This window comes from Pinus tabuliformis, chromosome 2_2, assembly GCF_031772625.1.
Source record: "Pinus tabuliformis cultivar Carrire ecotype Pingquan chromosome 2_2, CPIR1, whole genome shotgun sequence".
In the NCBI taxonomy this organism is placed as follows: Eukaryota; Viridiplantae; Streptophyta; class Pinopsida; order Pinales; family Pinaceae; genus Pinus; species Pinus tabuliformis.
The window spans coordinates 877,882,429-877,954,517 of NC_142300.1; the positions used below are offsets into that span (position 1 = coordinate 877,882,429).

Here is a 72,089-nt window from a genome sequence, read left to right on the forward strand (position 1 = left end):
ACTGATGCTTGATAGTCATTGATTGAGCGATGCTGATTAGTCAATTAGAGGGGCGTTCACAACTGATGAGTCTTGCGAGAAGGGCGTTACCAACAAGCACTGACCCATCTTACGAGAAAAGCGTTCCAACCGATACATCTTCCGAGAGAGGCGTCCCCATCATTCCCAATCTAATGTCCCAACCCAATAAGTAGCACATCTCACGTCCCAATATGAGGCAACATCGACCGAGCGAGATAGGTGGTCCGCCGGACCCACGAATCAACACTAGACACCAGAACCTACCACCTGACCTAGCCACCTTACCAGTTCACTCCCCCGGGATGGCCCAGTACGTATTCAATCCGCAGTCCGCTTTCAGTCCGCTTTCCATTCAACCCATATCAGCCAACATCTTCCGAGAAAAGCGTCCCCATCATAACCTTCTCACACGTCCCCATCATACCCACCTCATGGCCCAATATGTAGCCACATCTGACAAGAAAGGCGTTACCATTTCAAGGGGCCACATCTTCCGAGAGGAGGGGTGGTGGTCCACTGCCTTCTTGTCTGTCTGTCTGTGAACCGATAAGCCTCTCATTACCCACCGGTCAGTGCCAGTTGGCCTCGAGTTGAACGCCCAGTTGATGTCCAAGTTCATCACTTTATATACTTGCACCCCAGCAGACTAGTGAAGCCAGGGTTGGACGAGGTGAATGAGCTTGGATCCTCTTTGAGTGATACAGGGCTGGGCTTTTTGACTGGACTATTCGACTCGGCTAATTGGTTTGGCTAATCAATATGCTTAGAAACCAGGCTTGATACAGTCAGTGCCTAGAAGCTACGGTCAGTCAGTGCTTAAAATAAGTTATACTCATTGGATGCTATACTCAGTGCATTAAGCTCTAGTTCGTGCCCAATAAGCCGTGCCCACCTGGTGTACGTGATCAGTTTTCAATCCACCCATCCCAGTGAGTGGTACATGCCAAGTGGTCATCCAGGATTCAATGCAAGGAATCATGCTGCTACTCGATCAGTCAATCCAATAAAGAGTCATAGTCCCCGGTAGATGATGCTAGTCGCAGGAGTCGATCCAAGGTTCGTAGTAGCCTGTTGGCAGTATGAGCGAGAAGGCCCAGCAGCCATCCCATTTGATTAGCCGAGCCCGGGAGCTAATCCAACCAAGTAGCCCGGCTGAGTAGCCCAGCCAAGCGAATGAATCCATCCCGCCTGTCATAGGGAACCTTTGTGAAATGGCCTCTCCCTTTTGGTCGAGCCTGCTGTCGCATCCTAGTTCAGTCATAATCAAATCCATTTCTGTGCCCGAATGAGGGTTTCTATTTAGGTCACTGGCTGGCTAAATAAAATAGCTTAGCGGAGCTGAAGCAGTGGAAGTGAATAAATAAAAGAATCCGGGGGGAGTAGTTCCTGTTTTGTTTGTTCGCCCGCCCGAAGTACGGCAAAGGTGCCCGCTCGCTTCGCTTTTCCGCCGCATCGTAATGACGTAAGTAAATATAAGCAGAGGTGCGCAAGCAGTTCAGGTGATTCCTTCTTCCATTCCATTAATCCCATCCATCCCATCTAGCGCGATCCATCGTCCATCTGTAGCAGGCATAAGAGCTGCCTGCCTGCTGTGTGTCCTTAAAAGCAAATAAGGGCGGGCGGTGTGAAAATGGATAAATAAATATATAAAAGCCCGATATAAAATCTTCAAAGCTACGCCGTATTATCACTACTAGGTGCCTCTAAGTAAGGGCACTCTGCCTGCCTGCGTCGTTGAGACCTCGACGGCTACTACGATAGGTTAAATGATGATCTGGCATTACCCGCTTGCTTGACCACTCTCCTTATTGCTCCCACTCCCATCTTGACTACTCTCCTTATTGCTCCCATCTACATGACAATTCCCCCTCATCTTGACGATCCCAACCCATACCGAGATGCAGATCCTTATGATGATGGGCGTGATCTATTCATCCGGGAGAGTCACCCACATCGACTTGACCTTTGCAGAACAGATTACTAGCAATCTTAGAACGGACCTTCGCGCTTTCAAATTGTGGGTGGGGAATTTCCCACCACTTACTTACGCTATTGCTAGGCCACCAAATAGACTAGACCCTGCCTGGGATTCTTGCCTGAAAACGACCATCGCTACATCGTGTGTTAGTGGATTCCCTTATCACCCCGCTAGAGAAGAGACAGACCCTGCTTCGCGACCTTAGAACGACACCACCCAAGGATTAGTCTTGAAACGTTCCTTGACCTTCTTAGGACCAGCCAGTAACCCGATAAGCTAGGTAGGACCAGCCTTTTTGATCGTCTTACCAGACCTTCCATACAAGGTAAGACCAGACCGATCTATCGAAGGTAGGACCAGCTATTTAAGTAGAACCAGCTATTGTTGAAGGTGGGAAAGTACTTGAATCAATCCTTTCTTCAAGCCTTATTTCTTCAAGCCTTAATGAAGGCATGAGTGGGACGGCCAGCCAGCAAGAACGCATTCCCCCTTTTACTGCCATGACTTACTCCTCCGTGAGGGAGGTAGTGCGAGTGAGAGTGCTAGCGAGAGAAGCAGTAGTGGGCATTGCTTGGCGGAACTAATCCTTCTCCTGCCTGAACTAATCCTGCCATAACTACTATTTGGCGGGAGAGACTGCATGGCGGGTAGGTCGGTGTGAGTGAAGATTGGTGAGTGATGGTTCGATTGCGTGATGATTGGGGATGGTTCAATCTCACTATTTTGATTTCATTTCAATCAATAAGTATCCACTAATTGTATTTCAATGGGAGGGACGGCATGCAAGCATGAGTGGACGGAGATAGACTAGCTTCCTCCTGATCCTCTGTGAGCTATCGATCCTGACCGCCCCTACAACCTGAGATGGTAAGGGCACTGCTTTCGGGAAGCGGTATACAGCAATCGAAGCATCTATTCGTTTAGTTCAAATCATCCTGCCCACATCTATCGAACCAGATCGCCGCGATTAGAAAAGAGGAAAGCTAGGGCTTAAACTGCTTTTACCAGGTCACCCTTTCACTCTTGAAATTACCACTTAAAGGCCACGTTCGCAATGGGGGAATGAACCAGCTACTCGAGATAAGGCCAGGTTCGTAATGTCAATATTCCAGACATAAGGCAAGCTCTATAAAGTGAAATCTTCTACACGTTAGGCTAGGTTCACAGGTTTCAATTTACCAGTCGTTGACCTTGATCTCCTGTAGTCAATCGAGCGGCTCCGCTGGTGTAGATAATATCTCCGCTTAGACCTCACAGACCACGGACGAAACAGACTTCACTAACAAGGATATAGGGCTCCCCCAAGGTGCAGTACTTCCCCCTGTACTTATGAATATCGCTCTCCATCAGTTAGATCTCTATGCCCTTCACCTGTGTAGATAAATGAAATTAGACTACGGTCGTTACTGTGACGACATATCAATAGGTATAAGGGGAAACAACGACTCTGCTGCATGGAATGTTGTCCATAGAACGCACAATTTGATACGCAATCGTCTCATGGGATTGGAAATACGGGCGAAGATCATTCGGAACAGGGGCTTATGGGAACGAGAACTTCTTATTCTTTAGGGGGGCGGGTTTCATTCATAGTAGGGGGTAGCTCCAGATGCCCAGGGCCGCGGCCACATCGAGTGTTATCTGCATTAGGGAGAGCCGAATAGGAGGATGAAGAAGGCAAGATCAACCCATTCGTACTCGAGCGTTTCCCACTCCCACTCCCACTCACCTTGGTTGAGCACATCCTAGTCCCAGGCGTTTGAGATTAGGCCGCCCGTGCTTCTTTATTCCATTCTCGCTAGGTCTTGAAGAACCGCTTATTTTGCTTCTTTCTTTGATGAAAGGGGGCTTCCTTCTCACTGAACAGAAAGGGCTTCCTGTGCTGGAAGGAAAGGGAGAGGATGTGTAGGGGAGGGGTTAGTCTACGAAACGCTAGGCAGGCCACCCCCTCTTACTTACACTCACTACTTATACTCACTAAATGAATACACCGAATCTATACCTACCTATGGGATAAGAATCTACTAGGGTAGAACAACCTAAAGGATAACCTAGGAAAGGAATATAGATTTCGTCGTTGGGTCCAGCGAACACTTATACGCCCCTAACCAGTTACTATGGTCTTAAGGTAAGCTCTTTTATTTAAACAGTTGAGTGAATACACTCTTATCCCGGTTCAGCCTAGTCCAGCGAGATAGAAGTGCTTGCCCATTATGTTGAACCTGTCAAAGAAGAATATGGAAACCAACAATTAGAGAATATCTATAAGATGACCTCTAGGCAGGATGATTACATTAACCCAACTGCAGAAGGACCCGGAGGGCGCTTTCCTGTAATCAGGGAAGGGTTTTCTTCAATTACCTAAGACAAAGGACCCGGAGGGCGCTTTCCTGTAATCAGGGAAGGATTCTCTTATTTTGAGAGAATATTTCCAATCCTTACCGCCCGATGGATCCGGGGTAAGTGACCGCTCCAATAGAAGCACAAGAGCCTTTCCTCAGGATAGAAGCACAAAGAGAATAGTAAGTCTTTCCATCCAGCTATCCTGGCTTAGATGCTGGGCTTGGCTTATTAGCTGGTCTAGATATGCTAGCTGCTTTCACGACTGCTTCTTCTATGCCTACGCCTGGATCTATCTATGCTTCTCCTGTCCTAGCCTATGCTCTAGCTACCTCGGCCTCTGCACCTGCCCTTGTCACCTATGCTACTGGTACCGGTGCTTAAACTACTGTCATTAGTGCTACTTCTCTAGCTACTGGTGTTACTGGTGGATAAGCTCAGTAAACTGGATCATCTTCTGGTGGATCTGCGGGGTCATCATTTCGGTCAACCGCCTATGCTGCTGGTGAGACTATTCGCTTTGGAACTGCAACTGATGGATCATCTGCTGGTGATGCTATTATATACGTATCTATTTATGTAACTAATGGTTCTGTATCCGCTAAAGGAATTGTATTTGCACCTGGAACAGCTAGCTCTCGTGCTGCACCTTTCACTGCTCGTGCATCTTGGTCAGCGGTTTCATCTATTGAACCATTGCTAGTGGCATCCCTTTCTGTCCCAGCTTCCTAGCCACCACCTCGTCCATGACTAGGTTACGATAAAGGACCCATACGAAGGCCGCCCACTGCGTCACAAGTATGCACTACCGAACTACCAAGACCTTTCACACTTAAGTTTCTTTTATTCTCCGCGTTATGAACTTAACACCAGTGAGAAGCGGAACAAGGGAGGAAGTTAGGGACTATTACTTAACTATCTTTATGACTACTATAGGGGTAAGCATTCGGGCAATTACAGTAGCCATGCGGGACTATATACTAATCTTAACTACCTTCCACCTCACCTTAAACTATACCTATAGTGCAGGCCACCATCCCACCTTGGTACTAATGAAGAACCACACAAATTACCCGCTTGCGTGGACTTTTACCTTCAGCCAAGGATTCCTACTACTATAATGGGTATTCAGAGGATGTTTTTAGGCCTCCTTTGCGGGCACCTGACCCCCAGATTTGACATATTATCAGGTATATTATATAGATTTCTATTTCGATGATGCAGATTCAGATTATGATGATCAAGATGATGAGCTTGATCATTTGGATTCAGATTTGGACGATACAAATGAATATTTTGATGATGACCTACTGGAATCAGACCAAATCAATAAGCCCCGCTCACTACTGGATCTTGAGACCAAACAAGGGACCAAACCAGAGCAACCGGGCATTATTGGAAACATCCTCAGTGAAAGATGCTAACAGCTACATTATTGGATCGAATGGAACCACTAACTATTGAATGAACTTTATGAACTATTTTATTTGTTTATTGGGATTGGATTTCTTTCAATTTATCGGTTTCTTTCTTATTTAGTAGTGGATCGATTTAGATCGATTGAATCGATTTCTTTATTAGTTTATGGATTGAATCGAGTGATGGATTAGTTTATAGATTGAATTGGATTGAATTGATTGATTGATTGATGGATGGATGGAGTGCTGCCTGCCCTTACTAACCAATTGCTGAATTAATCCTTAGGGGGATACCACTATTATCTCTTTCGGGCCGGGCCTTCACCCCAGGCAATATATTCTCTTCAGCTGGATCGAGGGATAGCTAGTCGTTGGTGTAGCAGCCGAGAACAATCTCACTACCGGGAGGGGATAATAACATCACCAGTAATTGGATTCGGAGACTAGATTCTAGAAAGCATGCTCGAACCGGGAAGATCTTTCAATCAACCGGGGGTGTGGGAAGGAACTCCATCCTTCACCCCGGAGCACCCACCCCAATGATTAGTTGTTCGGCAACTTCCCAACGGCTATATCCCCATCAACTACTTGATCCGGTAATGCTTGAACTCGTTGAAGATAGTCTATGGGCGTCTTGAAAGGCCTGAACTTAAGAGAGAGACTTCGTAACATCAGGGGCTATTGAAAGTGACAGGGACTCTTATTCAATATGGAATAATTAGAAGGGATTATTTCTAATAAGAACGGAACTTTTCATTTATTCCTTGCCCTATGAAGGACAAGACCTACCGGACCTTTCGGATCATTATTTATTTTTCATTTTCTTCCCTCAATCCCACTTCTTTCTTCCCTCAATCCCACTTCTTTCTTCCCTCAATCCTTCCTTTTTAGGACAGAACATGTAAACTATTGATCTTCCTCTGAGAGAATGACCATCACTATCGATCTGGTCTCCCTTGGAATTTCTTTCTGTGCGGGGATCTTTGCCATGCTCAAAGGCATGCCACTACGGATGGGAGATGCGGAGAAGATAAGCAAGCGTTCATTGGGCCTGGTCATTTTGATAGGCCATCTTTTCTATCGCGAATTTACCATATGGATAGGGCCTGCATTCTCTCTCATCTTGGATACGCCACCTTCTAACTCTCCAATTTACCACTTGTCACGTTCGCACTATCATCTTGGATACGCCACCTTTCCACTAGTGAATTTCCCATATTGATAGGCCACGTTCGCATCCTTCTCGCCCTCTCTTTTCTTGGGGAAAAAGAAATAGGAAATCACTCTCATTATATATGTCATTACGGCAGCCAATGAATTGGATTCAAGTTCAATTTACTTATTGGCCTCCCAAATAAGTAAAAAAAGGTCGAGCCTGCTTGCGCATCCATATGCTCATATATAACTAACTACCACCATTTCACCGGGCTATCAATTAGGTACGTTAGTGACTCGACTGATAAGGATGCGTAAGCAGGCTCGACTGTTAAGGCCGCCATCACCGGCAGGGTGCGTAAGCACGCTCGACTAATAAGGCCGCCATCGCCCTATATTATTTAGGGGTCACTCACTCATTCCGATGGGTGAGGGTGCGTAAGCACACTCGACTGTCAAGGACCGGCAGGGTGAGGTACGAACGCTCGACTGTTAAGGATGCGTAAGCAGGCTCGACCATAAGCCCCCCCACCCAATAAGTCAAATGAATTTATTGCTTGCTTGACGTTAGGAAAGCAAGGTAGGTGGGATTCTTTTCGAACTCACCCCACGCACCAGTAGCAGTGGGTCCAGCATGACTTAAATAGACACGAACCGGTATCCGTGGGACAGGATAAAGACCAAGATACAATCGTACCACTATGACTTTGGTTTAGAGCGAACTAGTAGGTTAGTCAGTGGGATGGAAGGAACAGTGCTGCTATTCATTAGATTTTTGAATGGGCATCGTGCTATTACTTATTGACTGGGCGTTGTGGAATTTACTACTTGCTTTGGCGTTGGGCGAGGAAATACTTGACTTGCTCTTCGGATACGGATGAACTACTTGCCTTGGCGCTGGGGGGAAGGGACAGGATTGATGAGTCACTGGGTGGGCTGCCATTACTTATTTACTTGGCCTTTCGGATTGGATTGACTCTTTCACTTGCCTGGGCAGGGCAGGATTCACGATTTCATGGGACCTGTACCGTGGAACTTTGTAGCACTTATATTCGTTACTGGGCATTGTTTCATTGAATCTTTACAACAGTGGAGTGGGGCGTTACGGGATGCGATTGATTCAGTACTTGGCTTTGGGGGAGGGATTACTTACCTGGGCGTTCGGGAATGCGATGGGACAGTGCTCGTCAGACCTGATATTACCGAATGGGCATCATCCAACACACGCTCAGTTCGTTTACTTATTCAACACACTAACCTCCTTACACTAGGAAGAGATACTTAGAGAACTGGTATCGATGGGGAACCCTTAAAGCCATTATATAGCGGTAACCCACCCAGCAAGCCAAGTATACCTTTCACTGGGGGGAACAGAAAGGCATTCTAGATTGATGGGCCAGGTAGCCATTCGCAACCCACGAAGCTATCTATTTTATATGATGCATCAGGTAGACTCAATCCGCAACCCAAGCAACAAGGAAGCGATTCTCAACGGGACACTTTTAGTTACGATTTACTGGTCTTGTCTGGCATTTGAATTGACTCGCTGGTCAGAACGACTTACTTGGCCTTGTTTCATTTACTACTTGCTTTGCCGTTGGGGAATTTATTCAGTACTCGGCTTTGGGGGAGGGATTTGACTGTGCTGGGCCTTGCGGGATGGGATTTCATCTTGCCTTCGCTTTGGGGAATGGGACAGTGCTGGTATGACTTATTGAATGGGCGTTGTTGAATTCAATTGGCTTACTTACTGGGTTAGCATTGTAGGATTGATTCCTTCCTGGGCCTTGGCATTGGGGATGGGATGAAATCCAATACTGGCATTGGCGTTGGGGAATTTATGAATGACTTGCCTTGGCGTTGTGGGCAAGATGGAACAGTGCTGGGATTACTTTCATTATTTCATGAGCATTCCAGAATTGATTGATATTCTTGACTGGGTTAGTGTTTGGGAATGGGCCATTGAGAGATTGAACTTTGTTTTTCACTTCTCTTACTTATGGGATTATTGTTTTACATGCCGATTAGGATATCACTTACCGAAACACAATAAGCACCCTATTACTTATTTAGGAACTTCATATATTGACTGGTTGAACAGGCAAGCAAGATCACATGTAGTCACTTACCTTTATTAGCTTTACGTAGAGATACACATACTCACCAAATGAAGGAATAGATACACTTACTCACACGCATGGAAGGGGGAAGGGAAGGCATTACACGGACGGATTAGTGCAGTGACACGACGGCCTTACAATCCGAACACGTATGAACATCACGGCATTACAATATGAACATGGACTCACAGTAGGAGAACATCAAGGCATTACAATATGAACACGTACTGGTATCACGATAGCCCACACGTACTCTCAAGGTATAGATACATGTATTCACACAGAAGGCGCCCACACGGACGGATTAGTTACATGGCCTCACAATAGGAAGGAACACGTACTCACACGGAAGGAATAGAGAGAGGCACGGATAGAATGAATATATAGCAGCCTTTAGATTAGACAACCACCCACCCAATAAGGAAAATGAATTGACTTTATTTCATAAATAGAAGAATCTCGTATACAAAGAGAGATATCGAATTATATATGTCATTACGTAATGAATTATAGCAGTCATTACGCTTTAGCACCGTATGTGTTGACAGACGACGAGCGATTTGACGGGGGACATACAGGACTCGGATGGCTCTTTCTCACTTCATTATGTAGGTTGAGCCGCAGAGAGATGCCCCCGGGTCCCCCAGAGAGGAGCGAGATGAACTTGGACGAGACCCACCTGAGGAGCTAGTGGAGTCGATAGGTGAGGATGCAAATGTTCCACCTAAGGCTAAGGGTGAGAGGCCACGTAGACAAGCACTAGTGAATATCCCAAATCCTATTCTGGCATCGGAGAAACTAGCGAGAGAGGTACTACTTACTTTCATGAGGTATAAGTGGAGATTTCATCATAACCAATGCTAGGGCATTCTCATGAAAGAGATGCATAGACAGGCATTAGGACAAGGACCAGGTTTATATGCTCATGATATGAAGTTCTTGGAGCAGTGTGGACTACTGTTAATCTCCATCTCATCTCAGCCCAACAATCTCTAAGCTCTGTCCCATACATGAAAATCCCACTTTTGCGGGGACTGCCCTCTCCCGGGGGTCGAGCGATTTCATCCCTGATTTTCTCTCTCTGACAGCCTGAGCTCCGGTGCAGCGGCTTCAGCTCCCCTCTCAAGATCTAGCTTCCTGGATTTTCCCCTCCTCCGGGTGCTCCGGTGTCCTGCTTATAGGGGTTTGAAGGGGAGTTATTAGGCGCCCAAGTCAAGCAAAGTGCCGGGTGCAGTAATGCAAGGCAGGTGCTTATGGTGCTCTTAGGGACTGTGTTCCGTCCAGGGTAAGCTCTATTGCTGCCATTATTGCGTAGGTGGTTTACTTCTCTGCTCTTTCCATTGTGCCCTCGCCAACGCCATTGCCATTGCTAAGGCCAATCAACATCATCAACATATGTACCACCCACTTTCCTGACGGGCATAACCATCCTAGCGTGAATGGCTCTATCCCACTATTGACTCGGACACAACCTAAGATAGATAGAGTTTGATGGAGATGGAAAGGCAAGAACAAAGACTTGGTTTCTTATATAAAAGGTCATAGCCTTACTACTCTAATATAGACTGATTCTTTATAGTCTATGGCCGCTCTATGTCTTTATGGTGCTTACTTCCTAGAATGAGCTTCAGTCTTTCTTGCCCTAAAGCTATAGAGAGAGATACACTATTAGTAGCTTCCAGGTAGTACTACTAGTAGCCCTCACTTCAATTAGTATGTTCCCGTATGCTCTAAGATTGCATATTTCAATTACTTAGGCTAAGTGAAACGTATATATGCGAGTATCTATCATAGACTAGGGACTATCTATAGCTTTTCATTCCTGCACCCACCATAGATAGTTTATGCACGTAGTAGTATAGGTTATGTAGAACTTGGCACGAACACGTCCTTTCTCTGGGCAACACGGCGGGCGGATCGAGAACTGGTGGTCACGTAGAACTCCATCCTGTTCACATAACTGGTACCACATAGATGACCCAACCACTAGGGCACAGGAGATCTACCTACGGATCACGTCCAACTGGTAACGGGGGATTCTCGGGTGGGCCCATAAAATATCACCTCCTGTCTATGTCTCATGGGGGGGGGGTGTTTTGACTATTTGGAAGAGGGTAGGCAAGCCGCTGTATCTGCTATGCTAAAGAGAGTAGCTGTAGTGTAGTCCACATGTGCACTAAGAACTACCTGTGGAAATTCACCACCTCCTGTTGTGAAAGGGTCATGCATGGGTAGTGCCGTTGTGAGGGCCTGTTTTCTCCTTTTTCTCGTAGGATCACCACCTCATTCCTGCTTTGTTCCTGCCCCGACCAAAGAACCTGAGGCCATGTTGATCTCTTGTTTTGATACACTGGCGACTATTGTTGGATGACCAGCTAGCTATGACCTCCTGGGCACTTACTTACTATTGGCAGACTTATGATGATGCCCCAGGATTTTGCCCATATGGGATTGGAGCGGATTAGAGTTTCCCATAGGCATTGACTATAATGGTCTCCCGGGTATCGATTGAAGACCCTATGGCGGCTGCATGGCTAAATCAATATGCTAATATGTAACCAAGAATGTCTTCTGGTTGTTTTCAACAATGGGAACTTATTTTTATCCTTCCTCTCGGCTTCAGATTGCAGATTCAGCAGATTACTTACAATTCACTTGCAATGGTAAAGGTAAACATATATATGCGCGATATCATATATTTGGATTATTTCGTGTTGATTCCCCATTGGACACTACTATAGGAGGGTAAGTAATCCCCCCATTGGGTTAGTCGGGCTGGTGGGTTTAGGAGTTATAGAGAGAGAATCAGAACGGCAAGAGATGAAACTTACGGACTGGACCTAGGCAAGATCAAGGCAAGTTGAAAGTGCCAAAGCTAATATTTCTCTTTTGGGAGGTTGAACTACAAGTTGTTGCACTAATTAGATAGTGTGCATGGGCTTGACTCAACTCTAGCAGCAGAGAGGTAGGCACCCAATAGCATAGTTGAAATAGGCCTTCTTCATATTTTCAATATGTTTTCTCACACTAGCTTATGTGATATGGATTATTCCCCATTAGTCCTTATAGCCTATGCCCTATGGTTTTTATGACCTGACAATGATTGACTATCCAAGGACCGGGAGTGAGAATGTCTCATAAGATTGTATATTAAGATTACTTACCAATGGCAAAGTGAAACGTATAGATGCGACACGTTAAGTAAGTTCCATACTTACCTCATTACTATACTTATATGCGGATAATAGTGTATGCGGATAATAGTGGGTTAGAGCCAGCGGATTCAGCCGGGGGGGATCCAAGCTAGTTTCCAAAGCAAGCTATGACCGGACAATGATTGACTATCGCTAGTTGAACGTAGATATGGCGAGTAGTTCTTCTGCTTCATGTTCAGATTCAGATTGTATAGATTACACATTTCATGAGTTATCCCGGTTAGGTCTTCTCCTTATTTCAAAAGAGAGGAGACAACAAGAAGCTTATTCGCCAGAGCGGCCCTCTCCCTTATGGTCGAGCCTGCTTACGCATCCTACTAATTTGGCCATTTTAGCTTGGCGGAGGTTTTGATGCATAATGACATATATAATTCAATGTAGACCGATTCACTTACTCGATCTATCTCTCTTTTCTTTCTTTGGGGGGGTTATATATTGCTCAAGGCTGCCTAGCTAGGAAATCACTCTCATTATATACGTAATTACGTCATTCGAGATATGTCATTCTGCCTTCGCAGAGCAGCAATATCTGTTTGGGGTAATTGGGGTCTTACCTTATAGTCAAGGAGACACGAAACTGACTGAACCTAAACTACCACATGCTCATATATAACTAACTACCACCATTTCACCGGGCTATCAATTAGGTACGTTAGTGACTCGACTGATAAGGATGCGTAAGCAGGCTCGACTGATAAGGACCTTTAGGTACTCGACCATAAGGACCTTTAGGTGCTCGACCAAGAGGGAGAGGATGCGTAAGCAGGCTCGACTGTTAAGGCCGCCATCACCTTTAGGTGCTCGACCATGAGGACCTTTAGGTACTCGACCATAAGGACCTTTAGGTGCTCGACTGTTAAGGATGCGCAAGCAGGCTCGACTGTTAAGGCCGCCATCACCTTTAGGGTGCGTAAGCACGCTCGACTAATAAGGATGCGTAAGCAGGCTCGACTGTTAAGGCCGCCATCACCTTTAGGGTGCGTAAGCACGCTCGACTAATAAGGACCTTTAGGTACTCGACCCCAAGGGAGAGGATGCGCAAGCAGGCTCGACCATAGGGAGAGGACCTTTAGGTACTCGACCCCAAGGGAGAGGAGAGGTACTCGACCCCAAGGGAGAGGAGAGGTACTCGACCATAAGGGAGAGGAGAGGACCTCACCATATGAATAGTGAGTGACTCCGTCCCTTTAGGTACTCGACCATAAGGACCTTTAGGTACTCGACTGATAAGGCCGCCATCGAGAGGAGAGGGCCGCCATCGAGAGGATGCGTAAGCAGGCTCGACTGTTAAGGCCGCCATCGTGAGCCTGTCGAACTCTTTTTTAGTTACTTATTTGCCCCCCAAATTAAGTAAAAAAAAATAAGTAAATTGAAAAGAAAGATATACTGCCTTCTTTTATTACGGGATTATGCCTTAGACCAGATTCCGCAGACAGCACTCTCTTACCGGATCGGATGGAGACAGCCTTAACCTTCTTATATTACCTGATTCCACAGCCTTCTTAGTATTATTAGTCCAGCGAGTCGACCACCTCACCCTTTTCATATGCCGGAGAAAGACAGACAGATTGAATGCTGCCTTCTGATATGAATGGAGAGACACTGCCAGCCTTCTTATATATGAGATGACGAGAGGACCCCGTGAAAGAATAAGGGCAGCTGCTGCCTTACCCTTCTTCTTTCACCGGAGAGAGAGACTGCCTTCTTCTATTATTGGTCCAGCGAGTAGAGCAAGCACCTATCATTATACCTTTCGTTTTAGGCCGGGTTACACAGCCTTCTTCTATTATTGGTCCAGCGAGTAGAGAGAGCAACTCACCCTAATTAGATTAGACCCTTTTTATGCCGGATTCGACAGCCTTCTTATCTTACCGGAGAAAGACAGACGGAAAGCAGCCTTAGTCTCTTACCGGAGAGAGACAGAAAGCAGCCTTATTCCCGGAGACAGGAAGCAGCCTTATTCCCGAAGACATACAGACAGAAGGTCTTAGTATCTTACCGGAAAGAGCCTTAGCCTTATTCTCTTACCGGAGAGAGAAAGATAGCCTGATTCCCGGAGACATACAGAAGACAGCGGCCTTATTCTCTTACCGGAGAGAGACAGAAATATAGCCTTAGTATATGACTGGATTCAAAAGCCTTATTCTCGGATTCGTCAAGCGAGTCGAGCACCTCATCCTTAGACTTTTGATGCCAACTACCTCACCCTTATTATACTTCCGAACTCTCATTCCGAATTAGTTAGTTTTTAGCATGACGACGACCCAGTATGGTGTCCTGCGGAGCCCGGGCCCGGTTACCTTTACAATAACGAGTGCGGAGCCCACAACATAGCAACTTGTCCTGACGATGAACCACACTGGTTGGTTCGAAACGCGTCGACAAAAGTCTGGTTATGTGATTTTGCCGAAGATTATCTTAACAATGTTATGGATCACAGAAGTCTAAATTCCTTATTAAAAATATTGTTATATTGTAAGTATTAAATTTTTATGTGGTTATTAATAATATTTAAATATGGTTGCAAATTTTTTATTTTAATTTATGTGGTAAAATGAATCTTAATTTAATGTGATAGAGGGTTTAGATATATCGCAAAAGTAATTGTAACATGTTTTCTTATAGATTTAATTAAAAAATTGTTATAAAATTAGACTCAAATAAAATATTTATAAAATGTTTAACAAATCATATTTAATAATATCTGCACTCAATTTTTCCTTTGACTCTGCATTACTTTCTTTTTTACCAAAAAAACATTAGTAGTGTCTCCATAGTTTAACATTATGGATTATAGATTAAATGTTATTGTTTTTTATTAATATTTAAAACCATTTATGTATATGATTGGTATTGTTATTCCATCATTTGCACTACACAATTCCATGTTGATAATTGAAAAATTTTGCTACTATAAATTTTAAATGCAGTTACAATATTTATACTATGATCTTTAAATACTTATAGATTTTTTATTGTTAAGTTTCATAGGAAGGCACCAAAAATTAAAATTATTCAAAATAGCTCATATTCATGTAAATAAGATATTTGCCATCAATTACTACTCAACATAATTTCAGCAAGTATTTTCATTAAAAAAAAGCGGATAGGAATAAGATGTAAATAAATACAGTTACAAGGCATTTTATGATGTTTTCTAAATGTAAATGTCCACACTTAATAAATGTGAAGACTTATCAGTGGCTACTATCTATGAAAATTTATTCAAATTTTTACTTCTTAGTAGGCAATTAATTTTTCATTTTCATATAATAGAAAATAAATCTTATAAACCATTAATTAATTAAAATGTAACTTAATTATTTTATAATATTTAAATTACTTTAATAATAAATATTATTAATTAACAAGTTCAAAATTAATAAATATGGTTAATTAACGGGTTCAAAATTTGCTTAGGCTAATTAAGTAACTTTATTCATATACAAATACAATGGAATAAAATTATTAATAATTAAATTAAAATTAATTCAAACCAATATTTTTATTGAATATATATTAGAAATAGTTAGACATATAAAAATGATTTTAATAAATAAATTAAAATATTAAATAATTATATAATTTTACTCAATATCAATAAGAAATTGTAAAAATTTATTAGTAATAAATTAAACTAGTTATCAATTAAAACAACTTCATTTTGAATATTTATATATTTTTTAAGGAATATATTCAAGTTATCTTTCACAACTATATTTGACAAGAACAAATACCCCCCCACACACAAATATATACAAAAAAATGTAAAACCTTGTGGACAACTTTCTCCACAAAATTATTATCACACATACATTATTAACACTAACTTGAATTCAATATTTTTACTTTAGTTAGCTGTATTTAAACAAAACTACATATATTAGCTACCATGTAACACTTGTTAATTGCTATTACTTATATGTTACATATTTTAATGTGATATATATATATATATATATATATATATATATATATATATATATATAATGAATAATGATTTCCTTTTCGCTAAAAAATTATTTGTAATTTTATTAATAAACAGAAAATTACAGAGATAATAAATTGAATTTTATTATTTTTTTTCTTTTAACTTTTTCCTCACACTACAACATCTTCACTCTATATTATTTTTGACCTTTTATTTTTATTTAATTGAGGAGACATGTAGTGTTTACAAATCCTTTGCTTCTTATAAATTGAACATATTAATATAAATTCAAAATATTGAATAAATTCAAAATATTGAATGACATGTAAAAATGTTTAGATACTTTCTTAAATAAGCTATTTAACTATGAATACATATATATATATAGATACCATAATAAAATATTTTAGTAGTTGAGAGAAAAATTAATTAAAAATTATAAATCATTTGTTTCATAATATAAAATTGATAGATGATATTTACAAATAATATTAGATTCAATATAAATTATAAATAAAATATTTCTATATACCATCACTCATACTTTAAAATATATTAATAAAAATAAAAAACAATTTAATATAAAAATATAATCTATAAATAAAATATTTCAACCCATAAAATATTTCTCTATATATAAAAACTTCAAATATTTCAAAATATATATATACCTGTGGTGGTGTGTGTAAGTTGACTAGCACAACCTCCAATGCAAGGCTAAATTTCACCATATTCATTATTAAGTGATTACCCATAATAGGCTTTTTTAGAAAATTGATGTACACTATGTTTAACTCTATGTCGAGATCTTTGCATTTCCTGCAATATATGTGGTAAAAGAGGAGCCACTAGCATATCGAGTGAACAAACTTTTTCACTTATAAAAACTTGTGGCTACAACAGTGCGCATGAACCATGAAGCTAGGAATTCCGGTTTGGTGTAGATGCCTCTCAGTGATATTGTGCGTTGCGAGAATCCGATACGTATATAATTTTTTTGTCAGCTCCACTTCACTGATCCACATTTCGTCCATTGATAGATTTGGAAGTTTTAACTTTTCAATTAACATAGGCATTTCCTGCAATATATGTGGTAAAAGAGGAGCCACTAGCATATCGAGTGAACAAACTTTTTCACTTATAAAAACTTGTGGCTACAACAGTGCGCATGAACCATGAAGCTAGGAATTCCGGTTTGGTGTAGATGCCTCTCAGTGATATTGTGCGTTGCGAGAATCCGATACGTATATAATTTTTTTGCCAGCTCCACTTCACTGATCCACATTTCGTCCATTGATAGATTTGGAAGTTTTAACTTTTCAATTAACATAAAACTTTGCCAGCTCCACTTCACTGATCCACATGCTCCACAGGATCATGCTCCACTTCACTTATCCACATTTCGTCCACTGATTTTTTTTTTTCAAAAGAAAAAACGAACTTTTTTTATAAGAAGTAAAAAAAGTTACATGCCGATGAGTTAACATTCTGAAATGTCTGCCTAATAAAAGACCAGCCTCCTCTAGAGAGGATCCTCAGCACAACTACCTAGTGCTGCCCAAGAGTAAAGACACAAGCACACGGCCTAGACAGCCGAAACCAAAAGATGAAAAACATAATCCAGATGACCGAGGTCCAGCTGGGCCTCCTTTTAAAAGGAAAACAACCCAGCTGATCCATACACCAGAATCATAAACACAACAGCTCAACAGTAAACGAGCATCAATGTATCTGAAAGAAGTAATAAAAACTGATATTTTAACTAGTGCTACTAGAATTTCATGAAAAAACAACCTTAAGAACTCTAGAGCAGCTAGCAAAAAGAGAAACTATGCATATGGGGGGAGATCCGACACACGGATCTGTTCCTGAATCTGCTCAGTTATTCTCCACGAGCCCAGATCTTGTTGTAGACCAGCCTTAGAAAGCCCATCTGCGATCTCATTGAATTCCCTGTATATATGTTCAATGGAGAAAACATTAAACTGCTGTTTTAAAAGTTGTATTTCTTCTAAAAGGGGCAACAACATATAATTCTGACATCTGAATTTCCCAATGACCCAGCTTATAACATTCAAAGAGTCTCCATAAATCTGAATGGTGAGGATGTTTTTTTGGATGAGCCAGCAGAGCAAAAGTTTTAAGGCAGAGAGTTCGGCGAAGTTATTTGATCCCGTTCCAGTTCCAACCGCAGCCTTGAGAGTGTGGTCGTTATTGATGTAGATGCATATCCCAGCACCCGTAATGTTGTTTTGTGCAGCACCGTCGAAAAAAGCCCACGGGATCCCTTCTCGAATGTTTGGTGCAGTACCCTTCTTTCGATTGTTATGCTCTTCATTCAAGGGGATGCTATCAAAAATGGCGATGCTTTGAATGGCCACTGCAGCCACTGGAGATAACTTTTCTCTAAAAATGCTACGATTTCTTGCAAGCCAAACACCCCAGCAGATGATGGGAGGCAAATTTCTCAAATTCCTCTCCTGAAAATGATTCCACCAGTATTCCCAGGCTGCACTTAAATCGACCCCATCCCATCTTAGTTTTACATTCAGAAGCCTTTCTGCCTCTATCCAAATCTGTTTTGTGAACGGACATAGCAAGAAAAGATGATCAATGGTTTCTTCATCCGCGAAGCATAGAGGGCATCTACCTGGTCCCTGTTTAAACCGAGCTTGCAGGACATCCCAGGAAGGAATTTTATGGTTTAAAGCACACCAGAAAAAAATCCTAGATTTTTTTGGGCATTTTAGCTTAAACAAAGGTTTTGACCACCAAACAGGGGGAGTCCATCCTTTACTCTTTACCAAGAAGGTATATCCAGCTTTTGGTGAGTAGAGTCCTGATTCAGCATGTGCCCAGACCAGAGAATCCGGCCTATCCGTAATTCTGACATTTGATCTTCTCAACTCCTGAATATAATGCTGCCAATCATCTCGCCAGAAGACATTTAGGCCAATATCCTCTCCAGTCTTCCAGGCCTGGCCCCAAATAGAAGTCTGCTCCATACTAGCTATCTGATTTAACCTTTTTATACCCATGTCCTCCAGATGTGCAATCAGTTCCGGTGGAAGGGCAAAATCTTCATTGCAACCTACCCAAGGGTCTCTGCCAATCCTCAGACTTTCTCCATTTCCAACTCTCCATGCCAATCCTTGTTTAATTACCTTAAAAGCCTCCGAAGTGGCTTTCCAAATGACTGAGCAATTCCTCCCTTTCTTATTAGGCCTTCTTATCCAATCTTCAAGCGGGATGGGGTCAATGTATTTTCTTTTTACCACCTTCGTCCAAAGATTCTCCATTGTTAAGATTCGCCATCCAGATTTAGCAGCTAGAGCCTGGCTAAAATCTACAAGGTTTTTTAGCCCCCAACCTCCCCAATCTTTTGGCCTTGCGATTTTGTCCCATGCCACCCATGGGAGGACAGACTCTTCCTTGGACCCCGACCAAAGAAATCTACTACAAAGCTGCTTTATTTTGTGGAGGATTCCTTTGGGTATCCATGTCAGGGCTGCCCAGAAAACTGGTATAGCCTGCAGTACTGAATTCACCAAAGTAAGTCTTCCAGCCCTCGACAGCCATTTGAAACTCCAATGGGCAATTTTTTGTTCAATCTTTGCTACTAACCAATTCCAATCCTGCTTCCTGTAAGAGGATGGCTTGAGCCAAAAACCAAGGTATTTAAAGGGCTGTTCCATATTGCATGTTCCAAAAGGCAGCTGAGTCTCGATAGCTGTCTCTTCTTGCCTACTGAAACCCTCAAAAATCAGCTGAGACTTTCTGTCATTTATTTTTAGCCCTGTTGCTTTTAGAAATAGATCAAGGATAGACTTTAGCTCTAATATTTCAGATATATTCCCATTTATAAACAACAGGATGTCATCAACGAAAAGCAGATGTGTGATAAAAAGGTTAACAGCAACTTCCAAACCTTTGATCAAACCTGAACTTTTAGCCTTTGTGATAAGCCTACTTAGACCTTCTGCCGCAAGGAGGAAAAGCAGAGGGGAAAGCGGGCACCCTTGGCGAAGACCTCTTTGGCTTTTGAAGAAATGTGAAGCAGCTCCATTTATCAGAACAGCAAAATTTACGTTTGTGATGCATCCCATGATCCATCTAATGAACCCTGCTTGGAAACCAAGGTGCATCAAAAGCATCTTGAGATATGTCCAATTGACCCTATCATAAGCTTTGGCTAGATCAATTTTTAGCACTGCCCCCTTCTTATTTGCCTGCCTGAGACTGTGTATAGTTTCTTGTGCTACTCCAATAGCCTCATGGATCTGCCTCCCGTTTAGGAAGCCAAATTGTTCCTTTGAGATATAGCAGGATAGGATAGGTTTCAGGCGTACCGCAATAATCTTTGCTATAATCTTGTAGATAGTGTTGCATAGGGAGATAGGCCTGAAATCTTCAAAGGAGCCAGGGTCCTCTTTTTTCGGAATGAGGGCAATGAAAGTTGCATTGAAAGGCCCATATATTTCTCCTTTAATTCTAGACTCCTCTACCACCTCAGAAAGTTCTGCCCCAATGGATTCAAAGAAGTGAGTGAAGAGTTCAATGGACCAGCCATCAGGTCCAGGACTTTTGTCTTTTGCCATGGACTTTATAACACTCTCAACCTCCTCTTTTGTCACCTCTCTATAGAGGTCTTCTGCCTCTTCCTCCTCCACACAGCGAGGGAAGGCCTGAGCAGTTCTGATGATTTCTGGTAGATTAATATCCCCCGGATCAGCAAAGAGGGACTGAAAGTGATCTTTCCCCATAGCAGACAGATCTTCGAATGAAGATGCCTCCCTACCTTCCGAGTCCCTCAGCTTCCAAATAGAGTTTGCATTCCTCCTTCCTTTTGCATAGTTGTGGAAAAATTTTGTATTTTCATCCCCTGCTTTTAGCCAGATAGCTCTGCTTTTCAACCTCCACTCTTCTTCTTTATCCAATAAAATCTTCGCCCTCTTCTTTTCCAACTCCAAAATTTTCTCTTTTGATTCCAAAGATGCATAGGCGTCAGCCTCTGGTTCTTCCAGAACCCTCAGGGCTTCATCAATGCTTACTAAATCTTCAGATTGTTTCCTCCTCCTTTCAGCGGCCCAAGCAATGGTTGCTTTCTTCAACCTTTTTAAATTTTCCATGAACCTCCCAGCTTTGCTCCCCACAACGTCATGTCTCGGGTGCCTCCAGGTTTCATGGAACAGCTTTATGTAAGATTCCTCCTGGAGCCAGAGGGCATTGAATTTGAAAGGCGAGGCCGGCTTATGAGGGGGCTTTGAGAGCTCAAGGAGAATGGGGAAGTGATCTGAATTTCCACCTTCCCCCACCCACTGCCTGAATAAAGGAACCAGAGATGCCAATCTCTCGCTGATGAGAAACCTATCCAACCTCTTAGAAATTCTATGCTCCCCAGTCCTCCTGTTCCTCCAAGTAGGTTTTGCTTTTATGATGTTTACATCAATCAGCTGATGAGACAAAAGAACATTTGTAAAAAAATCCGTCAAAGGATCCTCCCTTGCAAGAGGTCCCCAGGCTTCCGAAGTTCCCATGGAAAAGTTAAGATCTCCTCCAATAATAAGATTCTTGTCCTATACCAAGCTTTTGGAGAGAAACTCATTCCAGAACATTGCCCTTCCTTGACATGGTCCATAGACATTTACAATTGTCAGAGGAAAATCAAACTCTGATGATACAACCTCCATTCCTAAGACATTTTGAAGTCCCCATGAGGATAGCACTTTCAACTTTCCTTTTTTGAACCCCATAGCAATACCTCCCGAGTGACCAGAAGCATCTGCAGCCATGAAAACCCATCCCGGGAGAAGGAAGCCGAGAGCTGCTTCAACTTCCATACTCTTTCCTAAAGTCTCCTGGAGGAATACAATATCAGGGTTGCAGCGAGAAATAAGATCTTTAAGAGCTAGTTTTTTAGGTTTACTAGCTAAACCCCTACAGTTCCAAGAGAGGCATATCATTTGATAACCGTCTCAGGGGGTTTTGCTGCTCTAAGCGCCCCAGGGATTGTCATCTGTTTCCCATCAGCAACATCAAAAATTGCTTTTTCCTGCGTAATGTGTAATCTCGACTTTCTACCTCTGCTCTTTTTTGAGTGGCATTTTGGGGTTTCTAAACCTAATCCTCCTACCGGTTCCATGACCTCATTCTGGACAAACGGTTTCTTGCTAGAGGATCTCAGGTTATAGGGCCGTGATACAGAACAAGGTTCACCACCAGTCTTCAAAGGGGGAAAGTCCTCACCACCCAGATTTATGGAGACTGACTCAATAGAAAGGTTATCAATTTTTTCCATCACATCTTTACAAGAGTTCAAAACAGAAAGCCCCCCAATACCAGAATCAGATATAATAGAAGAATGCTTTAAAGCTGTGGACGGCATACCCGATTGATTGCAGATGATTTCAACGTTCGGCTCCATGGCGGTATCCTCCATCGGCTGATTGATTGCAAGATCCATCGGCTCTCCTTCCTCCGTGGGTAAAACTGTCTCTGTCTGATGTGAATGGTCCTCCCCGTGAGTACCCTCGCGAACAGGTTCCTCTACCTGAGCCTCTTCCTGCCCTATAGGCTCTTTCCAGCCCTCTGTCTCCTTTTGAAACCTCCTTCTTCGTCTTCCCATCGGGCAATCGCGCGCCAAATGACCATATTCGTGACAACAGTGACAGCGGAACGGGAGGTGCTCGTAATCGAGTTTCTGCTCAATTTTGTAATCCTTATACCGAAGAGGAATAGATTTTGCTAGGCCCTCCTTTGGATTGAGTTTAACCAAAATCCGAGCCACCCTTTTCTCAAAAGTTTGTAGGTAGGATCGATCTGCATCCAGATAAGTCCCCAACACATTCCCAATCGACCTGAAGACCGAGTCCGCCCAGAGATATGGGGGGAGGTTTGGAATTCTTACCCAAACCGGAAATTCGTCCATCCTTTCAGTTTCAGCATCAAACAGAGGCGTCCATCTCTTGAAAAATACCAGCCTATTCCCATATGCCATTCTGACCTTCGACCCACTCCATAGCCTCCTTACAGTCGAATTTGACCATAAACCAGCCCTTAACCAGAGCATTTGATTTGAAGTTGGCCGCCATCGAACCCGCCCACTGATTCTCCGCCCAACGCCTAAAGGCTACACCTGAAACAGGCTGACCTCTGATTCTGCCCACCAGCGTAACCCCATCCACATCTAAAACATCCTCAACCTGCATATCCATCCCCAGAACCACCTCTTCAAACTCCCTTGTCTTTAAAGGTTTTGATTTCTTGCGTTTCCCCCCTAGTCTTCTAATATCAGATGTCTCGAAACTGTCTCCAAGCTCCTGAGATTGTTCTTCGTGCCTCCTTCGGTCTCCATTGTCCGCTCCTTCTGCATGCTCAATCCTATTTCTTGTCTGGGTCTCAACGAGCCCTTCAATCGGACTACCACCATTCCTTTCCCCGGCGAGGACATGTGGCAAACCGGGACTATCACCCAAGTCAAGCCTGGCTTCTCTGGCCGCTTCCCCTACTTTCGGCCCCAAAAATCCCTGATCCGAATTTTTGGGAAACAGGTCCCTATTGACCGCGCACTGCTGTGAAGCCCTCCCAGCTTCGATTCCAGTGGTTTTTAAACCCCCAACAGGTCTCCAGACACCAGCTTTTTGAACAGAGTTTATTATATCTTCTAAACCCCCAGATGGGGAGAAAATTTTTGAAGGAGATGGAAGCTTACCAGACTGCGGGTGTATGCCCTCATCTTCCCATGCTGGCTTCGTGTCAAAGGTGGAGGCTTTTACAGCTTCTTTACCAGGAGTTCCCAACAAACCCGACAGGTCCCAACTTGCATCCGACCGACCTTTGACATAACTTAAGGCTCTGGTTTTATCCCCCACGCCCGCCGCAACTCCTGACCCTTCTTTCTTCTTGTCAAGCGACTCTCCCAGAGCCTGAGCCGCAAACTCTCTTCCCCAAACTGTTATCAGGTCTTCCTGAGAGGGTTCCAGCTCCAACGTTTCGCTCGAATTTACCATTGTTGAGGTTTTGACCGAGAATAAAGCCTTCCAACCACAGCCCGAGACAGTCGCTTGGAAAACCGCTTACAGCTTATGCTCTTAGGGTTGCAGCTGGCCAGAACAGTGAAAACTTCCACGAAATTTACTGCAAGGTTAAAAGTGTTGAAACCGCCCCCGTGACCAGGTAAAGCAATATCAACAAACCGCCGATTGAAATGGGGGTTTTCCTTCCTAGCTGTCGCCATCGGCTTTCCACCACGCTGCGTACTGTACTGTCGCCAGCGCTGCCTTCGTCGTACCTGCGTGTCACCTGCAGAAACCTGCTCTACCTAGGCCTAGGGCCTAGGGCTGCAGTACCGAAACCCTCCTCTGCCATCGCTCTCCTCCAAACCTAGAATACCGAGAAAATTAGATATTACTCACATTTCGTCCACTGATAGAATTGGAAGTTTTAACTTTTCAATTAATATAAAACTTTGCCAGCTCCATCTCACTAATCCACATTTCGTCCATTTTAATTTTTTTTTATTTCAAGATTTAATAAAATTGCAAGTTTTAATTATGCAATTGCTGCAAGACAAGCGTTCAAAAGAACCTCATCCATTTAAAAATGAAAAATTGCATGTGTGTAAAGGAATCAAATCCTTTAATACATCAATGCCAATATTGTTTTCAAATTTAATATTCGTCTTTTTATTTAATGATCAGTTTACTTTTATTGTCAAGTTAATGAGTCAAAATGACCTTCTCAACGCCAAAAGAACAATATTTTTATGAAAGTAGTTAAAAAACAGAAATTCTGATGACCTTTTATTTATAACTCCTTTTCATTATAATGCCAATATTGTTTTTAAATTTAATATTCGTCTTTTTATTTAATGATCAGTTTACTTTTATTTTCTAGTTACTGTGTCAAAATGACCGTCTCAACGCCAAAAGAACAATGTTTTTATGAAAGTCGTTAAAAAACATAAATTCTGGTGACCTTTATTTATAACTCTCTTTCATTGGGTTGACTTCTGTGAATTTTATATGTTTTTAAATTATGAACGCTGGGATTGAGGATTTTTATTACGCTATTCTCAACTCAATCAGTTCTCAATACCCACCCACCTTCCCCAACTCCCACCGACTTCCTGTCATTGATATTTCCCCAGAACCTTATGTAAACATTCATTTAGTATTTGAGGCAAATAGGCCATGCTCATTTCCATATCCGCTTTCCTGTGTATGATGTTCGGTGTTAGCCTTACGTAAGCATTCGTTTTTAATTTCACGCAACTGTGCCAAGTACCGTGTATCAGTGCAAAAAGAACCTACGTGTTGTGCAATAATAGTCTTCACTGCAACCACGTGTTGTGCAATAATAGTCTTCGAGTTCATCCACATGCAGCACATTTTCTCCTATAAATCCTGCTCCTTCCCTTCATAACCTTCAACCTGAGTCGCTCTAACTTAGTTGAAATATTGTGATATCAATTTCTGCTGTGAGGATTCTCTAATTCTGCCAATGGCTCACGTTGAATCTGAGATCAGGAAGGAAAATGCCATTGTAGTTAGAGGAGACGAAGCTTTGAAGATAGTCATGGATATGATGGAATTGTATTGCCTCCCTGGCGGCCTCATGGCAATGAAAGATGTGTTGGAGGCGGGAATAGTGGAGGAGACGGGTCAAGTTTGGATAAAGCAGAAGAGTGAGTGTAAACACCACTACAAGAAAGCCGACAAACATGTCAAAGTCTCAGCGAATGTGACGTGCAAGGTAGAGAAGTACAAGGTCAAGAACATCAAGGGTGTGATGGCTAGGGATATGATGTTATGGGTTCCCATTTGTGAAATGGAGGTTGACAAGAGAAATCCTGGCAAGATACATTTCAGAAGCATTGGTGGTCTCACCAGGACTTTCCCGGTTGAATACTTTGCCAGAGGGGAGTAGGAGTAGTATAATTCTTTTTCCAATGTTGTCCTACCGTTGTTGTGCTTTAATATCTGCTAGGGTAGTAGGAGTAGTAGAATTCTTTTTCCAATGTTGTCCTACCGCTGTTGTGCTTTAATATCTGCTGTAATTTGTTTTATGTGGTCAGTGTTATTGGATGAAGTAGGATTTTGTATTGCATTTCCTTTCAAAAGTCTGATGGTGTTATGTAATGCTGCTGTTTGTGTGCTCTGTAATCTGAACTACTCATCATTTGTTTATTGAATTCACGCACTCTGCTTGATGTATGCACTATATTTGCAACTGAATAATGTCAAAATCTCATCGTTTATATTCCTTGCAAGAGGTGCTTATCCTCCTGTTCAATAAATGTTGACTTTCAACTTTTGGAAGGTTATAGCTATCCCACTATCGGTATAGATACAGCCATGCAAACACTATCGTAATTTATTAGCTATGTTATCCAATAACTCGAAAAAGAATACAGCCAGGTAACCACTCACATAATTTATGTTAACCCAACCTAGATCTATGTAGTGGGGAACAGTCATTGTATATTTTGATATAATTATAATAACGCTTTACAGTGAACATTGATCATTTCAGATGAATCACCTGCTCCGGACAAAAGTGTGTCTGTGTATTTATCATTGTCTCGCTCGGAGAGAGAGACTACCTTCTAGTTTTGTATATTTCTTTGCTTTGAAAGACGACTAATGCTCTAAGAATTACGTAACCGTGCACAGTGTTATAAAATCAGTGATACTTGTGAAATTTATTTGATTATAATAAATATTAGTGAAAGGAATATGTAGTAATCCTTAATAATTTTCATATAGTTTTTTCAATAATTTTTAGGTGGTTATTACTGTAAATAAGTAAACATATAGAGATAAATATAAGCATAGCGTTGTTAGTTATTTACTTAGGTTTATGTGGAAGTTTTTACAATTTGAATTAACCTTCACGAGCCATGATAATTTGTGAAACTGGATTTATCAAGTATATCATTAAAATTCGAAAATTAATATTTTTATCCAAATTTTTTGGAATATATAAAAACATTATTTAAAATATAATATAACTATTTTAAAATATTGATTATATGGATTTCATTATATTAATATGTAACGATAATATATGTTAAATATTTAATAATATTTTAATGAAAATATTATGAGTGTAGGAATGATTATATATTATTTGTATGTGAGAATTCTATTTGTATGTGAGAACTCTATTTGTATAGAATATAGTACATGCATATACATAGGTTGCATAAGTTGATAACTTCTTCTTTACTATCAGGGAATTGTGATATTATTTATAGTTTCAAAAGTTATTTAAAAGATATATTATATCTAAATTTATTACATACAAAATGATTAGGACTATTAGAATTACAGATTTGGTTAGTTAATAAGTTGTTATTAATTAAAAATGATATTTTTTCCCTGAGTGGCTAAATAATAAATTGGTTTAGGATCAATCAATTTGTTGTTATGTTGGAGTATGTATCACTATCCAATCATGAAATTTATTTTTTCAACCAAAGTTTAATTATGTTATGAGTGGTTTCTAATCCAAGGTCTTCTTGACCTTTGTTCCAAATTGCATGTCCCTTTGAACGATAAACAAGTTTCTCTCAATAAGAAGATACTTTGAATGGAGTGTGTGAGAGTTAATGTTCTCCTACACTATCTTTCAAAAAAATTAATTTTTTAGGCATGTATATTTATTAATAAGGTTTGTATAATTTTAATTAAATGTTTTAGAATGTTTTTAATAGTAGTCACATGTCAACCACATAACCTAAAATTGAGAGTGTTAAGAAGAGTTAAATCTATGACCTATGAATAGAAGAGGTGCTTTAACAAAGGGAACTCAACCAAGTAAGCTAACTCATTATTAATAATTTAGTATTAGTTTAATAATAGATAATTTTTAAATGTTAATTTCATTGTAATATTTAGAAATGAATAATAAAATGTCTTAATTTATATAGGAATATGAATTTTTTTTTTTAAGTTATGAATGAACTATTTATTATAAATTTATTAACCAATTAAAGGATATATATATGCTTATGAAAGGAGGGTTAGATCAATTTCTTGAGTTCTAGTTGGTGAAGTACTTTGCCATTGAGAAGTCATGGAGAGCTCTAGTAGTTTAACCTACAATATATAATATTGAGTTGTCTTTAATACCATTTTTTGGAAGTTTTTTTGGTGGGTTTTTCAGGTCTAATTTCTCTAAAATCTGGAAAGAATTTATTGAAATCACAAGCTCGATGGGTAACCCCTGCACAATTGAAGTGGCCTAACGGTTTAACATTGTGCTGAATCCATATCTACAGTCAAAAAACCACTTTAAACAACACAAATCAAGATTTCACAGGGTTTTTCATGGTGCTTAATACATAAATAGAGTAAAAAAAAACAGTTTAAATAACACAAGTCAATATTTCACCTCAAATGGTGTTTCAGGGTTCTGAATCCATATATATAGTCAAAAACCTAGGTTAAATAACACAAATCAAGATTTCACTTTAAATGGTTTTTCAGGGTTCTGAATCCATGTATATAGTCAGAAAAACCAAGTTAAATAACACAAATCAAAATTTCACCTCAAATTTTTCAGCAACGCCCAAAAACCTAAAAAATCACACTAAAAACAATTACATATATAATATTCTGTATAAATTATATATATATATATATATATATATATAGATATATATATAATTAAAATGTGATATATATATAAAATTAAAATGTGATATATCAAATATAGATACGTGCAAGGTCATATGATCAATAGTGAATATTATAATGCTCTTAGTATTCACGAAAAGTATTGTGATGAATATAGTGAATGTGGAACATAAATAATGCAAATACAAACGATATTTTAAACATCAGTTTTTATAGATTACTGTGACTATTTATTTTATTTTATTTTTAATAATAAATTTATTTATGAAATAATTGTTAAAAATTTATTAATTTACAAATAATTATTAATCCAAAGTTATAATTATATTAATATATTTTATATTTAAGTATAAGATAAAAAATTTATTTTAATAATTATGGTTTAATGAGAGATGATACATTAAGTGAGAGGAGATACACTTTAAGTATTATTATAATGATTAAATATGTTTTTTGGAATTAAGTATTGATGAAGAAAATATTGTTCTACCAAACCAAGTTAGAGACAAGAACATGATAATGAAACATTATAATACTATTAATGTTATAAATAAATTATCTAATCCTATATAAGAACAATAATATATGACACAGGGCTTATTGTGGTGGTATGATGTAAATAAATTATCTAATCATATATAAGAACAATAATATATGACATAGGGTCTATTGTTGAGGTATGATGTAATGTGTCCATTTGACTCTTTATTAAATTGTAATAAATTATATTTAGAATTGAGTTATCTCCGTATGGAAATTTAATTAACATGATAATTTGAAGTAGATAAATTAAAAAAAAAAAACATGGTAGATATACTTTATTTTAATATTGATGATGCCAAGTATAGCTAAGAGAGACATGAGATCCTACATTGATAATAATACAATAAGCGTGGAATAGTAAGGAGAATTAAGGATTCATCTTGTAAATAATTTCCTTTCCAAAACCATCCTCATCTTCATATTTGAATTTGAATATCCCACTCATTTCCCCTATTTCTCAAATTGTTAAATATGAAAATTAGTCGGTTCAAGTGTCCTCTCCAAAAGTTTATTGAGCATAAGTATATAGGGAATGAAAAAAATATGTCCATAGAAAATTATGGGTAATCCAAACTTAAATGAAAAGGGAGAAAAACATGATTTTAGTGGCATAAATGTGTGGAAGAGAGTTGAACTTGCATGTAAATGTAGATAAGAGGGAAAGGCGATCCACTCACAAGAAGAGTCCATGACTCTGAGATACCAACTTATAACTTTGGGTTGGACCCTAAAATCATGTGTGGACATAAGATACCAACTTATAACTTTGGGTTGGATCCCAAAATCATGTGTGGATGTCACCCTGAAAATTAAAGTAACCAACAAAAAAAGATAGGGCTTAGTTGGGTGCACAAGAATGAGTTGTAAGGAGGAGCTACTTAAGGGTTTAAGGGAGCACTGTTTTAGGGACTATGTAATAGTGAGGAGAACTCACTCTTATGGTAGGTAGATGCAGTCAAAGTGGTGCCTACCACATTGTGGGATTCTTTAAAGCTAGTGAGGAGTTTACCTTGTGGGGTTATTCATTGAAAAATTATCTTTATTGAAAATTGTCCAAGAGTATTTAAAATTTCCCCTTGTGGTATCATTCTTTAGCTAGGGAGTGGCTAACTATAGTGAGGATTAATGCAACCAACCTCACAATTCTTCGAAACTAGTGAGGAGTTTACTTGGTGGGGTTATTCATTGACAAATTATCTTTATTGAAAATTATCGAAGAGTATTTAAAATTTCCCCTTCTGGTATCATTCTTTAGCTAGGGAGTGGCTAAGTGTTGTGAGGATTAATGCAACCAACCAGCTAGGGAGTGGCTAAGTGTTGTGAGGATTAATGCAACCAACCCCACAATGGAACAGATAAGTGCTCACTCTTAATTAGCTTGTTGAGTAACTTGTAAATTTAAATAATTGGTTTTATTTTCCTATGAAATTTATTTACAACCCTTTTTGTTTTATGTATTATACATGCTTTTGTGCATGAGACTTAAATGCCCCACAATGGAACGGATAAGTCACTCTTAATTAGTTTGTTGAGTAATGTGTAAATTCAAATGATTGTTTTATTCTCCTTTGAAATTTATTTACAACCCATTTTATTTTTTGTGTTATACATGCTTTTGTGCATAAGACTTAAATAATTGCAATAACATGTATTGAAGAAATATTTTATATGTAAATTTATAATAAAATTTTAAAATATGTAATTTAATTTGTTATATCTATTTTTAATAATTCAAATTATAATATTTATATGTTTTAAAATTTCAATAATGTTAATATTAATATTATTGCCATAAAACCTCTAGATAATATGGCTAGCAAGTTGATATTAATAATAATGCCATAAAACCTTATAAAACCTCTGCATTGTGTTTCTTAAATGATATTGTTTTCTTATTAGAAACCTAACACTATATTAAATTAGAGGCTTAGTTGAGAGGTTAGTTAAAGAGTTAATGACCTCACCTTTAGTTGCTGGAATAATCTAGTTTTATTAATAGACAACAAAAATATTATGAACTCAAAGTGTTATTAGAAACCTAACACTATATTAAATTAGAAGCTTAGTTGAGATGTTAGTTAAAGAGTTAATGACCTCACCTTTAGTTGCTGGAATAATCTAGTTTTATTCATAGACAACAAAAATATTATGAACTCAAAGTGTTAGCAAAAGTTGGAAAGTTACCATAACTAAAATCATGTCCCTCATGTCATCATGTTTATGGCGCGATGGACCAAGGTAGATCATTCTTTATTAGAAGCATAGACATTGTATTTTATGTTATAAATGTATTTTTACAATTTTTGTATGAGTAATAACTAATAATTGATTGAACTGAAATTTTGTAAAGTCTATAAATATATAAATATTATATCCTCGGGAATATTACTAAAGATTCAAGGAAATCTGACATTTTTGGATGTATAGTATAAATTAATTTTTGATATGACAGAATTTATATCCCAAAAAATTAACTTAAATCTATCTTACGTGTTGGAGAACCCTGTATCCCCGTATCACATGAGAACAAATTTTCTTGTGGCGTGGTATATCAGATTACAATTTTTTATACTGTGATACACGACACACCAAACTTTTTGAAGGTCATGACCATGGGGCAAGGTGAGCCAACCAGTTAACTCATGAGAAGGTAGAAAATGCTGAGAAATGTAATGAATCAATGTAAAGGGAGAAGACTTTACCCAACATGTAGAAGATAACTTTTGTGGGCATGATGTATTCTGAAATTAAAAAAATTAGCTATGGTACGTCAACAGCCCAAGAATTAATATTTTTGGGTAAAGGATACAGGAAAATCATCAAGGGCCTGACTTATTGTCTTACGAGATTTTTGTCAAAGTCTTGGAGAATGTGACGTCCAAGGTAGAGAAGTACAAGGTGAAGAACATCAAGGGTGTGATCGATAGGGATATGATGTTATGGTGTGATTGATAGGGATATGAAGTTATGGGTGCCTATTTGTGAAATGGAGGTTGACGAGAGAAATCCTGGCAAGATACATTTCAGAAGCATTGGTGGCCTCACCAGGATTTTCCCGGTTGAATACTTTGCCAGAGGGGAATAGTAGTAGTAGAATTCATTTTCCAATGTTGTTCTACGGTTGTTGTGCTTCAATATCTGTTGTATTTTGTTTTATGTGTTCAGTGTTAGTGGATGAAATAGGATTTTGTATTGCATTTGCTTTCAAAAGTCTGATGGTGTTATGTAATTATGCTGCTGTTTTTGTGCTCTGTAATCTGAACTACCCATCATTTGTTTATTGAACTCACGCACTCTGCTTGAAGTGTGCACTATATTTGCAACTGAATAATGTCAAAATCCCATTGTTTATATTCCTTGCAAGAGGTGCTAATCCTCCTGTTCAATAAATGTTGACTTTCAACTTTGGTAAGCTTATAGCTATCCCACCACGGGTATAGATACAGCGATGCAAACACTAGCGTAATTTATTAGCTATGCTATCCAATAACTCAAAAAGATATAGCCATGCGACCACTTACATAATTCATAATAACCCATCCTAGATCTACGCAGGCGAAACGCCTCGTATATATTTTCAACACTTTACAATGAGCATTATATTTTTAAAAATATTACGATATATTTTTAACGCTTTACAATGAACATTGATCCTTTCAGATGATTCACTTTCTCCGGACAAAAATGTGTAATCATATGTTTATCATTTTTTTTTACCTTGGAGAGCGACCCTGTCTTCTTTAGTAGTTTTTTTATAACTTTTTTGTTTGTGCCCTGAGAATTACGTAACCGTGCACAATGTTATAAAATCAGTGGTAATATCAGTCAACCTTGTCAAATTTATTTGATTTTAATAAATATTAGTGAAAGGAATACGTAGGAATTATGAATCATTTTCATATATTTTTACAATATTTTTTAGATAGTTGTTACTATAAACAAGGTTTACACCTGCGGTGCGGTCTAATATAATCTTTATGTTTACTGCTAATTAGCTTTTTGTACGGTGAAAGCTCTATAAATATTTCTGCACAATTTCTTCTACACTCAATAATATTTTTAGTTATTACAATTAGACACTAATATTAATAAATATAGACTCCCAATCGCAGGAGGAGGAAGCATTCTTGGCTTAATATGCTTTTAAATAATAATATATATATATAAAACATACTCTACATAACACTCCCATTAGATTTAACCTTATAAAATAATAGTTGTTATATAACACACCCATTAGATTTAACCTTATAAAATAATAGTTGTTACAATTGAGTTTAAGCTGAATTGTCTTCCTTCAAAATCACAACATAATGCTTTCAAATGTGCGGAACGATAGTGTCTATATGATCATAGAAATTTCGATGCACATCTGATATGTTTTTATAATGAAGTAACAATATCAACATGGCTTCTTATTCCTCCCTAATTAGTTTAAGAGGGAGGTTGAATGCTCTAATCTAAATTATTTTATCTATCTACATAAGCTCACGTTCGTGAGACTTGCAACTTTGCAAGGCAATAAGATCGTTATATTATGCTAAAACCGGCTCAAAGTGCCAGATAAAAAGTTGCTTTGAAAAATTAAAACAAGGCTGAAAGTGATGATAATTTCCAGATTATGGTTTGTGAAAGAGGTGTGACTGAGAGTGGACTATGCAAAGCTTATCGAGCGCACAAGACTATGCAAAGCTTGCCCGGTATGGAAGAACATAGAGCTAGAGCTTTCTTGTGCACACTAGGAGAGGAAACTTCAACTTTTTGGTATGGGAGGTCTCACGCCCCTACACCTGCGATAGTCTTCCAACTGCTTGTAGCAAGGTGCGGCACCACCGAACGCATTCTCTTCACCAATACTAACATTCGTGGACTACGCCTACTTCACATTAGCATACTTAGTTTGTTTTTCGCAACCAAGTAAAAGCATTATCCTTTATACTTAATGAAGCCCATACTCATTCATTATCATCATGCAATTAACCAAGAACAACAACAATTGCAACAAGTATAAAGGGGAGGGGCAACTCCCGAACAATCTGCCCAACAATGTATTATATCAAGAATATTAGATTTACAACAAGTGTGTCTTGGCTGAACAAAGTCTCACACTTAACCGATTTTACAATATAAGCAACCTGCTTTACAACCGTGTGCACCCTTGCACAAGAAGAAGTGCTCACCCGAGCCACTCAACCTTCCCACCAAGTCCTGCACGCATAACCCGAACCTCTACAGTTCAATCGGCATAAAAATACCAAAAATGCGCTCTAGATGACCTACACATGAGATATGCGCAGTCCTCCTTTTCCTTTCGCAGATTTTTACCCCTTTTATGCGTAGATGATGAGAGAGTTCGTTGGTGATTATGAACTCCAAGTTCCATATACTTATATCCATCCCAACGTGACTTTCATGGGGTGTGCAGCCCCATGGCCAACCCCCACAAAGCCCCCATGATACATGCGCACATGTCTTATTACATGTCGGCTCCATGTTTCTTTAACATCGCATATAAAGGTGTTCCTGTCCATACTTAGTCGCATAAGTATCCTTTGTTTCGTCGCACTTATTGTCGCAACCTTGTCGCACCTCTATCGCAGCTCGTCGCACAATCATTTGTCGCGCGCCCGTCGTGGGCCCGTGCCCGGTGCCGGTTGCACAATCACCGGAGGCCTTACATTCTCCTCCACCTGAAATCGTTGTCGTCCTCGACAACATATCATCCCGGTAGCCATCCACCAAGATCATCACTCAACTATGATGTGAACTCCTCTTCGCAAGGCAAACATCCTTGCAACATATGTAGAGACTCTTCTCCACTATGTCCCAGTTTAATGACCAATTGCCACCAAGCTCACCATACCAAGGTATGTCATCTCGATCCATATCTCATCATGTGAACCTCTGTCATGATACTCTAGCATAATGCCAACACATCTCTGTACACTTCGCGACCCCATGTCTGAACTAGTTGGGTGATCAGTCCAACCATACGCCCAATCCATGAGAGTGAACATCCTCATGCCATCATCAGTTGTTTCTCAAAATACCCTGCCACATCCTTGACTCATCAAGAATCTATCTCCACAATCCATGCTCAGGTCCATGGAACTCCATCCATCTCATCTGCAACATGCTATCATCAATCATACCTCCTCCATAGTTTGAGGGCTCACTGCCATGAGCAGCTAACAAAGAGCCCATCTTCTTACTCATCTAAGAAGATGTAGAGGGAGTGGAGCCTGAAGGCTCTCCCTCACTAATCAACTCGATCCACCTATCAGGATCCTCAATCTCCATCCTTTGTAGATAAGCAACCCAGTCTTCCTTCTGGACATCCGGCCTCACATACACTTCATCATCATCATCGTCATCCTCCACCAGCTCTAGCCTTCTTGTCAAATCCAAGATGCTATCTGAAAGTGTCTTGATGACCAATGACTGCTCCACAAGCTTTGCCTCAACACTAGACAACCGCTTGTTCACCTTCTCTTTATCCTCCATTTGCATTGCTCCCACTTTACAATCAGGCCTTGTCACACCAATGGTAGGCACACCAATGGGTACATCTTCCCTTCCATCATAAATGTAGAGCTTCTTCAAATGTGGTACAATCATGGCATCGAATTGTTTCATAAACTCTATCCCCAATACAACCTCATAGTCATCAATCCGCACTATAGTGAAGTCCACCTTTCCGGTCCATTCACCAAGTGTAGTGTTCACCCTTTCAGCTATACCAAGAATCTCAATAGGAGGAGAATTCACTGTCTTCATTTGTGCCTTTGCCGGTACAAACTTCAGCCCAATTCTTCTCGCAGTATCTTCACCCATGAAGTTGTGAGAAGCCCCACTATCCACCATAGTGAGTACATCAGCACCTCCAACCTTCATCTGAACATACTCCAATTTGTTCCTCTCAGGATCCCTCCTAGAGGCCACCTCCGTAGTAGCAGAAGCACCAAGTATCTCCATCATCCCCACAGAAGCATCATCATTCTTTTCCTCGGATTGTGCCACAGCAGCCACCTTCAGTTTAGAGGGACAATTCTTCACCATGTGTGGTCCTGCACATATCCAACACTTCAAAGGCTTCTTTGTCTTCGAACCATCATCTTCTTTCGAAGCACCATCATCCTTCTTCTCTTTTGGCTTTTCGGACTTCTTCTTCTTGTCATCAGAAGTCTCATCAAAGTGATCCACCAACCTATCAACCGCAGCAAAAGCTTCTTCAAGTGTTCTAATCTTATGCCTCCTTACCTCATTGTGTGCCCAAGGCTTCAATTCCATAATGAAATTGAACACATTGTCTTTCTCCGCCATGTCAGGGAGTTCCAAAGCTGCACTTGAATACTCTCGCTGATATTCTTGTAGGCTTCCGGTTTGCTTTATGTATTTGATCTTTGTCCTTGCTTCCCATGTATCGTCTTGAGGACTAAAGTGGGTCTGCAAAGCCTTCTTCAAGTCACTCCACGAAGTGATGTCATCAACATTGCCATTGACAATCTGATCCACCCTCCTTCGCCACCACATCTTAGCATCCTTTGTTAGGAATTGAGTAGCCACCTTGACTTGTGTTTCACCATCAACCAGGTTCAACCGCTCCAAGTACTACTCCATGTCCCACAAGAAGTTGCCAAGAGTTTTTGCCTTCCTTGTACCATCATAAGACTCCGGTTCTTTGACCTTCATATGAGGCACTCCTCCACCTCAGTTATGCCCCACAGCCTTCTTCACAACCGCAAGCTCATTCTTTGTATCTTCAAGAGTCTTCTTCAAGTTCACTATCTTTGCAAGACCTTGATCCCTTGATTCCTCAACCTCTTTGACCCTTAGTTCAAGTTGTGCACACCTAAGATCAGTGTACTCATACTGTGTCTTGAGCTCATCGTTCTGTGTTCGGAGTTCATCGAGTTCTTCTTTCAAAGAAATCTCCATACTCTCTATCTTTTCCAACACCTTTTCAATGAACCCAATAGTAGTATCCTTCTCATCATGACTAGACCCAGCCTGAGACCCAGCTGCCATTTCGACCAGCTTCTTCTTCCTTTGCGATCTAGTCTCGACCATTCAACAATTCCACCGAGTATCCTGCAACCTGAACCAACCCTTGTTCCACTTCGTGTGAAACGGCTTCCTTCACCTGCAAGTACCCTTATCACTGCCACGAGCAACCTTTTCTCTGATACCACCTTTCATGCCCCTACACCTGCGGTAGTCTTCCAACCGCTTGTAGCAAGGTGCGGCACCACCGAACGCGTTCTCTTCACAAATACTAACATTCGTGGACTACACCTACTTCACATTAGCATACTTAGTTTGTTTTTCGCAACCAAGTAAAAGCATTATCCTTTATACTTAATGAAGCCCATACTCATTCATTATCATCATGCAATTAACCAAGAACAACAACAATTGCAACAAGTATAAAGGGGAGGGGCAACTCCCGAACAGTCTGCCCAACAATGTATTATATCAAGAATATCAGATTTACAACAAGTGTGTCTTGGCTGAACCAAGTCTCACACTTAACCGATTTTACAATATAAGCAACCTGCTTTACAACCGTGTGCACCCTTGCACAAGAAGAAGTGCTCACCCGAGCCACTCAACCTTCCCACCAAGTCCTGCACGCATAACCCGAACCTCTACACTTCAACCGGCATAAAAATACCAAAACTGCACTCTAGATGACCTACGCATGAGATATGCGCAGTCCTCCTTTTCCTTTCGCAGATTTTTACCCCTTCTATGCGTAGATGATGAGAGAGTTCGTTGGTGATTATGAACTCCAAGCTCCATATACTTATATCCATCCCAACGTGACATTCATGGGGTGTGCAGCCCCATGGCCGACCCCCACAAAGCCCCCATAATACATGCGCACATGTATTATTACATGTCGGCTCCATGTTTCTTTAACATCGCATATAAAGGTGTTCCTGTCCATACTTAGTCGCATAAGTATCCTTTGTTTTTATCGCACTTATTGTCGCAACCTTGTCACACCTCTACCGCAGCTCATCGCACAATCATTTGTCGTGCGCCCGTCGTGCGCCCGTGCCCAGTGCCCGTCGCACAATCACCCGGAGGCCTTACAGGAGGGGTGTGAATTATGTTTATGTGGTGAGATGCACATTTTGTATAGTGTTGGAAATAATGTTTTCATGTGTGTTGTGAGATGTCATTGTGAATTCTCAAAGATAATCTAGACTTTTGGTGTTTCTTATATATGAGTGTAGTTGTGAATCAGTATTTTATGTCTCTATATTTATAACATAAAAAAATTAAACTATAATTTTTTTTAAAATGTTATTAGACCCCGTTCTGCCCGGAACATGTGAGAGTTGTGAGAATAATTGATTACATTAGTATAACTTCATTTGTGAAATTCGTTGTGTGCTCATGTGTAGATTTGTCTGTTGTGTATATCTGAATAGTTTAGTGATGTTAAAGATTTGGATAGAGTGGTACTTCCATATTAGGCTGGGAAATTTCATTATTATTACAATGCTCGCAGGTTCTGAAAAGAGGCAATACCTGCTAGCATCCAAGTGTTCTACGTGCAACACAATTACTTGTCCCAGGTATTCTTCAAACAGAGCCGCTCCAATCTGCTAGTTGATTTCCTGAAGGTGACCCGACTTTCCACTTTGACTCTGGAAATTTGTAGGTGGGAGGAATTCCCATGGGCTTTGGCTCGATTTTTTGCCCCAAAGTGGATAAGAGATTCAAAGTTGACTTCTGAATGCATTTGGGAACACATTGGACGAGTCATTTTGCAGAGTTTTATTTCAAAAAGCCAGAACCGTTCTCCATTATCGCTTGCTTCTTTAATGTTGCCACCTACCTTTAAAATTCTTACTTTTCTCATTGCTCGTATATGTTAAAATAAGATAATTACTCCTGCATGAGGAGTTAGCTAAACATAAAGATTCAGTCAACTGAGTAATTGAGTGTTAGTCAAGTTGAGTTAAGTAATAGACGCGTGGTTGCATGTAGATGCATGTCAAGGTGAGTAGGTAATTAGAAAATGATAAATACCCTTCACGAGGTTCATTGTAATCATCATGTTTTGTGTGATCAATAGAAGAGAAAAAACTCATTTTATGTGTGAATTCATACTTTGTCCCCTCTGCTTTTCCAACAAATTTGTATCAGAGTGAGGTTACACATAGGCCCGGAATCGGAATTTGACGTTACACACAGGCCTGGAATTTGAGGTTCCAGAGGACGTATTTTGGATTTCAGAATGCATTTGACAGTTGTTGAAAATTTTTCATGGTGAAATTTGACGTATGTTATAATAAGTAAACTGTCAAAATGACTTCCAATTTTAAAAATTAAACCGTCAAAATCTCTAATACCTTAAGCACAAGTAAAGATAGCCTACAATGGGATATTATGAATATTATAATACCTCATTCAACTATACGTACAAATTATAGTACATTACATTAATTTCATGTCAATAGATTGGTGAAAATTTTAACACTGTATTTATGCTCATATTTATTAGGATACCAAACCCCTATGAATGGATGATGGTTGGTATACGTTTATAATTAGTATTATTTTTCCCTTTTTGTTATCAAATTCTCACTTTGAACTTTTGGGGTTTAGGAGCTTGTTTAGTTATCATCAACAAATATTCGGTTTCCATTAGATCTGGTATGTGCACGGAAATAGTAAGTTCACAGTTCCATCTTTCTATGCATCTTTGCCTCCTTAGGCAGGAATGGGCTCCTGAAGAAAGCTTATGAGCTCTTGGTGCTTGCGATGTTAAAGTTCGACTTCTAATTTTCTCATCAACAAGGAAGTTATAAGAATTCACCAATCCCATGTGTGTTCGATGAGTATTTTCCCTAACTATTAGATTTCTATTGTGCATAATTCTTTGGAATGTTTGACTTCCCTTTTATTCGCTAGACTATTAATGTGTATTTCCCTAGACTGAATGTTTGATTTCTCTCATTATTATTTCTCACTCTCTATTTACATAAAGTAATGAAAGCTTTTTAGGGATAACTGTAAAGTGATCTACTCTTGGAAAGTCTCCGCCATTATTTCGGATATAACATGAATACGCAGTTAGATACATGTTTGATTATCATTAGATATATTTTTTATTATCGTTTCACAGTTCCGCATAAATGATTCATTGTTCTTTCACTTGGAGAGAAAATTTGGGCATAACTGTCTATGTTCACTGGTTAAAGAAAGGCATTAGCTTTTATTCTGGACTTGTAAAGCTTTAGGATGATATGACTCAGTTAGAACTAATTAATTCCTACTTGTCTATGGTTGTAACTCTCTATTTGAGGAGTTTGTTCCTACATAATAGGAATTAGCTAGAATATAGTTTCTCCTAGTTTAGTGTGTGGTTGAGAGAATCTCTCAACCACACTACTGTACGTCTAAGATAGAATTCCTATCTTGAGACTATTGCTTGTATAAATATGTGTGTAAATTTCCTCATTCATAATAATAGAATATATTGCTGTGTGCTATTTTATCTTGGTATCAGAGCCCTGAGGGCCTGGCCCCTCCTAGGCTTGGCCTGTCCTGGGCTAAGGGGAAATAAAAAGTTTATTGAATATTTTATTTTGGTTTGTCCATTTATTCGGTTCGATTTTGGCTAAGTGTGGAAGAGTGTTTAGAATTCTGACTGCTGGCATCGAAAGCAGGGTTGCTGTCAGGTGGCTACAAAATCATGTAGTGGCGGAACACCTACTGTGTGTTGGCAGCCGAGGACTGGCAGCGTTGTTGCTGTGTTTTTGGAGTGGTGGCCCATTGTGGTAAAGATCGCTGCTGTAGGGTGGATTTGTTGGAGCGCAGATCTGCTGCATTGACCGATTCTATGCATATGTGTGGAGACCGTAGATCTGGATCCAGTGTGGACGAGTTTTGAAGGTAAGCCGGCGATGTAGCATTGGTAAGTGTTGAGACAGGTCTGCACGCTGATGGAATGGTGGTATAGAGGAAGTGTGGGAGCTGCGGTGGTTAATTGTTGCTCATCGAAATGTAAACCAACAAGCAGTTGCAATGGTTTTGTTGATGCGTATTTGTGAAGCAGCATGGAGCGATACGTTGTCAGCAATCCAATAGGGATTGGATCAAAGACAACATGCAGTGTATGATCTTGGATCTTCCCACAACAATAATGTGGGTGGTGTTCTCGTATGCTGAAGTTTGGGGCGGTTTGTCTGTCACAGTGAATGGCGTGGCCCTATGTCCAATGTTTGGAGGCCAGTTGTTCTTCAATCGTCTAAGGCTTTGGATCCTGCTAAATCTGATGGCGTCCAGTCTGTGCTAAATTTGGTGTACTTTTCATGTGTTTCGAAGGCCGCCATGATTTCGGCAGAGCACAGCAAAGGCGATGCAGAGCTGGAGGAAGCAATAGTAGAATGTTTAGAAAGGGTTTTGCCTTTACACAGCCGATAATGTCTATGCCTTCATGAATAGATACTCTGCGACGATAGTTTCATAGGTCTGCTTGATTTTTTGGGACAAAAAGTTAGCTGGTCCTGAACAGATTCCGAGGTTCCTTGAATTGCAGGGGAGGACAAGGTGGTTTTGGATGCAGCTTTCATGGAAGCTTGCGGTACTGTCGGTGTGGTGAATCTGAATCCGTGTTGTTGAGGTTCCTGGGAGGCCAAGTGCTGAAGCAACGTAGGTGGAGACTGTGAGACTGAAGCAAATTAACAACGTGCCTCTACTGAGCCGATTGTGTCACACTCCGGTGACCGAGGAAGTATCGCTGATCGCTGGTGTGGTGGTCCGATCTGTGGACCCGCAGTGGAAGTGTGGCTGCGAAGAAGGCCTAGCGAAGATCGACCTCAGTGGTGCTGTGGCAGCCTAGGCCGAGCAAATGGAGTTTCGGTCGCAGCAGATCGTGGAAATCAGATTTGCGGCTCTATTGTTGTGCAGGCCAATCTTCAGGCGGATACTCCGTGGATGATCAACGTGGGCTATGTGAGCGGATTAGAGTGTGATCAACGTTGAAATAGCGTTGAAATCTATGGATCATGGAGTAGCATTGTGCTATCAACGGTGGATGCGTGCCATCTTGGAGAAGCTGCGTTTGGTGTTAGCATCGTGGCATCGTTATCATCCTCTCAGCCTCTACATGCGTGGGGCTCCCGGTTTCCATAAGCGGCTTATTTGGCACTCTACATCCAAAAGGCTGCAACTAGTAGATTTTCTCAGAGAGAATTCCGTGTATTCAATGGGCACTGCAATATTAGTTCAGATATTAATTCCATATGAGGCAACTACTTTACAGAGTCCGATCAATGTTTTCGTTGAAACTGATCTCTGGAATTTTTGCAATTCTTAGTGGCAGTGTTGTGTGGCACGCTGTTGATCGGAGGAGTGGCGACCAAGTCTGGCCTTGATTTCGAATTGGGTGAAATTGTCCTGTGGATGAAACAGATGAAGAGCAAAGAGTTGCTGCGTGGAGAAGAAAGCAGCATGGGTAAATTTTTTTGAACTGTTCGTGTGTGCGGACCTCCCCAACGTTCTTGATGTCTTGCTACTACACCAGTCTGCTGTGTGGTTTGTTTGCAATTCACTAGTATGTTTGGTGCAGATCAAAAGTATTTCCATGACGTCATGTTGTATATTGTTTTAAGAATGGTCATGTGAGTAAAGTAAATCTGGTTGAAAGAATTAATTTATTTATTGTGACATTTAGCTTAGCAAACTATTGTCACGAGTATAAATCTATGTTGGAATTTTCCATTCCAACAATAGACAAATTTATTTGCAGGAATCTTCTACTACCAGATACGATGATGACATGACAATGAAAATGACATCAAAGAATAGTGGTTGGAGCTGCATGATGATCGCGTTTGTGTGATCAGGGGAGTAGATTGTGATGGAAAGTAGCGAGCATGAGGCAGCATGCTTGAAAGCAGTGACTAGCCTTGATACTGTAAGGGAAGTGGCATTGTTTTGCGAGGGGAGTAGATACTGAAACGCAACAGAGGATTGGACCATGGAGTCCTGGATTATTATTTTCTTGAAGGGAGAATTGTGTTCTCTTCATATGGCTGTGAGTGCCTATGTTCCGGTTTCTTTATCTGTGGACCCCTCACAGGTATCATTGGAATGGTTATTGGTATGCTTGGGAAATAATCATCTTTGGGCAGAAAAAGAAATTAATGTGAAGAGTTCATGTTTTATTTAGTTTCTTGGAATCATGTTTAAATATTATTGAGCCTTATTGAGCCTAGCTAACTCAATGTAGGTAAAGTTGTTTCATTAGAATTCATGACTCTAACAAATGACAGGATAAGCATGGAGTTCCAAGAAGTTATTTGAACAGATAAGGATGCCCAAGATGTGAACTATGAAAAGATGAGGTAAAGGAGCAGCAACAACGTTTATGGTGGACAACAAAATAGATGTTTGTTTGAGTTAGTGTGGTTTGTGGAATAGACTCCCTAGCATGTTATAAGCAAGTCCAGTTGTTGTAATAGTCATTGTATGTACCCAAAAACTCCAAAATGTGGAATCAAATGTAAGATTTTTTAAAGGCATCTGAAAGTTCGTGGTGATCTTAAAACCACTTTGTAATGGTTTATGGTCAGCCTGAAACCATCTTTTGTCACTGTAAAGTGAGGGTTGGTGGTGAGCCAGAAACCATCTATAGTCTTTGTGGCTGAAGTGTTTTTGTGACCAGCTTGCCTTTGTGGCAGAATCGCCTCTGTGGCTTGAGGTGCCTTTGTGGCTACGTGTACACAAGAGCTTTGTGCTCAATTGAGCAGGTGGACTGCAGAACACCTAGCTCGGACTCAGATGATTTTTTATTTTTCTGAGTAGAAGGGGATTGGCGCGTTTTTCGAGCTTACAGTAGCGCCAGGAAGCGCAACTGTCGCGTCTGTTAGGCCATTAATCGCGCCACCGCGCCAAAATACCAGACTGGAGCGGAATTTAAAAAAAAATCATGAAAGAGTTTCCAATTTAATATGGGCGCGAGTTTTTCGCTCAAAATCACGCCAATTCACCTTTAAGGGGATCCGTGGGAATCCTCATCTTCGTTTGACGATTTGCGAGAGGAGGCAGATTGGAGAAGTTGTGGATCTGTCTGAGGGAGGCAAATTGTGTTTTGGAGGTTCTGTACATGCAATTCACCTGATGGGGGTGGATTTAACAATCATGACAAGTAGTCATGAAGGGGGGTAGTTAGAAATAATTAATTCCTACTTGTCTATGGTTGTAACTCTCTACTTAAGGAGTTTGTTCCTACATAATAAGAATTAGCTAGAATATAGTTTCTCCTAGTTTAGTGTGTGGTTGAGAGAATCTCTCAACCACACTACTGTACGTCTAAGATAGAATTCCTATCTTGAGACTATTGCTTGTATAAATATGTCTGTAAATTTCCTCATTCATAATAATAGAATATATTGCTGTGTGCTATTTTATCTGATTCATTTTTCTTTCATGTTGGACTGGAGAGAAAATTTTGGGCATAATTGTCCACTGTTCACTGGTTAAAGGTCAAAGGTATTAGCTTTTATTTTGGACTTGTAAAGCTTTAGATTGGTGATACTTTAGAACTAAATAAACATTTGGCAATTGATAATTATGTAGTCATTGGGTTAAGTTCCAACGGTTTTCGAAGAAGGCTTTCCTTACCCAAAAACTCGAGGCTTTCCTTACCCTAAAACTCGAATAGACTTATATTGGAGTTTCAAAGCAATAGAAATTGATAACTCCTTTGTATCTATTTATTTAATTTCTCGAATGTGTGTGTAGGAGAATATTCAGTGCACTCAACATTTGTGAAAACAAGGTATTTCTCTTCACTGAGCAAAGGTTGTAGTTTTTTGTTGGTAGAAGTTGCAGTTTTTAGTTGGCATGCTACACTCTATGAAACAGTTTGGAAAGTGGTTGTCTAATTAGGGAGGTTGACATTTCTAAATTTACTTAGAACGTAAAATGAAGGGCATCGAAAATGTAAAAATGTCATGAAATTTTTGTTTGACAGAGAAAAAAGATTTGAAATTCCAAGCCTTGTTACACAAAGCACGGATTAGTAGCAACAATATGTGTGAGAAGAGAAATCTATTTTTTTTCTGGTGGTTTGAGCATTAATGCATCCTACTATTATACACAGGGCGCTATAACGTGGGTTCATTGTAATCATCATATTTTGTGTGATCAATAGAAGAGCAACAGGTCATGTTTTATGTGTGAATTCATGCTTTGTCTCCTTCGCCTTTCCAAAAAATTAACATCAGAGGAAACGCTGATTAGCAGCAATCAGTGTGAGAAGAGAAATCTATTTTATTTCTCATGGTTTGAACATTAATGCATCCTACTGTTATAGTTTGAACGTGTTATAGCACGTGATTTGAATGCACGTGAGTTACGTTAATTTTTAAAGAGTTACAGCATTAACGCGCTTCTCCGTATCGTACACTCCGTTTAATCGCATGCCATTCTCACGCAATACGCGTTAGTGTGAATAACGTAGTTTTAAAAACTTACAGTCAAACGTCTTAAAACTCTGTTGACTTCATATACGATGAGCGGGAAGATTTATTAAAAAGGAGCGACATATTTCTTTTGTTGGAGTGGTTTTATAGAGGTGTGAGTGCGAGTTTTGTTTAAGGTTTTATATTAAAGTTTTGGGGTTTACGATAAACTCTATTGAAATCTTTAAAAAGGCTTTTGTGAAAAAGTTTTTTTTAATAAAATAAAAAAATTTAGGGTCTTTGTGTTTAAGGGGTATTTTTATTGAAAGGAGTGTTTTCACAAAAAGTTTTTAGTTAAATTGAAAAAAAAAATAGGGTTTTATTGAAAGTGATATTTTATTTTTTTTTGAAAAATTTACAGAAGGATAATTTTAGGGTTTTTTCAAACAGAATTTTTTGGAGAAAGATGGCTTTCTCAAATTTCCAGCCCGAGTTCCCACCGTTTACAGGGAAATATTATGATGTGTGGGCCATTAAGATGGTGACCACATTGTAGGTACATGATGTCTGGGATTATGTCCAGTTTGGGTTTTCACAACCTAAGGATAAAGTAGAAGCACGAGCTCTCAGTAATGCAAAGAAAGAACAATGGAAGACAGACAAGAAGAAGAATGCACAAATGTTGCAGCTTATTCAACACGGAGTGGACCGAGTAGTGTTCTAGAAGATTATGATCACGTCTTCAGCAAAAGTAGCATGGGATACCTTGGCAACAAACTATACAAGTATGAACAAAGTCAATAATGTTAAGTTGCAGAATACTAGGAGAGATTTTTAAAGTCTGCAGATAGAGACAAAGGACATCGATTCTTTCATGAATCGAGTCATAACTGTCGTAAATTAGTTAAAGATTTATGGTGAAGAAATTAAAGATCAAACAATGGTTGAAAAGATCCTTAGATCTTTGTCTACCAAGTTTGATGTTGTGGTAGCATCCATAGAAGAAGCTAAGGATATGGAATCATTAACAGTTGATGAGATGATGGGATCACTTCTATCGCATGAGGCAAGGATAGACAGAAATAAGGATTCCACTTTAGAGACCACTTTCAAAAGTCAGGTTTCTATTTTGAGAGACAAAGGTCAAGGTAGAAGTAAATCGAGAGGCAGAGGACGAAGCGGAAGATATAGTGGTCAGAGAGATGATTGAGAAGAGCATGAACATGAAAGTGGAAGAAACTATAGAAGCTTCAACAATAATCAAAGAGTTGACAAATCAAAGGTGAGATGTTATTATTGCAATAAATTTGTTCACTATGCTCATGATTGCAGGAAGAAGATAGCTGATCAAGGGAACCAAAGAGCTAATGTCATTAGAGAGAGTTCTAACTCCATGTTCTTAGCTTCCCATACCATGCATGAACCATCTGGTAGTGCGTGGCTGTTAGATAGTGGTTGCAGTAACCACATGATAGACAATAAGGATTTGGTTGCCAATTTCGATCAATCTATGAAAACAGAAGTAAATTTTGGGACTAACAAGACTGTGGAAGTAGATGGAAAAGGAGTGGTGAACATTCTGACCAAGTAGGGGGAGCCAAAGACAATCTCAGAGGTACATTATGTTCCTAGTCTCAAACATAATTTTTTAAGTGTTGATCAATTAACACAGAAGGGATACAGAGTTATCTTTTAAGGTCAAGAATTTGTTATATATGACAAGCCCCCAAGCAAGTAGTTGATAGCAAAGGTGCAGATGACGAGGAACAAACTCTTTCCTCTAATTTTGAATTACAGTGGTCAGGTGAGTTCTTTTATAGTTGCATGTTCTGATGATTATCAGTTATGGAACTTTCAATTTGGACACTTGCACTTTTCTGGTTTAAGATTGTTGTAGCAGAAACAGATAGTCAAAGGATTACCTCCCATCAAAGAACCTGCTAGTACTTGTGATTGTTACATCTTGGGAAAGCAACACTGTGAAAGTTTTCCAAAGGGAGTTGGATACAGAGAAAAGAAACCTCTTCCATTAGTGCATACAGACTTGTGTGGACCTATGAGGGCACAGTCGATTGGTGGAAGTTGTTACTTCCTCACTTTCATTGATGACGACAACAGAAAGACTTGGGTTTACTTCTTGAAGCAGAAGTTTGAAACTTGTGCAAAGTTCAAAGAATTCAAAGCCTTAGCAAAGCACTGAAGTGATCGGTAGATCAAGGTATCGAGGTTAGATTGTGGTGGAGAATATGACTCAAAGGCATTCCATGATTACTACAAACAACATGGGATCAGAAGACAGTTTACAACCAGGTACACATCGTAGCAGAGAGGAAGAAAAGGATAATTATGAACATGGTAAGAATCATGTTGAAAGGAAGAAACTTGTCTAATGAGTATTGGGCAGAAGTAGGTGCATGTGCTATTTATGTGATCAACAAGTCTCCTACAAAGAGTGTGATGAACAGAGTACCAGAACACGCATGGTCAGGTATGTATTGCAACATATCTCATTTCAGAGTATTTGGATGTGTATCTTATGCACACGTGACTAAGGAGCGAAGAGGCAAATTGGATGATAAAAGTGAAAAATGCATATTCACTGGTTATAGTGAGCAATCAAAACCTTACAAATTGTATGCCCCTGTCACAAAGAAGAACATAATTAGTAGAGATGTTGTATTCAACGAACAAGAGTCATGGAATGGAAATGTAAATAAAACAGTTGATGCACAAGTGCCACTGATGGAAGAAGAAGATGTAGCAGAAAAGGAGTAGCAAGAATCACAAGTGAAGACACAAAACAAAGACACACCAACCAAAGACACACCAAAAATGACTCCAAGATTTCCAAAGCAGCATGGATCCTCAAGCAGATCAACAGATCAAGATTCTCCCAACAATCAATCAGGGGATGAATCAAGCAATGGTAAGAGAAAGATGAGAAGTTTGAAATATATTTATGGTGATTTGGATGTTAGTTCAAATTTTACATTGTTGTCATTCCAAACCTCTTTGTTTGAAGAAGCAATCAAAGTTGAAAATTGGGTGCAAGCCATGGATGAAGGAATTGAAGCTATTGAAAAGAATGATACATGGGATTTGGTTGATTTTCCAAAAGACAAAAATCTCATTGGTGTGAAGTGGGTGTACAAGAAAAAGTTGAATGAGAAAGGTGAAATTGATAGATTTAAAGCACGACTTGTAGCAAAACAATTCTCGCAGCAACCGGGAATAGACTTTGGAGAAACGTTTCCTCCAGTAGCCAAATTGGATACTGTAAGAGAAACTCTAGCCACAATAGCTCAGAACAAGTGGAAACTATATCATATGGATGTTAAATCAGCCTTTTTGAATGGAATTCTAGAAGAAGAAATTTATGTGTAGCAGCCTCCAGGATATGAAGTCAAAAGTAATGAAGAGAAAGTTTATAGGTTGAAGAAAGCGCTCTATGGACTGAAGCAAGCACCTAGAGCTTGGTATAACAAAATCGACAGCTACATGCTTAAGAATGGATTTTGCAGACGAAACATTGAGCGTACCTTACACACAAAGGTAAATGAGCATGGAAAAATTTTGATTGTTTGCTTATATTTTGATGACATGATTTTTATAGGTGATTTTGAGATATATGAATTTAAAGTAGCCATGATTAAAGAATTTGAGATGAGAGATCTTGGTCTCATGAAATATTTTCTTGGCATAGAAGTTGAACAATTTGAAAAAAGAATTTTTATCTATCAAAATAAATATTCCAAAGATTTGCTGAAAAGATTTAGGATGGAAAATTGCAAACCTGTCCCTACACCAGTTGCAACAAGTACAAAGTTATGCAAGGATGATGAAGGATCAAATGTCAATCCAACTTTATTCGAAAGATTGGTTGGTAGCCTCATGTATCTCACAGCTACAAGACCAGATATCATCCGACGAGTGAGTTTCTTTTCCAGATTTATGGAGACTCCAAAAGACACACATTTGAGTGTGGGAAATAGAATTTTGAGATACATAGCAAGAACTAGAGATTGTTTCATAATGTATGCAAGCACAAAAAAGAAGGATTTGATTGGATACACAGATAGTGATTTTGCAGGAAGTTTGGATGATAAGAAGAGCACTTCTGGTTTTGTGTTTCACCTTGGTTCAGGTGTGATTTCATGGGCATCCAAGAAGTAGCCCATTGTGACACTTTCATCAGTGGAAGTAGAATATGTAGCAGCAACATCAATAGCATGTCAAGCAGTGTGGTTAAGAAGAGTATTTGATGGACTCAAGCAAAAACAACAAGGATCAAAAGCAATATATTGTGACAACACTTCAGTGACTGCACTATCCGAGAGTAGTGTGTTTCATCAGAAGAGCAAGAATATTGATAATAGATATCACTTTATTAGAGAACTTGTGAGCAATGGAGAAGTTCACTTGAAGCCTTGTAAATCTAGTGATCAATTGGCTGATATATTTACTATGTCATTAGAACAAGATGTGTTTGAGTTCCATAGAAGAAACTTGGGTGTTGTAAGCCTAGTTGAGAAATAGACCAGCAGGCATGTTTTAGTTGTCATGGGTCATGCTTTAGTTTAGCAATCGTAATTAAGGGGGAGTGTTAAAATAAGATAATTACTCCTGCACGAGGAGTTAACTAAACATAGAGAGTCAGTTAACTAAGTGATTGAGTAATTGAGTATTTGAGTGTTAGTCGAGTCAAGTCAAGTGATAGATGTGTGGTTGCATGTGGACGCATGTTAAGGCGAGTAGCTAATTAGAAAAGGATAAATACCCTTCATCGGGTTCGTTGTAATCATCATGTTTTGTGTGATCAATAGAAGAGCAGCAACTCATGTTTTATGTGTGAATTCATGCTTTGTCTCCTCCTCCTTTCCAACGGTATATCCCCTGTTTGAAATATTGGAGGTGCGAATTTTCTCTACCAATCATTTCACAACTCGAGCTGAAGCCTTCGGATCAAAGTGCCTGCAGAGTTTACTAAAAAGCTTGTCACTTTGATCAAAAGTATCTATAAGAGTAACAAAAACTATCCATAGTTGTTAAGCTTCAAAATTTTGATTGCTTTAAAGATTTTTTTATTGTGCTGAATCTATTTCTACTATAAAAAATAGAATTCAAGCATTCTTATTGTCCATGAGTTACGAAGCCTACAGGAAGAAATGGCCTTGCGTTATTGGGATCTCAAATAGTATGGATGATTCTGGTATTCTATAATGCCTTTAGCATAGTGTATGAATTGTGATCAAGAGGACTATGGACTTGTGACGCTACTCCAAATTTTCCCTACATGTATATCCTTTTAGTTATTCCATGAAGCCATACCACAACTCCCACTTCTGAATACGTGATAGATACTCCTGCAATGAAGGTGAAAACCACTGATCAACTCGGTGGTTTGGTGGCTGGCGTGGTACTTGTGGCATAGATTTAGAAAGTTTGGAGGCCGGATAGTATTCATTTGGAGGTTACCAATCGGCTCAATCAAAGGCCAGAAGTCTCATCTGCAAAACAATGCCTCCACCCTACAATCTTCAAAGGTATGCATCATGGTATCCTGTGGAGGTTTTCAATCATTGTGGGGGTCTCCTACTTGCTCGGCTCCTTCCCATTTTAGTCTTTGCTTTTGAATGTTGGGTTGCTCGGTTGAATAGGATGTATATATTTGGACTCATGCACTTTTTTCTTTGTCATATTTTTCTTATCTTTGCTATTGCTCTCTATATTCTCCTCTGTATATATTTTACCAATTTCCACCCTTTGCGTCATTGTCTACATGCCATCCGAGTCTGACTCTATTGGAGACTGTTAGTTAGCCTTTTTCACTCTAGAAGAACCTTGACTGCTCATTAACTTTTTTTCTTCCATTCGGGATCATTGGCCCCACATTTGCTATATCACCTGACCTTGCAAAAATTTTGGCTTTAGGATCTGTAACTACTAGATGTGCTCCTACACTTTTTATTGTTGCTATTGCAGATAGGATCCTGTTTATCTCCACCATCCTCTAGTATGCCCTTGCCTGAAGTGCTCACTCGGCTCTGGTCTCTTGCCAGTTTCTTTTTCTGTTACCGAAATTGTCCCTCTCTCTGACGGACAATCATTCCGATGAGTGTAGGTGGCATTTACTACTGAGATCACGTTCCACTGCAACACCTGTCTGCCAAAAACATTCCCATGTTCCCCGAGATCCTCGTACATCATCCATTAAATTCGATTTTATTCCTTGTGTCAGCGTCATCCTTTTTTCCCAATTTGGATGATCTCCTAACGACGTACTTCTATCTTGATGGTATGTGGGTTTATTCTCTCCTCGTGTCCTCTCCCTCGTAAACATTCCTCCTGATCCCCGAGGGGATCACAGTTATTTCTAGATCTGTTTTATTTCTTTTCTCAGCTACCCATCTGTTATTTCTCATTAATTTCTGCTAGTCGACGCTTTGGGATCTCATTGTTGTCTTTCTATGCTCTGGGAATTATAGCAGGTAACTACTCTGACTGATCTGCCAACAAGGCACTTATTCAGGCCACGATGGACGTTGAATCACTCCTTCAACTGGCTGATGCTGACTGCTAGGGAGGCGCATGTTCACTGGACACTTGGCACAATATTTTTGGTGATGTTAGTCTTCCAGATGGCGACCATGCATCCCTATTTTCATAGGGTGGCGAACATGCTGCATGGAGACAACGTACCAAGCACAAGCAACATTCAATTAAAACCATCTCCCTGCTACCTGCATTATCTTTGGACAATGTTGTTCTATCTGACAGGATCACCAATCTACAGAAGTGCGCTCTAGTTGGAAGGTGGTACTTCTCAGAAATTTCTGACCTAGAGATGAGGGACTCGGTAGGGAAGAAGTGGAAATCAATGCTTGGGTACATGGCGACTATCATGCAGCTCTTGAAAGGCTGGTATAGTTTCCATTTTTTAAGTCAGGAGGACTTAGAAAAAGATTAAATCTGTGGCATGGATTAATGGGAAAAGATTCCTCGTGCTTCACCACTGGTACATTGGATACAGCTCTCTCCATAATACGCCGCAAAACAACCTCACCTGGGTGAAATTACTTGGTTTTCCAATTGAGATTTGGACAAAACAGGTCCTTATCGATATAGTTAATGCAACTGGTAAAATTGTTTATGTAGACCCTCGATGCTTGGGAGCTCTGGACATGCGGGTGGCATGGATCCTGATAGAAAAGGAATACCGTGGTGGATTTCCAGACCATATAGATTTATTCTGGGGTGAGACTCAGCTTTCTCAGAGACTCGACTTCTGGGGAGTTCCTTTCTGGTGTTCACTCTATCACCACACCGGACATCTATTAGCATAATTCCCACATCGGCTAGGAGGACATCTACATGACAGGGCTTTCTCTGGTACATTTTCGAAGTCTCATCATGGGGGAGGTCGGCCGACACATATCTTTCGACATGGAAATTATACTCGTCAGCATTCAGGTATTCCTCTTGGTTCATATCCTCCCCGCTCTCATATGTTAGACTCTTCTCTAAATGGTTCATCGCCCATCCTAGTTCCTTCCTCTCCTTTATCTTCACTAAAGTTTGATTATCTGGCTCCTTCTAGTCCTATGATACACTCCCAAAAACCCTCTCTAGGAATAATCCACCCTGGCCCAAAAGCCCCGCCACCTTTCTCATCTCCATCCCCATCCGACGACTTACCCTCCACCACCCAGTTCACATACGTTCCATCATTATCACCTTCCATTTTCGCTAACCGAAACAAGGGATGTAGGATAAGTGTCACTCTAACCAACCCACCACTGGAATCACCTACCAACTCAGTGGTCAGTGACCTGAACTTTCCGCTCAACAGAAAATCTTTGCACCTGCGGACCCTTACCATCCACAAGCAATCTAGCTCTCCTACCCCCCCACATCAAACCTACTTCTGCTAGTAATATCACTATCCGGTGGAAACCAAATCATGGAAACCGACATTTCAGGGGATGTCCTAGGTCTCATCCTCTTTCCTCCCCTATGGACCATTTTTTGGTTGATGTGCCTATTGCTAATGTTCGCCCCTCATGGGCCCATAGAGAATGACAACCCGAACAAGTGTCTCCATGACTTTCATTCTGTCACTAAACATATGAGGTTTTGGGGTTGCCCCACTATACCGGTCCCTCAAGAGTCTCTTCTACTCTCTTCACCCTTACATCATTCTTCTGCAAGAATCCATGCACTTTGTTTCTCGGGTTGTACAGTATTTCAGGAAAATGCTCTTGGAATGGCATATATCTGCTACTGCGGTCATAGGTCTCTCTGGTGGTCTGGTGGCTATTTGGGACCCTAGATGGGACATTTTTAAAGCATATAGATGTTTCGCTAGCATTCTCCTTGAAGGACATGTCTGAGGGATGGACGATCATGTTCATATTATAAATACCTATGCTCCTTACAAAGATAGGTCTATTTACTGTAACCATTTGTTTTCCTCTAGTATAATGGAGCTGGCCTCCCTCATCATTGTTGGTGATCTAAACTGCACCATTTCCTTGGAAGAAGTTTGGGGACGGTCCAGAAGGATTGACCCCTTGGCGGGTTGTTTCATGATTCTCTTCTAGCACACAATTTTGTGGATATTTGCTTGGAGGAAATGGCTCCCACTTGGGACAATGGGTGCGCTGGTGAGGCTTATGTTGCAAAGAGACTGGACTATTTTTTTATGCATGAATAGTTGATTGCTCTCTTTGGGGATGTGCAGACGGAAATTATCAGTAATTACTTATTAGATCACAGGCCTATTACTCTTGCTTAGAAGTCGATGGTGCGCTTGGGTATACCATTTAGAATTAATAGAACATGGCTGGATGATCTAGATTTTAATACAGTGGTGAAAGATTCATGGTGCCATGTAGGGGATATTGATTCTCCCCTATGGAATATATATTAGAAAAACTGGAGACTCTTCGCCAGGGAAGTGAAAAGCTAGCAAAAGAGAAAAAAAACAAACCATGAAAAAAGATTTTAAGGACATTCAAGGTGAGTTGGACCTACTGCTCCCATTGATGGCCACGAACAATCTTCCAGATGCTAACGGATCACACATACTGGATTTAGAATAAAAAAGTAAATGACTCTTAGATTTTGAAGAAGCCACATGGCACCTTAAGAGCTGAGCTATCTGGATAGAAGAGGGAGATAGAAATACAAAATTTTTCCATCTATATGCAAATCATATATGCAACACAAATTCTATTTGGGGGATTCTAGATGCCGAAGGAAATCATATCCAGTCACAGGAATAAATCTCCAAAGCTACGACCACTCATTTCAAAGTGGGATATAAGCACTAAGATAACATTGAAGACGAAGACCTCATGTGGGGGATTGAGCACTACTCGATCATGTTTGACCAAGAATCAAATGATGCTCTATATAGTAGCATCACTAAGGAAGAATTACTCACTATCCTCAAATATTTTAAGGGTGATAAAAGCCCGGGACTGGATGGTGGACCATGGAGCTGTTCACGCACTTTTTTAATCTTTTCAAAAAAGATCTTCTGCAAATGGTGGAGGAGTCTAGAATTAATGGGTATGTACACAACCACATAAAATCTAATTTATTTCCCTTATCCCGAAGCGATATCCTCCTACATGTTTTGAGGACTATAGACCTATTTCACTGTGAAACCTCATCTACAAGGTTATCTCAAAAACCATTGCTAGGCGTCTGCGAAGCACTCTTTCACGACATATATCTCTTGAACAACATGGATTTCTACAAGGCAAAAAAATACATGATGCCATTGCAAATGCACAAGAATGCTTGTACTCGATACATACAAAAAATCTAAATGCAACCATCCTGCAAGTTGATCTAAGCAAGGCTTTCAACTGCCTGGATTGGGGTTACCTCAGGCTTGTCCTATCCAAAATAGGCCTACATCTAAAATGTGTGGAATTGATTGTGGAGTTCATGATAAATGTTGATTATTATGTGATTATTAATGGATACCCACAAATCTTTTTCGGGCAAGGCGGGGTCTGAGACAGGGATGTTCTTTGTCACTATTGTTATTTATCATGGCTATGGATGGCTTGAGCCTACATATTTCAAAAGAAGTGGAATTAGATATGTTCCAGCCTCTGAAGATGGGGTGCAACATCAACATACCACATGGTTTCTTTGTCGATGATGTGCTTATTATGGGTATGTTGAATCATTTTACATGGTTATGTCTTTTCCATATTTCCAGGAAATTTGCAAATGCTTTAGGTCTGTATATGAATGCTCACAAATCTATTATTTATCATGGGAATTTTGAATTAGACATTATCGCATATGTTAAAAATCTATTTGGAATTGAAGCTAAGTTGATGAGTCATGGCATGAAGTACTTGGGATACCATATCAAACCATGCAATTATAGGAATGTCAATTGCCTTTGGCTTATAGATAGATTCTTCAAGAAGAACTCTAGGTGGGAATATAGGAATCTAACCCTGGGGGTTGTGTCATCCTTACACAAGCTGTGCTTAATCAATTAGGGGTATACTAGGCCCATCTGTATAACATTCTTGCTGGCATCATACACTCTCTCAACCGTGTCATGGCTAATTTTATATTGGGGGTAGTCATGGACATAAGAAATTTCACTTGTCCAAATTATCTAGAATCACTTTGACAAAGGCCATGGGGGGATGGGGTGTTCTTGACCTCCATCATTTTGGATGGGCATTATTAATCAAGTTACTTTGGAGAGGTATATTTGGACGGGAACATAGAGTTTAGTAATCAGACAAAAATATTTAAAGAACCTGGATTTTACATATTGGTTCCATAGAGGCTCCATTGGGGTCTCCAATGGATCAACTATCTCGCTCAATTTCAAAAAAGTCGCAAACATCTTCCTACAACATTTGGCATGGAACATTAGCTCTGGCCACAACATTCTCATTGGCATTGACCACATCCCGATTACCGACAATATGGATTTGATCCCCGAGCAGCTCTTAATTGCTCTCAATATAAGGGGAATTTTATTCTTGTGTAAAGCCATTACACTATGGAGGTGTCCTTACCTAGTCTAGAAGAATGCGCAGGAATTGGGCTTATCTAGGCACTGGGTCCTAGTTTCTGACCTCATTGTTTCTGAGATGAAACACCTTGGGATTTTCTGTGCTGGCAATCATGATAAACTAATCTGGTCAGGGAATATGAAGAATGAGAAGATCAAGGTTGTAGATATATACCTCTCTCTCTGTTCCGAGGATACACTACTGACAGAGAAACATGTTTTTCTCACATTTTGGAAAACTAGTATCCCACACAAAATCATCCTTTTTACTTGGTTAGTTTCCCATAATAAAAAACTTACTTGGGAAAACTTGCAAAAGCAACATTGCCAATGACCTGCCATCTGTCTTATCTGCAAAGAGGAATCATAAAATAATTGTCATATTTTCCTTACATGTCAACATACAATTCAGGTATGGAAAATACTTTCTTCATATATTGGTTTTCCTTACATTGAACATGCACGAATTGTAGACTATTTACGGTAGTGGAGCTCTTAGAAGTATGTCTGGAGAACCATTCTGTCCATTCTGTTTTGGGAAATTTGGAAGCGGAGAAACAGATGTATCTTTAAGAATTGCACTAAAAATTTCAATAAGATCATTGAAAATATTTTAATCACTCACTCACTAATACATTAAATGATATTTGCTCCAAAGAACCTCATCAAAAGAGGACTGAACTTGAGTTGGAATACCCTGTGGGTTTTTTTGATGGTGTTGCTCGACGACACATATTTGGCTGTGGTTTTTGGCTTTCCATCTCAGAGACACTGACATATAGAACATTCTGGCATGGAAGTAGGGGCACTAACACAAAGCCTAAAGAAATGTCCTTATGGGGCCTCTTATGGTTTTCCAATTTCCTGGATATTCCTTCTATTCATTTCCATGGGGATTCAAAAATTATAATTGATCAATTAATGGGCAATGCAAATATCACCAACCCATTACTACAGGGCTGGCTGGGAAGTATTAAGCTATTATGGAATCAAAGTAGGAACTCCACTATCAAGCATATTGGTAGGGATCAGAATATGGATGCAGATGAACTATCGAAGAAGAGATTGAATGGTAACACTGGAAGAATGCACTTAGACATTATCCTGGAACAACAAGTCATCGACATGGGAGACTTCCCATTACCTGGATAGATACTACATCCCCTCTTCTTTTTCTATAAATGGTTGTAACTCTACTTATCTCAAAATTGTTTTTGAATTTTTCAGTCGGAAGGATGGACATGTAGTGATTTCATGATGTACTTCTTGTTGTGGGGAAAAGTATCCGACTCGGATGACCCTATCCCTACTCTAAGGGTGACAGTCCTTAGCAACAACTGAAAGTAAAGCTTTGATATTTTCCTTTATGAAAGTACAGAGAAGGAAGAAAAGATTGACCAACCGGTGTCTTTCGCTTTTGTCGATCTTGTCCTCTCTCTTTGTCTCTTGTTCCCAGCTCCTTGCTCCCTTTGCCGGCCCAGCTACACACAGATCCTGCACAAACAAGAGAGGGAAACTACAAGAAACATGTACTCATAACTGATGCATGGATTAGAGTGAATCAGATATACAAGTAAATACAATACATCAATGCAATACAAGTATATAGGAGAACATTCAAAGCTTTATTGATAGAAGTAAAAGGGTTATGAGAAGGTTACAACCATCAATGGCTCCAATCCAGCAGCACCTCCCCAGCAGCAAGAAATCTCCTCTTCACCTCTATAAAAGCAATCACCCAATAGCTCTAACTGTAAACCAACAGCACTTCCTTGCTTTGCACAAAATTCCAGCCTCCTTTAGACCTCATAGAAGAGCTCTATATATAGGATAGAAGAAGAAAGGATGAGTCAGCTTAAGACTGACATAAAGCTGCCTTGTGTCCTCTCCCTCTTCAGTTAATCTTCAGTTCTTGAGTCCACTTGGAGATCCTTGCTTACACATGGTGATCAAGTACCTCTTACTCATCACAGGGCGAATCTCATGAACCAAGTGTCAGTTTGGAAGCTTCCTGGGCAGTTGACACCTTGCAGAATGACTGTGCCACTTGGCCAATCTCGCCCAGCGCAGGTAGCCTTCATTAGTTTTGACTTCCAGCGCAGGTACAAGGAGGAGCAGTTGCATTCCAGCGCAGATGCTCAGTGGAGCAGCTGACATGATCCAAAATAAGCCTGTTTTGAAGTGTTTTCAGGTGGAGAACTGATTGGAAGTGCTGTTGTTTGATGACCTTGTTCTTTTAGGGGTAAGAACAACATGTTTAGGGACTGAGGATCCCTGTAATTATTGACATTTCATGCTCCATGTCGCGAGGCACAAAAATGTCTATAACAGTTGCCCCCTAAAGTATGAGGCCGTTTATCGGGTGAAATGCTTTATCTAGAGGGTCCGAAGTTCATTCCAGTGCTGAGGAGGCGCCCTGTAATACAATACAATACAATACATTATTTTTCATTCTGTTTTCATGATCTAGCTGAGGCAGGCATTCCCATGCTCAGCTTTTATAAATACATTTTGGTACATATGACAGACGATCGTCTGAAGGTAGACTGATAATTTTCTGTTGAAATTATCATCCTTTGAATAGGATGATCATCTGCTGCAATGATGTACATGGCAAATGCTTTTATATTTCCTGAATATATATCACAGCCCGGATGGATGAAACTAGATCCGGGGTCTTCAAACTCGTTCGATCTTCACTCTAAGTACAAGTCGATCCATGTGAGAATTTCGCTGAAGTCGAACATGGAAAGACATCGCTTGATTACCGGTCAATAATGAAAACCGTTAACAAGCGCGAGAGGGATCACCAATAATGACAATGACCCTCAAGGTACTGCAGTACAATTCACGTGGCGTGAATAAAGGACTTGGCGTCGAACGCCACGCAAAATCTTCTGGTCGAAGGTCATTGATGTATACCTGTCGCCGGAAGTGAGAAACTTGCCATTGAGGCATGCAAGCTTCAAAGTACTGATGGGGGTGTTCCTAGATCAACTTCTTGGATAATGAGCTGAAGTCGACAAGAAGCGATCCGTCAAAGGAGGGCCTTAATGAATCCCACATCAATGACACGGAACGGAGCTAATGATTTTAGTGGAGGTGAAAACAAACTGTGACATATGATTCAGGGTGGCGATCATGAATGGACGAAGGATAATGTATGGCAGTGGATGGGACACGGTTGACACTTTCAGAATGACCCCTCTTGAACATATAACGACACTGATGCGATGGATCGGTAGCATTACCCCAAATGTGGATGGTTTGGCGAGGACCATGGTGATGAGACCGGTGAATGAAACAACCCAACCCGATGTGGTACGGAGGAAAAGTGTCATGTTCAAGAGTGACTTGCTACCATTAAACTTTGATGTTCTCCCAATTTTTCCCCAGTCATTTCTGACCAGTACCTCTTTATTTTTGTCAAGCTTGAGGAGGATAACATATGCTTGTTCTATAACCTGCCCTTCGGGCAAGCCCATCGCTATGATTTAACGAGCTTAGCGATAGGGAAACTCGTTCTCGTCTAAAGACAAGTTTGTCGCTATTTAATCATTTTAACGAGTCTAACGACAAAGAAAACTCGGTCCTTTTCATTTTTAGAGAGTCTGAAAAGGTACAGAAAGTTAACTCCATAATTCCTTTTTCGTCAGCTAATCCCTTAAGTCCGAAAAAGTATAAAACAATACAGAAGGGATGGCTGTTCGGTACTTTTAACGAGCCGAACAAGACAAGCACTCGATCCTTTTGTGCAATAATCCCTCAGGTCCAAAAAGATTAAAGTCTAAATGAGGGATAGCGTTCCGGTCGTTTAACGAGCTGGAAGGCCAAAACTCGGCAAACTTTTCATATTTTACGAGTCAGTGAAAAGAGCTCAAAGAAGACTCGTCTTTTGAGGAACGAGTGATAAACAGGGATAGCAGCGGATTCCAGGTACAGGTTGGAATTTTCCAATCACGGCAGTGTCACAAGGATGGCTAGGTGAAATCACTCTTCGCAGCTGTTTCTCAAAAGAGGTAAACACACATATGGAGATGAACGATTGGCCAAATGAACGGATGGAGGTGACGGTGCACAAACACGACCAAGGCTTTAATATGGCTGTCAAAGGTTACATTTACCACGGTTATTTACCGGTTCATTTTTTCTGGATGAGCTTGAACTCTAGGGGAAGATTGCTCACAACTTACGTTTATTTTTTAACGAGCATGAACTATGTGCTAAAACTGCTCGATTCTGCATGCCCCCAGCATCATAATAATGCATGTCAAAGGAGGGTGCCCCCCAAGCTTCATTGCATTCAACTTGGTGATTGGAATGAAGGTTTACCTTTGAATTTTGAAAAGGGGATTTGTTTCATTTTTTAATGAGGTTGACATAGTAAAAGAACTATCCTCATGGTTTTTCATTTTTTAACGAGGTTGACCTGAGATAGGAACTATCCTCGAAGCCGACAAAATATTTAGGAATCTTCTGAATCCAACCAGAAGATTGGATTAGATTTCATTTTGTAGGTTTCCACCGTGGCCACTCCCGCCAGATTACTTGGAGGCGGTAGGGCGAAAGTACCCATTAAGGCAGGGTCTTTTAGGAGACCTATTCCGATATTTTGAAACAAATGATTCCTTCCATGGATCATTGGAATGCTTCCTGTAACTTGTGAACTGTTGGGGAGAAAAGTTTGTTGGTCAACGATTGTAATTCCTTCTTGGAAGGGAAATGCAATCTTCCTGAAGTAGGTCGACACAACCGCGGCCATGGCATAGATCCAGGGCCTTCCTAGTAGGATGTTGTAATCGAGGTTTCCATCAATTACTTCAACATCAATTCCTACTGTTTTGCCCCCCAGTTCAACTTGCAAGTTACTTAAAATCCCGTATGGAGTGTATGATCGTCCATCAAATGCTTTTAACGTCGTTGACGATTTCGACAAGGGTGGTGAGCCTAAATCTTCCCAGCAACTCATCGACATAAGACATGTAGATGCCCCCTCGTCAATAATTGTTCGATGAACAGTTTTGTTGAGGGCTTTCACTTGAATAAGGAAAGCTAGTTGAGCTGGTAACTGAGGGTCATATCCTTTATGATCAAAGGCCACAAGATTGGAATCCATTGGGCCAATCCCACCTATTGCTGATAATAAAGCTTGCTCTTGGGAGGGGCAATTTTGTTGTACTTCAAGTGTCGACATAGTGGACGGCGATTGGGCCAGGTCCTTTACTATATTATAATTTTGTGCTCCTTTGGCACGAGGATTAAATGTCGATTTGTGTACTACTCCCTTTGGCGACTTTATCATCGGCTCAGGAACGATGGGTGGCACAACTTCGGTCAAAGTTGTTGTTGAACTACTAGGTCCTTCATTAACCTTTTTGTTCGACAACTTTGGATTCCCGTAATCTTTATTCCTTGTCAAAGCATTATTCTGTTGCTTTGAGGTAGACAACATAAGCACTTGGGATCCGGAAACATTTTGATTAGCAACCATATTTTGACCTGGATTAGGAAATGGATCAGTCAATACTGCTGGGGTTTTTGAACTCTTGAAGAGTTTCTTAACTTCAGCTATATGTGGACAATATTTCGTCCAATGATCCTCATCGCATATATGACACCCTGCTGGGGGTTTCCTTTTTCTTCCTGTCTTTTTCTTCTTGCCCCCCTGGTTGCTTCAGTTGTTTGCCCTTGTCGGTCGACATGGCATTTACTTCTGAGGCAAGAAGTTTTTCATTTGCATTTTGACTGTAAATTTTGTGCTTGCCAATCACGTCATCGTTGGCGTGAGAGTCATTGTTTGATTTAGGAGGAGGAGGAATTGAGAATTCCGGTCTAGGGGCGTCAGGTATTTTGTCGTAGAGCGTGCTAGACTGAGTATAAACCAAGTCTAGATATTGCGCACGAGCTATAACTTGCTCTTCTGTTACGACTCCCCCCTTGGCCACATCTTCCGTTATGGCCGGAAGTAATGACTTTATAAACCATTCAGCTAATAGCTGATCGGGAACATATGTTTTTACCATCCTACGACGACGTCGCCATTCATGTATATGATTAGATATATGAGTGGCCGTTGTCTGTTTGAAGTTGGTAAGGAGTTCTGTTCCCGTCTCATACCTTATCGGTAATTGAAAATGGGTTAAAAAGGTTGTAGCTAAGGTACTGAAGTTGTCGAACGAAGCTCTAGGCAATTCAATATACCATTTTTCCGCTAGACCCGTTAACGTCCTCTGAAAAAGGCGAAGTCTTATCGAATCATCATTCAGGGTGTTTGATGAACACCATAGATGGAATGTCATCACGTGATTCGACGGGTCTTCACCAGGATTTCCATTAAATTTAGGAATGTCTGATGGAAGTTTGTGTGGAATCGCTGGCCACCAAGGGGCATAAGCAATTGGATCATTCGTCAGCCGGTTTAGATCTGGTAATTCTAGAGTTGCTACAAAGGGCAACTGTTGATTCAGGTTAGGCGAAGCATATCCAGGATAAGATGGAATCGCCTGAGCAGTGGGTCTTTGCATACCAGCATAATGTTGGCAACTCTGACAAGGTTGATGGGTATAACCATTATAGTATGGTTGCCCATTACTTACAAAGACTTGTTGCTCAGGTCCTTGATATGATTGCTGGAATTGCAGTTGTTGAGTTCTAACCAGCTCTGGTTGTTGGACTATTTGCTGATGCCCAATACTAGATGATTGACCAAGATGAGGAGTCACAGTACTTGTTTGATCCTGAGTCACTCCAGATAAGGAGGCACTGACCTGAGGTTGCGATTGAGATGTCGAGACAAGAGGCTGTTGTATGGCAACCTGAGAAACTTGGGGTTGACATACAGTAGGCAGCGCTTGTACTTGCGACGCAATCACCATACCAGGTATAGTGGCAACATTCGACACAGGGCGGACTGGTTGCATAGAATATACAACTCCTGGTTGTTGAGGCAGTATTGGTACCCAACCGCTGGATGTAATTCTAGTTTGACCTGAACTTTGTTGTGAACTCACGGATGGGTATCCTCCCGGAGGAGGTAATGAAAGGGCATACTGCCCCCCATATGGTATCAATCCGGAACTCAAGGGGATCGATTGCCCAGATTGACCTCCAAATGGATCAATTTGGCGAGTTTCAACATAAGAAATACCAGATGATAATCCGGATGAAGAAATAGGAACTAACCATGTCGTTGTCCCCGATGGGACTCCGGCTTGTTGTTGACAATTTGCCGGGACAGATGGTATACCAGTGAACATCGTTGGAGTAGCAGCAGGAGGCTCTGCTGCAGCTGTGTCGGACGACACAGTCCTAGATGTCGACGGTTGTTCAGACATATCTAGTCTATCCAAAAGATTTCTTAGCGATTCTACAGGAACTTCCACTTGTGGTGGACTAACTTCGAAGATCAACGAGGGAAGGGTGATGATTATTCCGCTTAAAATAAATTTTATAACGACGCTTTAGACACAACTTGCTTTTTCAGTTTTAAAGAGTCGAGAAAAAGCTAAAGATGACTCTAGTCTCCTTCGATGTATTAACGAGCCCGAAGTGACAAATGCTCGGTTGGACCTTTTCAGTTATAGAGTTTGAAAAGGGCCAAAAGAAACTGCTCTGGAGATCTAGGCAGAGGGTGTGCCAAACCTTTCGCGAAACCACATAATACGTTTTACGGTACGGGTGGTCGATCTTCGTGAATGCTGTGTTCACTGCATCGCGATCAGTAGGGCGGCCGACACGGCTTCCTATGGATAAAGGATAAATGCCTATAGGGGTCTCCCAATATACGCGACGGTAGGCGGGAGCACAAGTCCGTATTAGTGCTATCATCCCTCAGGAGGAATCACCCACCTTCGTAGAGATCGACAGTCACTACGTTTAACGACGCCGGAACACGTCTCTACCTAGACCTCTATTGTGAGCGTTATGTTACAAAGCGTTTTTAGATTCATTCAATATATTTTAAGTTGATCTTGTTTAGCAGTTTGTCTTTCAGAATCACCACGAGATGTATTGGTAGAAATTCCTAAATGCAGCTAAAATGATAAGCAAGCTTTACAATCTTTTTTAGCTTTGAAAATCCTAACTACTGAGGGGAGAGAAAAACATTATCTTTCCACACAGAGCACAAAGCACAAACTAATGCACTTTCCCCTAGATCAATCACGCAAACTTATCAAAAAATGCAAATGCAAGATGCATGTATTTCTTTTCTTTATCCTTAATGTTGATGTAAGACAAAAAGGAAACTGTTGTATAACTTTGAATCTAATTTCAAGCGAAAGTAAACAAGCTTGTCCAAAATCAAAAGACACCTTAAGATCGACTTGTTTAGACACTGGAAATGTATAGATTCAAACCACAAAATGAAAAACAAACAAACTCAAACAGCCATGAACAGTAATAAAACTAGCTCTTAAGATCACAAAGACACTTTTACAGTTCAGGATCTAAGAGGCCACAGCTATATTGGTTTGCTTTTCACAATGGGAAACTGTAACTGAAACAAGAAATACTGAAAGAACAATCATAGTTTCATCACACAACTGAGGCGGAATAATGTCAAGGAAAGTTGGTTTACAGCAAGTACAAATGACAAGCAATCAGCAGCAAAACAACAGTGAAAACAGGGCTAAGACACAGTGGGAAACCTTAGGAAGACATAGCCTAACTGGATCAGCGCAGGCTCTGGTCTGTCAAATTGACTCTCAGCGCAGTTCCCGAAGGGAGTACCTGCGCTGGAATGCAGACTGCCTGTGGACAGCCTGCACTGAGACACGAGAGTTGCGTTTACAAGGATTTCCTGGTCATAAAAAGCTAAAAAATTCACTGTTTTTGCTGAAATAAAAAGCTATAGGTCAAGTACAAGCTAAGGGATGATCAAGAGGATGAAAAGCTATCACAAAGAGTACAAGAGTCTTTTGTAGATCAGCTCTTCAAATCATGAATCTGCTCAAAAATGAGCCAGAGTAGCAGCCCCTCTACTTCGCTTTTGATATAGTCAAAAGCTTTTCGATTTGGTACTCTTTGGTTCAGGAAATGAATAGCAAAGATACTACAAACACCAACAAGATACTAGGCTCCCCAGTGGAGTCGCCAGTTTGTTGTGGGGAAAAGTATCCGACTCGGATGACCCTATCCCTACTCTAAGGGTGACAGTCCTTAGCAACAACTGAAAGTAAAGCTTTGATATTTTCCTTTATGAAAGTACAGAGAAGGAAGAAAAGATTGACCAACCGGTGTCTTTCGCTTTTGTCGATCTTGTCCTCTCTCTTTGTCTCTTGTTCCCAGCTCCTTGCTCCCTTTGCCGGCCCAGCTACACACAGATCCTGCACAAACAAGAGAGGGAAACTACAAGAAACATGTACTCATAACTGATGCATGGATTAGAGTGAATCAGATATACAAGTAAATACAATACATCAATGCAATACAAGTATATAGGAGAACATTCAAAGCTTTATTGATAGAAGTAAAAGGGTTCTGAGAAGGTTACAACCATCAATGGCTCCAATCCAGCAGCACCTCCCCAGCAGCAAGAAATCTCCTCTTCACCTCTATAAAAGCAATCACCCAATAGCTCTAACTGTAAACCAACAGCACTTCCTTGCTTTGCACAAAATTCCAGCCTCCTTTAGACCTCATAGAAGAGCTCTATATATAGGATAGAAGAAGAAAGGATGAGTCAGCTTGAGACTGACATAAAGCTGCCTTGTGTCCTCTCCCTCTTCAGTTAATCTTCAGTTCTTGAGTCCACTTGGAGATCCTTGCTTACACATGGTGATCAAGTACCTCTTACTCATCACAGGGCGAATCTCATGAACCAAGTGTCAGTTTGGAAGCTTCCTGGGCAGTTGACACCTTGCAGAATGACTGTGCCACTTGGCCAATCTCGCCCAGCGTAGGTAGCCTTCATTAGTTTTGACTTCCAGCGCAGGTACAAGGAGGAGCAGTTGCATTCCAGCGCAGATGCTCAGTGGAGCAGCTGACATGATCCAAAATAAGCCTGTTTTGAAGTGTTTTCAGGTGGAGAACTGATTGGAAGTGCTGTTGTTTGATGACCTTGTTCTTTTAGGGGTAAGAACAACATGTTTAGGGACTGAGGATCCCTGTAATTATTGACATTTCATGCTCCATGTCGCGAGGCACAAAAATGTCTATAACACTTCTAGCCAGAAGAAGCAGTTGACATGCTGAAAGCTTTTTATTTTCTTTTTGATGTTGAATTGCATACTATTTTATCACTCCGAATTTGTATGAGGATATGGATTGTTTATTACTACTTTTGTGTTTGTATTCAGCTATATTTAATGGATTGCTATAATGGAATCTCCACTGATGAACCTTTATGATGTGGGACTTTCTGAATATCATTGTAAATTCCTATTTTTGAGCTATTAATATATAATATTGTTTTTTTATTATTGAAAAAATAATAACAACAACTATTAGGTTAGCATATCAACAAGTAACATAATAGCGTGTCAATAACCTTAAAATACATGGGAGTAACAACAATTATTTTCCTATATTAGGAACTCAAACATAAATTGTTTTTTGGTTGATGAGGATTTCCCAACGCCAAGGGTGCTCTTGCATCATACACCCTTGGTAAAAAAAAATATGAACTACCAACTCATTTGGTAGTTCATTTAGAGACTAAAGTACCTTGTAGGCATGCTAGCTCTTTTTTAGTCACCCACAATGCATCTTTAGATCCCTTATCTATCCAATTAACTAAATACTCTAGATACTCCCTTCGATGAATCTTCCTTCGAACCCTTGTGGCCAGAATTTCTTCCACTTGTTCAATAGGTTTAAATGGTAGTTATTCCTTCCACTCGGTGGGTGTATCGATATCCATTATTTTCTCCTTCTTAGAGCTCATATAGACCAGTGACATTGAATATCTAAGAGATATCCAAGTCTCTCGGCAACTCGAGCTTGTATTTTTCGAAGAGTTCTAGATGGGCATATTTTCTTATGTTTCACTTGCTATATGTACCCATGGGAAATATCTCTTTCCGAAAATGTGCCATTATCAGTTCGCATTCTGCACTCTCTTCTTTTCAAATCTACTATTTCCTTATATCTATCATTACATTGCTACAACCTGTTCTTCACTTATTCATGTATCCGTTGCATGATGTCTACAAAAAAACACTTGCATCAACATTCTTCCTCTCATCCAAATTTGACAAGTATATTAGGTCCACAACACCTTTCAGTGATCACCCATAAATAATCTAAAATGGACTCTTAGGAGTTAATCTATTCACTGAATGATTGTATACAAACTATTTTTGTGCCAAAATCATAACCCATAGATTACGATTTTCACCACTCAAGCTTCTCAACAATATTTGAAGACTCCTTTTCAATACTTCAATCTATCCATCTATCTACGAATGATAATTTTAATTTTATAATAGTTTAGATCCTATTTTCTTCCATATCATCCTCCAAAAGTGACCTAGGAACCTTGTATCTCTATCTGAAGTAATGGTTCTTGGTAAACCATGAAGTCTCCATACTTCTTTGAAGAATAAAATAGCCACTTTAGTATCATCACTTGTCCTTTTGCATGTTATGAAATGTGCCATCCTTGAAAACGGCTATACAAAAACCATCACTAAATCATGCTTCCTTTGTGTCCTTGGTAACCCCAAGATGAAGTGCATTCTCACATATTTCTGATGCCTTTTCGGTACCAACGATGGAGTACAAAACCCTATATTTTTGACTTCTTCATTTTTCTAGTAAAGGAAGTATAACTTACATTGACTTGATGGTTGTCCTATTAATTTCTCTTGAATCCATGCACATTCTCCATTCACATGTCTTCTTTGGAGTCAATACTGCTGGACACAAACTTTCTCTTATTGGTCCTCTACCAAGCATCTCTTATACCTTCTTATTTCCTTCCTCATTCTTTAATAGATTTATCTTGTAATGATCCTTATATGGTAAGCTTGGTCTAGGAATCAAGTCAGTTTGGTAAGAAATGCTTCTGATGGGAGGTGGTTCTTTTTGAAATTCATTGGTAACTATCTATTTAAATTCATTTAACACAAACTTGATTTTTGTAGGTATCGTTTCTAATTTCACTTCCTATTGCACAACCTTTGGAATCACAACAAAAAAAATTCCCTTTTTTCTTCATGTACAAACTCCTTGGATAAACATAACATGATCTTGCTATTGCATGTGCTCATACCTCCATAAATTCCTGTTGTTTCAGTGGTATTTTCCAACATTGGGGTGTGTTTGTACCATTGTCCATCCTTCTTAAACTTGTATGTGTTTTCCTGTCTATCATGGTGAACTTATCTTCCAAACAACCATGGCCTTCCAAGAAGTATGTGGCATGTGTCCATGTCAATCATGTCACACAATACTTGCTCCTGAACATTGCAAAATTTAAAATTCAATAATCTTTCTCAGTCGTAGCCACTTGTTGCCCTTTTTATAGCCATGAGACTCTATAAGGATTTGGGTGGATAAAAATTTTGAGTTTCAGCTTGTTCATGACTTCAATGGGCACTAAATTTCTAGTACTTCCACCATCTATGACCAAGTTATAACATTTTTCCAGGACCTTACATTTTGATGCAGAAGCATCCGAACACCTTAGTGGAAAAAAAATTAGAGAAAAAAGACACGTGGGCAACCACATGGACAACTGAGCCATCCATGAACCGAATTCAGTTAATGAACTAATTTTAGTTAAAAAATCAATTAAAACTGAATGTATGTATAATAAGATATTAAGAATTCATTAGTGAATGAACAAGATAGAGAAAAGCTTATGCGTGTGAGAAAGGGTAAAATGTAGTTGTTGAAGAATTCTTGATTAAGGCTGAGATGCCTTAAATTGTAACCGAGTTTTTAAATAATGAAAAATGCCTCTTTGTGAATTTATGTCTGAGTGTGAACTATTTATAGGTTCAGGTTTATGATTTAAACCTGCGTTACGAGTTCGTTGATCTATTTTCCTTCCTTTTAATGCCTAGTAGCCTGGGCTTGAGCCCATATTCCATTTCATTTCATAGGCGGGTTTAGAGTTGATGGTTTCAAGAGATAACATTTATTTCCTGAGCCTCCCTCATCCCTCTCCATGGCGGCCACACCATTGTGTGTATTCAGTTCGTCGTCTGTTATCAATAATGACCACTTGAGCACCTCTTCGAGGTGTCTTGACCCTACAACCAAGAGGAAAGCGGTGGCACTTGCAGACATCAAAGTATTCGTGGGGAATCTGCCCTGGAGTGTCGACAATCCCGAGTTGGCAGAGTTTTTCAAGGACGCAGGCGATGTCACAATGGCTGAGGTAATATATGAGACTATATATTCTTGTTCTTGTCATTTGTCCCACTCGGGAACTTGCAAGACAAGCTGCTGCAGAGGTCACTGTTTTGTTGAAATTCCATGCAAATATTGGTGTACAAGTAGTTACTAGGGGCATCGACTTACCAAAAGAACAGAAACGACTATAAACAAATCCTTGCCAGATATTAGTGGTCACTCCTAGAAGGTTTCAGGACCATATTGAGAATACCCCAGGTTTCTCAAGGCGTTTGATGGGCGGGAAGGTGCTTTTAATTGATGAAGCTGACCATTTGCTAGATATGGGGTTCCTTAAGGATCTTGATAAGATAACTGTTTCTATGCCTAAAGAGAAGCGATTCTGAAAGGTTTCATGGGCCATAACCCATAGGCTTCAAGACGATTTTATTGGTGAAATGGGATTTTGGTTCACCCCAGAATCTTGTCCCCATCAAGTGGTATCAAAGATGGAAAAGATTTCCTATGGAAACGTGTTTTTACATGCGAAGACAGAAGAGGTACAGTTTTGCTGAAGATTTGTAAGCTTGTAATTTTTTATAATTTATTTTGTGAAGGTGAGAAGATTGTAGCAAACCTAGAGCAGGAGTGCTCAATTGGTTCGAGAGGAGAGAACCAGAGAGATGCCGAAAGACTAAGCTCAGGAGAGAAGCTTGGTAAGGCATCTGGTAGCAGGGAGGACTTGCTATTGCAGAGGTTTGGTTGCAGCTCATAGAAGACCATGAAGGTAGTTCCACTGACGAAGTGAAACAGTGGGTAGAATTGCTAAGGAAACGCATATGACCAGGAGGTCATAAATTTTGTACCTCGGGAGTCTGATGCAAGAGCATCCGAACACCTTAGTGGAAAAAAATTAGAGAAAAAAGACATGTGGGCAACCACATGGACAACTGGGCCAACCATGAACTGAATTCAGTTAATGAACTAATTTTAGTTAAAAATTCAGTTAAAACTGAATGTATGTATAATAAGATATTAAGAATTCATTAGTGAATGAAGAAGACAGAGAAAACCTTGTGCGTGTGAGAGAGGGTAAAATGTAGTCGCTGAGAATTCTTGATTAAGGCTGAGATGCCTTAAATTGTAACCGAGTTTGTAAATAATGAAAAATGCCTCTTTGTGAATTTATGTCTGAGTGTGAATTGTTTATAGGTTCAGGTTTATGATTTAAATCTATGTTACGAGTTCGTTGATCCATTCGCCTTCCTTTTAATGCCTGGTAGCCCAGGCTTGAGTCCCTATTCCATTTCATTTCATAGGTGGGTTTAGAGTTGACGGTTGCAAGAGATAACATTGATTTCCTGAGTCTCCCTCGTCCCTCTCCATGGTGGCCGCACCATCGTGTGTATTCAGTTCATCGTCCGTTATCAGTAATGACCGCTTGAGTGCCTCTTCGAGGTGTCTTGATCCTGTGACCAAGAGGAAGGCAGTGGCGCCTGCAGACATCAAAGTATTCATGGGGAATCTGCCCTGGAGTGTCGATAGTGCCGAGTTGGCAGAGTTTTTCAAGGACGCGGGTGATGTCACAATGGTTGAGGTAATATATGAGACTGTATATTCTTGTTCTTTTCATTTGTCCCACTTGGGAACTTGCAAGTCAAGCTGCTGTAGAGGTCAATGTTTTGTTGAAATTCCATGCAAATATTGGTGTACAAGTAGTTACTGGGGGCATCAGCTTACCAAAAGAACAGAAATGACTACAAACAAATCCTTGCCAGATATTAGTGGTCACTCCTGGAAGGTTTCGGGACCATATTGAGAATACCCCAGGTTTCTCAAGGCATTTGATGGGCAGGAAGGTGCTTTTAATTGATGAAGTTGACCATTTTCTACATATGGGGTTCCTTAACGATCTTGATAAGATAACTACTGCTGTTCCTAGAGAGAAGCGATTCTG

The 72,089-nt window shown here is 40.1% G+C and overlaps 2 protein-coding genes across 2 annotated transcripts; one reads left to right on the forward strand and one right to left on the reverse strand.

Moving 5' to 3' along the window:
• Positions 1-18,007: 18,007 nt before the first annotated feature.
• On the reverse strand, positions 18,008-22,018 carry LOC149195804 (uncharacterized). The gene is made up of 3 exons (XM_089408028.1): positions 21,761-22,018; positions 21,093-21,631; positions 18,008-20,972 (listed from the first exon to the last, which is right to left on the reverse strand). The coding sequence occupies exons 1-3, from the start codon at positions 22,016-22,018 to the stop codon at positions 18,008-18,010; spliced, it is 3,762 nt and encodes a 1,253-aa protein (XP_089264154.1).
• Positions 22,019-25,679: 3,661 nt separating this feature from the next.
• On the forward strand, positions 25,680-26,105 carry LOC149195805 (uncharacterized). Its single transcript, XM_089408843.1, has one exon. It carries the CDS (start codon positions 25,680-25,682, stop codon positions 26,103-26,105), a length of 426 nt encoding a protein of 141 aa, XP_089264969.1.
• The last annotated feature ends 45,984 nt before the right edge of the window (positions 26,106-72,089 follow it).

Bases quoted from the DNA above. Each gene is read 5' to 3' on its own strand.
- LOC149195804 (XM_089408028.1), bottom strand. From the start codon at position 22,018: ATGGAAGTTGAAGCAGCTCTCGGCTTCCTTCTCCCGGGATGGGTTTTC. The intron at 21,632-21,760 runs GTATAGGACAAG...TTGTCTCATCAG, and splicing joins AGTTTCTCTCCAAAAGCTTG to CTGATTGATGTAAACATCAT. The intron at 20,973-21,092 runs GTTGAAAAGCAG...CTCGGAAGGTAG, and splicing joins GATAAAGAAGAAGAGTGGAG to GGAGGCATCTTCATTCGAAG.
- LOC149195805 (XM_089408843.1), top strand. From the start codon at position 25,680: ATGGCTCACGTTGAATCTGAGATCAGGAAGGAAAATGCCATTGTAGTT.